Source organism: Sinohyriopsis cumingii, chromosome 14, assembly GCF_028554795.1.
Source record: "Sinohyriopsis cumingii isolate HCF-2022 chromosome 14, ASM2855479v2, whole genome shotgun sequence".
Taxonomy (NCBI): Eukaryota; Metazoa; Mollusca; class Bivalvia; order Unionida; family Unionidae; genus Sinohyriopsis; species Sinohyriopsis cumingii.
This window is the reverse complement of record NC_142974.1, coordinates 80,407,726-80,479,814: the sequence shown is the minus strand read 5'-3', so window position 1 is coordinate 80,479,814 and position 72,089 is coordinate 80,407,726. Positions and strand designations below refer to the sequence as shown.

At 34.4% G+C, this 72,089-nt stretch overlaps 1 protein-coding gene across 1 annotated transcript; it reads left to right on the top strand.

Annotated features, from left to right (window-relative positions):
* The first annotated feature begins 45,241 nt into the window (after positions 1-45,241).
* LOC149784227 (low-density lipoprotein receptor-related protein 5-like) lies at positions 45,242-65,460 on the top strand. The gene is made up of 11 exons (XM_089932960.1): positions 45,242-45,516; positions 53,724-53,782; positions 55,145-55,282; positions 55,640-55,888; positions 57,708-57,858; positions 58,275-58,412; positions 59,514-59,637; positions 60,055-60,211; positions 62,970-63,168; positions 63,431-63,492; positions 65,312-65,460. The coding sequence occupies exons 1-11, from the start codon at positions 45,242-45,244 to the stop codon at positions 65,458-65,460; spliced, it is 1,701 nt and encodes a 566-aa protein (XP_089789086.1).
* The last annotated feature ends 6,629 nt before the right edge of the window (positions 65,461-72,089 follow it).

Here is a 72,089-nt window from a genome sequence, read left to right as displayed (position 1 = left end):
AAAGAATTTTCTAGGTGAAGAAAAACCGTTGTGAGGTTTTGTTTGATTTTCTCATTGAGTTGAATGATAGTTTAATGTTCGTTTCTAATCGTAATAACTGGTCAGTGCTGGAACAATTGTTTCGAAAGCCACAATTGTTTTCTTATAGTAAATTGTTGCTTTCGAATTGATGTTTTAATCTTCTGAGAGTATAATCTCCGTAAGTTTGCAGATATTACTGGTGAGGGAGATGGATCTATATGATGTTATGTTGTTAGCGTCTTTGTCTGGTTTGGGGATGGGTATAACAATGGCTTGTTTCAAGCTCTCTGGTAGTTTTCCATTATTCCAGATTGGTTGATTAGTTTGATAATAGCTGTTGTTATAATGCTGTAGATTTAATTATATATTATATACCCAATTTGATCTTTTCCAGGTGATGTTTCTTTTTTTGACTCTAATGATATGTCCCATTCGTATGAGGCGATTTTACTGTTCAAGTTTGAATCTTAGGTTCGTCATGTCGGAAAAGTGATTAGCGAGCGTATCGGCATTTTTTTTGATTGGTGGTAGCACGTATTAGTTTGAAAATTGAGTAGTTTGATTTCCCACTAATCGTTTTTATTTTGTCCCAGACTTGTTTGGAACTGGAATTTAGATTTACTTTAGATCAAAAGGTTTGTCAGGACTTTTCTTTAGCTATTTGTTATATGTGTTTAAGCTTTTTTACCTTATCTTTGAAGTGGGTGAAGTCTATGTTTTCTGTGTATTTATATTTGTTGAATTCTCTTTATTTCCTTATGTGCTGTGCTGCATAGATCATTCCACCAGAGTATTGATGGTTTTGTTGGGGATCTTGCAGTTTTTGTTATACTTGAGCAAGCTGCATTGTGAATGGATTTAATAATATTGTCGTGAAAGATGTTGGTATCTGGGTTTTCTAAGTCCTTAGTATCTATGGTGGCTAAGATGTTTTTGAATGTATTCCAGTCTGTTTTGTCATATTTCCATTTGGCGGGGGACTTCAATGGGATATGTTGAGTTGCAATTTTGGAGGGAGCTGATGATGGGGAAGTGGTCACTACCTAATGTATTTTATTGGTCTACACACCAGTTAGTTATTTATGCAAGTTTAGGTATGGTTATGTCGATGGCTGAGATCCGTCATTGAAAATGATTAGATTACATTTTGTTATCCAATCTTCGACCAGCTTTCCAATTTTGTCATTCCTAATATCTCCCCATAATTTGTTGTGTGCAAATCACCACAGATGATTAAGTTGTTTGTTAGATTTGTTTAATTAGTTGGTCGTTTACATGACACTTGTTGCCTCCTGGGTCATATATGTTTGTAATTTAGCTAGTAGTTGAGCCAGTACTTGTTATGAATGATTTTATTTCAAGGATGTTGTTAGTATCATTGGCAATTGGGACTGGTAGAGTTTCTGAATATATTAAAGTTTTTATTAAATATATTGCCATGCCTCCTCCCGTTTGTCCATTATTACGGTGTTTGATTGTGCCTGGTGAGTACCCTGAATTATATGAAAACGTTGTACGTTGTGTGATAGAAATGTTTCTTTTAGGCAAAACATATATGTGGTTTGTTGATTGTTTTGTCAAGTTTAAATGGTAGTTCAAGGGTTTTTTTAAATTAATCCCGTACAGTTCCATTACTAGACTATACATTCTCGTTTTGTTGTGTTATCCATGGTAGGTATTATATGTTTCTGCTATATTGGTGGTCACGGGAGCAATTGCAAATAAAAATTAAAAGTTCTTGGTTACTATAGGATTTAGTGTTGTTACTATGGTTACTAGATATGGTGGATTGTTTCTATCGAATTCAGATAATGTCTGAGAGGATGGGCCATGTTAATGGGGTTGTAATATCATTTGGTGATGGGTTTATGTTTTGTTACCGCTTGAGTGACTGTGATATTGATATGGTAGTGGTTTTTCCTGTGTACGATCTGTTTTTGTGGTTGTTGGATTTGAGTTAGTTATGGTTTTGTTTTGGACAGAGTTCTGATTTGCGGGGTGGGATTTGGGTTTGGCATAGTTCTATTTGGGAGATTAGATGTTTTACTAGCCTCAGGATGTTTGAGGGGTTTTTGTTTTTTTTCACTATATTTATTGATGCATTGTATGTAAGATGTTGGGTGTTCATGTGATCATTGATGAACCTTTCTTTAATTGTGTAGGACATTCTGCTACTTTGGGATGGTGAGGGTCCCTGCAGTTAGGGCATTTTATGTTATATGAGTGACATGCGCCCTTGTGCTGACCACAAGTGCTCACATATGTATTTATATCAGCATTTGAGGGCATAGTGTATCCAATGTTGACATGTTGTGCAGAACCGATGTTTGTTAATAAAGGGTTTAAGTGTTTTACCCCGTATTGGCGTAGCTTGACCAATGGTGTTAGTGGTTCGGTAGATTCTAAAACAGATTTTGAGGTGCTTTATTATTTATGTTTTTAGTAGATATCTTGTTTAGACTTTGGTACCATTTTCTTTGAGGTTTTTTTAATTAATTTTTCATTGTCATGGTCTTTGTCGTAGCCTTTGAGTTTTAATACTCATTTGAAGTTTGTGTATGGTGGTCGCTTGGTAAGTTAATTGCAAGGGTTTGTTTTCGTTGCTTGTTTGGGTAGTGTTGATTTAGAAGTGACAGAGTTGTGCGATCTTTTTAGATCTTGTAGTGCCTTTTTATTTTAATTTTGATATGTCCTATATTTTCAATTTGTAGTAGTTTTCTACTTAGCTGAAAGTTTTTGCTTTTGGCCTTAATAATCTAACCCGTCCCTGGGAAACACTTAATATGGCTGCAATGATAATGTTGATACTTAGATTTAGTAGTTGGCTGAATTTGCTGCTGATATAAAGAGTGTGCTCAAGTCAGTGGAATGAGGGTTTATTGTCTTGATAGTGGTGCTACGGTCGGATTGTCCATGTGTTCTTCGTTCCAATGTGGCTAAGGTTGCGTCGAGTTTTTTTATTTCGTAGGGCCCTTTCCTTTCCCTATGTATTTTTCCTTTCCGTTGGGGCTGTCCTGAATAAAGGGTTGGTCATATTAGTTAGGTTTCTAATATTATGTTTAAGAGGTTTTTCACTCCCAGGGTGAGTCCCTGATGGACCTGGGATTTGACTGTCATATATTACTTGCTTTTTGGGATCTGGGGGACATACTGTCTATTTGAGTTAGCTTTGTTAATTATGTTTAAGCGGAGGGGTTTTGAAATGTTTGGTTTCTTGGGATGGTCCTTAATGTGGGGGGTTGTCAGATTTGGTAGAATTGATTTGGTTGTGTTGAGAATTTCTTCGCTTCTTGGTTGTGATCCCTGATGGGCCAGGCATTTTACTATCATGGATTACCTTTCTTTGAATTATTGGGGTAGATGCTGTGTTTTGTGCATAGCTTTTGTAGTTGGTGCCTTATTTGGAGTTGGTGTGGGTTTCGTTTGGTTTGGCTTGATTTGATTTTGTGGTGAGTGGGGGTTACATCATTTGGAAGTACTTGGTTTTTCCATGTTTAATTGTTCTTTTGCAATGGAGCCTATGTTTATTCCTGATTTTGGGCAGCTTGTGGTAAAGTCTCTGTAAAAGATTTCATTTTATAATATGGGTAGAGTGTTGTCTAGTTCTTAATATGTGTATGATGCATCTGGGTCTTTGAAGTAGACTAGTGATAGTATACATTAAGTGTTTTGTTTAGTTTGGGTAACTTGTTTGGGGCTAATTGAGGTCCTAATTATGCATTTTAGTGGCTTTTGAACTATTTCTTTGATGGATGGGATGTTGTACTGTTTAACATTGACTATTGTTATTTGGGCGGTGGGGGGGGGGGGGCTACTGGTGCCCTGAGGTTGAGTTCAAGGATATGTGGTACCCTGAGACTGAAGGTTACAGTTAGCCAATCGCTTTGGGAGGGTGTTTTATTTTCTACTTACGTTTTGTCTTTGGTTAAAAACCAGTTTTTTTTCGGGGGGGGGGGGGGAGGAATTATGTTGGGATAGTTGTGCTTGATTTGTTAATAGTACAGATTAAGTTTTGTATGAATGTTTCACTAATTTCTTTTATTTTTAGCAAATGTTTTAGTGTTAGGCATGTTAGAAGATGGCAGAAAATCTACGCAGAGGTATGTGAGATCATAGAATAGTCCACGGATTCTGCCCAGTTGTGTATTCGTATGTTTTGTAATGCCTGTTTTCGGAGGGTTTTTTTCGCCAGAGGGGTTAGGTTTTAACAGAAAACGGTGGGAATAATAGTGGAATTTAGTGGTGTTAGATTATCCGATAACCGTGAATCTTACAGTGATTTCGTACGAGCTTAGAAATGTGTAAGGACACGGTCAAGGTGTTTACTAGTGTGTTTACTAGTACCTGTTTTCCGAGTTTACTCACTAGGGAGTTGTTAGGTTTTAGCAGACAATAGTGGGAATACTAGTGGAATTTAGAGGTGTTAGATTATCCGTAACCGTGAATCTTACAGTGGCATACTTTGAGTTAAGACATGTGTAAATAAACTATCCAGGTGAATGTTAATGTGCGACGAGCGCCTCTCTTTATATTTGCCAAGCACATGCGTGAAGGAAAACATACCCTGATACTAAAATTTGTAAGACCCATATCATTACCATATATATGCCAAAACAAATATCGAAAGCCCGGACATAAAATAAGAAATCACTCAACATTTCAACTACATTCACAAACCACAAACAAAACAAACTATTTGATAAGACATGGAACGGATGTGTTGATAGACGCACTTCTGCCATAAAACGTAAAACAACGAAAGGAAGTGCTTATAGACACACGTAATAATAACTCAATATAAATAGTATCGTTATTCTTGTGGACGGGGAGTTATGGCAATTTGTTTTCGTCTAAGAATGCTTACCCGTCTGACGGCATGCTTTCCCACAGGATAGTGTGCGCTTTTTCGGAAAGAGAAAGAGAACTAATTAGTGTCTACACGGCAGTCGATAAGCCTATATCTGGTTCCTGTTGCTGTTCTGATGTTATCTTCGATCTGTTTGCTTCTGAAGTATGTACATCTCCGTCCATTCGTCTTTCTCTTTTTTGATTTCCTCTCTGAAGAGCGCTTCGATCAGGTCTTCGGTCACTTTCAGCATTCTAACATTCCCAATCTCTACCGACGTCGTTATCAGGCTTTGCCTGACACGATGTAAATTCACGTAAGCTTCGTTTAGCTCACTATTCTTGAACACATCTTCACAAGATGATGAGTCAACAACGTATGTCCAGACCAGAGACTATCTCGCTCTTTATGGTTCAAGTGCAGACGCGAAATAAATCAGGGTTGGTCGGTAACGTGGCCAATGACAAAGTAAACGTGACAGAAAGAATGAGATATCGATGTCCAGTAGCGAGGTTTTCTGAAGTACGTTCTTGTCATAACGGCACAGTACAATCTCTAGCACTCTTGATGAAACAAATTGTATGTTGTTTTTGTCTTCCATCCTTTCTCTTTCGTGGTAGGTTTTTAATCAAAATAATATCAACTTCCAAGTCACAGAATATAGTAAGGCACAGAAAAAGATAGAGACATTTCAGAAAAAGACTCAGGGAAAGAGTAGTGACTCCTAAAAGAAAATTGTATTGTATGGTACAAAAACAATTATTTAAAGACATACACGAGCTATACGACCCGTATCTTGGCCTAAGCATTATCCATGTAATACATAACAAATGGACAGCTAACTAACATATTTAAATTTGATGTACATATTCATATATATATCCCTATACTTCACACATTTCTCATTATTCAATATGCTTAATTTTACAAACTCCCAAATCGCATTTACATCATGATCTGTCTATACTTCAGAGTCCATATACAAATCACTTGTAGCATTCCTATGTTCCTCACGTTTACCCTTGTAAAGTATATACATATTTCATTTCCACTATTTGTAGGCATATGTAAAACAGTAAACTTTATCTCTCTTCTCTTCCATTTTTCAATTGAAATCCCTTTAGATTCACTCAACTTCAAATCACAAACGGAACTGTTAAACTCTGATACAATTACTGAATTGACCTAAAAGTCTAACATCAACTTTCTCATCTTATTCACAAAAATACTCAGCTTTATTATGCTACTACCTCATTACGCGCACGTTGAAGTAAATCTTCAAAGAACATAATATATATATACAAAGTTCTACATTAAATTCAATGGTATTCCTGGAGAGAATATAATGCTGTTATTGAGCTGTCTAATCAACTCCTGACAAGTACAGGGTCTAAAAGAAAGTTCTAACAAATTGTAATGCAATATATTTGTTCACTTGATCTACCTTACTCATATGCAACTCTTGGCCAAGATAATCTTTATTCACTCGCTTGCTGTTCTCCTCTCCCCTTTACTTGTAATTAAACTTGTACATATAATATTGTATTTCCCTTTGATATGTTTTAGATCACTAGTTACAGTCCTATCACGTAATAGAACTTTCACTCCAATCCAGTCCAAGTTATTTCCAAGGAAGCTAACCGGACAATAACCAAAACTCTAAAAACTCACACTCAGATATACCTCAATTCAGGGGACACAGTTCTCGAAATAAGTGTTGGTAATCCTCCACCTTCTGAATACTTCCTTCCATTCCATTCTACGGAATTTGTTGTATCACTTCTGATAAAGGCCATGGCATGGAAACCCATTTTTAATACCTCGTTTTGCCAGAGGCAATAAGTGTACTTTCAGCATGGATATAATTGTACTCCAGTGGCGAATCTAAACGTTTTAGTCACTAACTTACACATCAAACTCCGTTCAAAAATTCCTCTTGAACTAAGTTTACGTTGTGTAAAAGATCTTTGGAAATCACTTCACTCTTCCTCTGGAATTCGTTCCAATATGGCTACCTTGTAGTAAATGCAATCAGTAATCCTTCTCGCCCACAAGTAGCGATTCATTGTTTGACCGCTTGCCTTTCTGAGATTCGTTGTCCTTGTGGTATTATTGTGTCTTGTAAAGTGTTAAATTTCGTATACTTCTAAACACTGGTATCCCAAGTTCAGAGCTTTAAACAATTCCACGCTGACCTATGTTCCCGTTAATGCGCGTTCTTTCTAGACATGCTGACAAGGCCGATCTTGGTTGCACGTGTCAGCAGAAGTACAGCACAATCGAAACATCAGTTTTCCTTGGCAATGGTGAGGTTAATCAGAATTGTAAAAGTCCGTGGGAGGCATTACGTTGCATTTAATCAACCCTTCGTATTATCGAATGTTGTCCAGGTCGATTTGTATGATAAGCAATTGAGGATGCCCTGCTAAAAAATGACGATATTTGCACATGTAAGGATACAGCGAACAAACGTCCAAGTATTTTATTTGTTCTCGGCAGCGTGGTATAGCAAACAGGTTTCGTGCATGAATCATTGGCGGTATACTAAGGAACACGCTTTGGCGATTGTGCAGGTTGGTTTCGGAGGATCGATCCCTCTGTGTTCCATGAATAATTCTCGAACTTTTCCACAGGAACGCTGTAAAATGACCACGTCGGTGCGACAATACTTTAACATAATTTCCTAAAAGTCGCAAGGGCCTGAGGCTTGAGCCTGGTATCAAGCGTAGAAAGCTTCTCGTTGTTAGGTGTCATAATAGTGAGCATCGGGCATATGGGGTAGAACGGTATCTTGATTTGCCTCTGTGTTCAAAAAGCAAGGGAAAAAACATTGGTCATTTCTGTCATTCCAAACGTTTTAGTTATTCGACTCAATCTCATTGACAAGTAAATTATCGAATCGTTAAACTGCACTCGTCCCACTTGCATCGAATGATTTTCGCTCCGTTCAAAGTCAGTTCCAGACGTTCTGTCCTTCAGTATAGTATGTCATAAAACTGTCCATTGTATCCCTAGAAAATTGTGAACCATTACCGTGCCATGGCAAATAACAGTCTCTGTAACCTTCGATGTCCTATTGGCTCCATGTCTCATCGATGGGATCTAAGACCCATTTTCGAAATCAGCTAGGTGTTTGGCTCTCGAAATAATTTTGCACGTCCTCCAGGAATCTTGCTGCAGTGATGGCAATGACACAGAAAAAGATGAAATTGAATTTCTTCTAGTCATCCTCCTCCTCTTTTTGGAAAGTTTTGATGAAGCAGTCGTGTTCCAAGTCCACTATTTAGTTAGAAATGTGATATCGTTTCTTTAATGGGCATACGTACACATTGCAATTATTGGTATGTATGCCTTGTCCACAAGTAGGACAGAATCTCAGGAGCTGACAAGCACTTTTCGTTTATGAACCTTGCGTCTTCAGATTTAGCTGGTAACAGGCAGGGCTGACAAACGTGCGCTGACTAGCAGGGCAAATATTTATTGGTGTCCTTCGGCGATACAGGGTTTATAATCTGAACGTCCTGAGCATTTCAATCCACAATGCTTGTGTTTAACTCCATTGTTAGAGCCATATTCACATTTCATATAGTATAGGTTAGGTCCCACCAGGTTGGCAAGGGCTAAACACTTGTGGTCTTGAAGGTTGTTAATATGATCTATGCTATTTTGGTGCTGAGAAATTCGTCCATCAATAACATATATTCGCGTCCGATCCCTTGGAGAATAGACACGCGGTTCATGAGCAGTGTTGCATTTTCATCCATAATATGAATAATATTATAATATGAATATCCATAATAACGTGTCACTTGATTATTGCACGCGTTGAATCTTGTCGATGACTTTGAAAGGTGTTAATTCTGCTAGTCTGTTAAGATCGATACAAGCGGGAGATTTCAAACTCTCGTGATGAAAGGAACGTCTCAAGCGATCGTCTTATTTGGCTTCACATTGTCGTTTTAGTGTGGTTAACAAATAATCCTTCAACTCAGTGATGAACTATATGAATTATCCAGCAGTACGTCGGACAAGACAATTTTAAACGTCACCGTGTACGTGTAAGCAGTAGTTATACATTTTCAAGAGGAGCGCTTTTCTGTCTTTCGAATGCATTTTTACTTTTCAGGGTTTACTGATTGACGTTGGTTGGGTGTAAACTCTCTGGAATTGTTTTCGGGTTCACTCATGTCATATTCAAAATCGCAGGCATGAATTTGAGCCAAGACTTTAGCTACTGTGTGAGGCGATAAATTACGTTTCTGCCTCTGTCCTTCGTCTCCTTTCTTCACGAAATGATACGATCGTTTCATCTTGAATGCAAAATCTAAAATGGCTACCTTTTCAACACCATGGGTCCTCAGATGCATATTAGACCATTGTCTTCCCGGTATAGATGGTAAGTGTCTTCCCTTCCAGTATTCATTTAACTCTTAAACCGACCAGTACCTTTGTAGAGCCAAACACAGATCGAACATCTGAGCAGAGCTTTGCGAGGATCCATACAAAAGTTTTCTTCAGACAAGCCGACAGATTTCTCCAACTCCTTACGAGACTAAAGTCAAGATTAATGCTTTAAGTGTATGAAGAAAGGGCATTTGGCTACAGAGTGTCCAGACCGTAAAAAAATGAAGACTGGTGCCAGAAGAAACAAAATTCAAGATACATTTTATCATTATCAAGATAAAGTACATTGGTCTTCGTCTGCCCTATGAAACAACAGTAGGAAAAGAAGAGATGGGTTCGACCAATAAGAAGCAGAAGGACTCTCCCAAAAGGAAGAACACATACACGTCCAGAAAGAGAAAATAAGAGAATGAAAAAAGGCGAAAAGAAAGCGAGAAAGAAGAGGAAAACCCCTTGAAAGTAAAGAAATGCGAAAAACAGTGTTCAAAAAACCCACCGAAGCAGTTAATAAACTTTTTAAAGTGTTGTGTTGTAAATTGAAATGCAACAGAAAATACCAGTTATAAAACGTGTCTATTGGTCTTGGTTTTTAGAATATGGGCATACCCCACCCCCACCCTCAAACCCACACACGTACATCTTGGGCAAAAGAAGGATTTGATTTTGAATTGATGTTTGCAAAATTGAATGCTATATCTTTTAGAGAGTGGTTGGAGGCGCTAAACATTGCCGTTCGATGTTTGTTTTTTTAATAAAATTTCAGGAGCGGGACGTAATCAGATTTAACTTCTTTAAGCCTTTGCCACGGACAAGGACTACGTCTGGACGTGCTCCTGTTGATGATGATTTGAAATAAATCAATATGGGGGTTTCTCAGGTATAGTAACAGGGTTGTGCTGTTTGGCTAGCGAAGGTCTTTTTATTTTGGATCGTACTAAAGAAGTCTGATATATTTGTTTCAGACTCCTTAACTGTGCCAAAATGTCTAAGAGTTCCGTCACAGTTTGACTTTCACTGTCATCATTCTCTGCTGGACCTAATTGTGTTCTTTTCTGCTGTTTCTTCATCATTTAGTTTCTTTCTTCTTGCCTTTTCTTGCTCATGCTGTTGATGGAGAGAAGTTTGTTTCGCTTCTTTCTACTGCATTACAATTTCTCCAATTCTTATTTATGCCTCTTTTAAAGTCCTCCACGTGTAGTAAAGAAGGTGAATGGGGCGAAGGTGCTGATAGCGGAACAAGTATTTGCGAAGAAGAGAGAAATTCCACTAAATTCCAATTGAATTCGGTCTCTTTTGGAAGATGGTATTTGTTGATTTTGTTAGCCGCTGAAATGCCATCTCTTCTCGTCTCAAAAACTGGTGCACCCTATTCATCGTCTTCTTATTTTCCGTCTTTTTTAAAATTTTGTCGCATTGATTTACTGCGCACAGACGCTAGCACGTCTATATAGCGAATGTGACGTATCATGCAGCACTCTACAGATTCGAAGACAGACTCCACACTGTCACTGAATTTTATAACTCGTATTGGGATTGGGGTAAAAACTACAATCCGTACCGATCCACCTTTCCACTATAATAACAGTGGTTCACTACATTCGTTTCACTGGTTCTCGTCACAAGATGTGGACTAACGTTGAATTATCTACCCTCGTATCGTTATGTTGTTCACCTGTATATGGATCATCCTGACAATCATCAGTTTTACCGATACGAGAGGTAAAATAAGAATTTATTTGGAGAGACAAGGCTGTCTGAAGCGAGCATGGTCCAGTAGTCAGAACAAGTTTGAGGAACAGAGAAAGATATAGGCAATGCCTTCTGTGTTAACTTATTGATGTTATAAAAAAAATCGTTTATCTGGGCAACTACTGCCTCTAAAATATTAGCTTTCTTGACTAAAACATATTTTTAGTGTTATATATGTGCTTACCTAAGATAGCATGTTTTCAGATCAACCACTGTTGCCACTATTCCCCCAGTGTCCCGTGCATTCATGTCACTGAAGCTAGAAATGTACACTTGAGGGTTTTCCATAGGAAAATAGATACTAGGGTACACAAAGACAATTGTCACTTAAGGTGTGACTATAAATAGGTAGTGTATTTTTTCTCGAGAATTTCTCCACAGGTTGTAGTTAAATACAAATACTATTTTTTTTCCAAAGGAATTTCCTACCAGTGGTGACTATAAATAGATTGTAGCGTTTTTCGACAAAGTATTTTTGGTAGTGTAAGAGATTGTATCGTCTTCTATTACATTTTAAGCTAACAGAGGGCGTTTGGATAGTAAGTATGATGTAAACGATTGTACATTGGATGTAATGCATATTATTTTTGAGGTGTAAGCAATTTATATGTCATCTCCTTCTCTTATATTCTAAGCGAATACATAACGATTGAAGTGTGTGTGTGTATTGCAGTGTGGCTCTGTAGAGTGATTTCTTGCACTGGAGCATAATGCCGCAGACATGTAGCGTCATGTCCCACCCAGTCACATTATCTTGACACCTGGCCTACCATTCCTATCACTACGCTAACCTCCCAATGCTGTGCACCAACCAATGCAACTGCTATCATCATGTTTGAAAGTCTTTGGTATGATTCGGATGGGGATCGAACCAACGAATCCCCGCTTCCGAGGCGGACGCTCTAACCACTAGGCCATCGGAGCGGTCGGAAATGTTGAGACCATAAATATAGACTTGGGTTTTCCCACAGGTAGTTTCTATAAATAAATGCATAGGTTTCTAAACAGGAACGTCACAAACGTTGAGGCTATAAATATATAGTGTTTTTATTCCAAAGAAATTTCCCACAAGGTGGAAGTGTAAATAGATAGGGGGATTTCATAGAACTATCAACAGGTTATAGCTATAAACAGATACATGGGTGTTCATCTACGATTGTCACGCAAGTTGAGAATATAAATATTTACTAGTTTTACCCATTTTAGTGTATTCCAATGTAATATAATGTTTGTGTGTATGTTTATCCCCCTTTAATTTCTATGATAATATCGTAATTTTAGCGTTACGTTTATTTATATACATTTTGTCGTTGATCTTTTACTTTATTATATCTATTTATAGCATCATTACAATGATGAAAATATATGAACAACGTCAACATAATTTCAGGTCTAGGTAATGCTTTATATATAAATCTCGGGCTGTATGAGTATATGCATGTTCCTATCTTTGTTTTGTTTGGCTCTCTAACAACAGTTTCCCTAGACAGACCCTATACAATTCCCCCATTGTCCCTAGACAGGCCCATCCATGTTAAATGTACCCATGTCCCTAGATAGTCCCTTGTTCAATTCTCCTTTTTACGAGAAAGTCTAAATCATATGTTCAATTCCCACTGTCCCATAAACTCCTAGCCTATATTAATCTTTCCCTTGTCCGGTTATAGTCCCACCCATGCTAAATTTCCCCATGTTAAATTTCCTTTGTCCCTATTCGGTCCCAGTTTATTTTTCCTTATATGTACTCATTTGCCTTTCGGTTTCTTTATATATATATATATATATATATATATATATATATATATATATATATATATATATATATATATATATATATATATATATATATATATATATATATATATATATATATATATATATATGGACGACTTGTGGATCTGGATTTACCTAATTTTAAAATCGGGGAATGGTTTGCAGACACCACTTTGCACAACACAGGTGTACATAATATAACGTATTTCTAGCATCAATCGAAAAATGTCAGTTGAGGAGTTTGGATGGACCTTGGAGATACATAGACTATTTCTTCATCAACCACGTAGAATAACACCACCATTTGTCCTGTGGCCATTTAAAATTATAGGGCAAAAAACTGCTGTTACCAAATGCGGGAACATTTGCTATACTATATGCTGGTATATTTCGGACCGATTTGTATGATGTATTTTGACGGGTACATAACAGTATCTCCTCAAATCCCCCATCAGTATTAACACATACCTGTGCACTGATTTAAAGACTAACATTTAAAGCGTACTTAATTTCTTTATAAATTTCAACTCCTTTTGAATATTGTTTTCTAGATTCGTTCACTAACTTATGTTGCAATATTGTCAATGTGCAGACTGCAAGGAGGATGCCACAAACATAATTCGTTCCGCATTGACATCAAGAATAAAGAATAAGTAACCAGTTACCGATTGAATAAGTAATAAGTAACCCGTTACTTATTCCGAATTCAACTATTTATACATACGTTTGGTTACTTATTCCTTATTCACATCAAGTTGGGTATTCATTCTTTATTTACAGTTATATAAGTAATTGGTTACTACTTACTTATTGAAGATTAAAAGCCCTTCAGGGCACTTATTGGTGTTATTTTAAAACAGTTAGAGGAATAAGAGTGTTCTTTTGTGTCAGCTGTATAAAGCTAGAGACAAATCACGGACTATGCGAATGAATGAATGAGGATATTGGTGGGTATACATAATTGGTAATTCGATATAGGATTAATTAGTTGTGGAAGATGTTTGGGTCGCGTCGTGTTGTTCATGGTGCGAAATATTATTATTTGTATTCGAAAAGCTTACTAACGATTCATTTAAATGTGAAACCACAAAACCCATACAAATTTAAAATTGGAGATTTCTCTTATGTGGTCATAATGTGCTTAGAGAAAAATTATTTCAAGTGTCTACTGGGGAGGAAAACATATGCGGCAAGAAGATAATTGACACATAATAATACAATAAATAACTTGGTTTTGCCATATAACTATTTGATCATTTTGTGTTGTACATACGTTGATTTTACCTAGGGTGAATAATTATTTTTCCAGGTACGCGAGTGTACTAGCATGTATCTCGTCGAAAATTACATTAAAAACACGATATGCACCGGTATTGTACCTAATTACTCGCTGTTTTTTTGGATTTAAGGTAGATTCCATTTCTAACCAACACACTGTTCGTTTTAGATCTTGTCAAGGAATGAACGTTATCCATTGTGTTCTCCAGTCATTGGGGTAAGTGATAAATTTATATTTTATTTGATATGTGAACCTTATTCCGATTTTAATGTCACATCGTGTAACGATGCATTCACTGCTACGCGGGTATAAAACGTTGTGAACTTTAAATAACAAGTTGCTATTAGAGTTAAAAGTTAGATCTAAAGATTTTGATTCAGAACATAGTATCATGACCAGTTTGGTTTTATCGTAGCTGTTTAGGGCTGATTGTAGCTGTGTAGGGTTCACTGTAGCTGTTTAATGCTGCGTGCTGTCTATACGTATGTGTATACGTATATATGTGCATGTGGTGGAGCCACGAATGTAGGCGTAGCCAATATAAAGGAAATGTATGCTGTATGGACGTATGTGTACATGTGGTGGATCCGTGAAGGGTGTGAGCGGCCGATACAAGTGTGGACCAACCCAAGGATTCGGTGAAACTGTGCGGGTCATCAGTTTATGAATCATACGACTGCACAAGTGTCAAGAGGCATATGTGTGTTCCAACTGACGTTTCAAATAGAGTACATTTTCAATTACATGACATTACGTTGAATCTTATTTGTATTCCAGGAGATTATGTGAATCTCACTTACAATACATAATATAGGAGATTATTTGAATCTCTCTTACATTGCATAAGAGCATTTGAAACGTGTTTGTTGTCCATGAGGTTATTTGAATCTTATTTTCTATACGCATGATTACGTGAATCATACTTTCGTTTTTCAATTTGTGAATTTTTGCGTAGAATGATAGGATAAACCGTATGTTGAGAGCGTGAGAGAATCATTGTATGTATACACATATAATTTTTCTTTATTAATTCATTTCATAAATTTCCATCGTCCATCACAATGTGTTTGTTTTATTCATTTAATCCAAATTCCACCCGGACACAATTATGTTACAATAACATTTCACTTATTCAGGTAGGCCTATGCCTCTGATCTTTAAAGAGTTTTGACATTGGACTTTCACTGACATTTTGTCTCTAGGGAATAGTATCGAGCCAAGAAAGAAGTCCTGATGAATCTCATCAAGGGAATATGCGAAATCCGGAAAAATGGCACCAGGTATGAAAACAATGCACGATTTGGATCGATTGATTAGATTGTAATTGTAGAACCCATAATTAGAATATATTGATTTAAACGCCTCTCGGATAATATCTAGCTAGGGACTTCTTGTAACTGTTGAAAACGTTTAAAGAAAACTCGTCGACCCGATTTGATGGAAGCTGGAGATTAATATATCATAGTTGTAACAAGGTCCATTTGCAGATTACCTGTTCAGTCGATATCTAGTTCAAACATACATCATGTGCTGAACGTATCTGGTGGCACGCAACCAAAAATTACAAAAGATTGCGTTTTTCTTACCAATGATAATAGATATGTCCAAATCTGAGATGATAACTCCAATTTTTTAAGAATGTATTAAACATAACTTTTTGAAAGGTAACTGTTATAACTGTTTTGGTTATGCCAATATATGCTAATGAAGCGATCAGCCTCATATGTGACCAAATCAAACATTCCTATGCTCAACGTTACATGAACAGCTTTGTTGTCGGAAAAGATTAATAGAGTTGTTCGTTATTGTTAGCATCGATTACTGTCAAATATTATAAACTAATTGTTATCATATCACCTTACAGTGTGAGGTTGTGTTTTGTAGTGCATAATATTGATTATTACTACAGAGTTCATTCCAAGGGAGAACTTGATTCATTTGACAATCTTACTCAAATAGTAAATAGGTTATGGTATGGTATTAATACAACAGCTAAGTTATACAAATTTCCTATAGAACATTTCACTCAGAATTATATTGATCTATTCTCTAGGATATAACTAATTTCAGCAGAGCAGGATATGATATTAATAAATTCACTAAACGTACCTATATCATAAAAATATACTTTGCTGGTCACTTTTGCTTAGCTATTCTCTTATTTTCGTGTTCTTCCTCGCACGTCTGTAGCACAGTCATCACGTTTTAGCGAAAATATCTACAGAATGAAATCAACAACATGAGTCCTGTTCCGGAATTCTACATTCAGTCCTATGTTGAATATGTATAATATTTATTTTAACAAAGATGGAATTTTTTCGGCCATTATCCATTGTTTTGCCTGTTGCGTGAACTAAGGAAACTCGTTTAGAAGGGATTATAGTTTCTAAAATTATTCAATATTGAAAACTGTCCTGAGGTAAAAGTAAAGTTAGCCCTCCCTGAATAAGAAAACAGGTTAAATTGTTGAAGTGGTCTATACCTTGTGTTTAACGCAAACATATTGAAGGTGATTTAATAGTTTTATTTACCACACATGTCGCGTAAAAATCCTTTTCAGACAAACGTTTCCAGGGTAGATAGTCATACTTGAGAAAAATAGCTGAAAAGATATCGATGAAATAGAAACGGAAAAACAAACTTGCTTGATTACAATGACATTTGATTGCCAGCTTCATGAATCCAAGTTGAGTGTCCGGGCATGACTCCAGCTTCGTATCAAACTCCTGACTATAATAAATCGGCAATAATATGTTTGCGAAGTTTCCCTAAATGAACTCATTTCTCGCTACGTAGGGATGAAATATTAATTCAAATATGTTTGAAACAAATAAAATAGTAGCGAAAGACTCTTGATTTGTATAAAATCAATAATAACTCGTATATAACATATACTGATATTTGACTATTAGCAATGGCGTCCATGAAAACAGCCTCTTATGTCCTTAACCAAAATATACATTTTGCTTAATGCATAAGTAGTTAAGATGATTTAATCTTTTGTTAACCACGCACTCCGCGTAACCAGTTTCTATTCTCTCCACCTATATTAATACATTTCATTAAAAGCCTGGTTGTTTGTCAAGGCTAGTCATGGTAGTATTGCACAGTCCAGAGTGTAAGATCTATGTTTTGTCAAATTAGATTTCAATAGTCACTGGTGCCGAATATGATATTAGGAAAGTTTGTTCATTAGGTCAATATTTCTGTCAAGGGAAATAAAAAGGAAAATGGTTGCCATAGCTAAAAAAAATTTAATGTCTGATATCGCCAATTATTCCTGAATGTACTTCTTTCGTATTTGATTAATATATTTGCATATTCACAGTGGCTGCATTCTGAAGGAATATGATGATGCTAAGAAAGGATTTAAAAATCATTATTGGCTGCATGCCAAACAAGTAGCTACGAACGATTCACAGAAGAAGTCTATCTTAAAAGGTGATTAACGCATTGGACTAAGGTTTATTTCCAGGGCGAACAACAAGCGCCGTGACCATGTGATACAGGCACTTCTTTTCATAGGTTATGACCATAAGACTATAATCACAACAACATTACCCAGTAAAGGTCAAACCCAGTTCGGAATTAAGCAAAGGTTATACAATGCACTGTTTTCATAAACTTAGAGGTTGTTTTAAACTACTGACAAATCGGATGACTTAAAAGGTTTTGACCTTTGGCATAAAGTGCAGTTTATGTATAAACAAACAAAACTATTCATTCCTTATGGTTATATAGTTGTTCACCTCTGATGATAATCTTTAGAAATCAGTAAAATTGAGATTAAACATTAAAACAAACGTATCATTCTAGTCATTTTATTACCTATTACAATCTAAAATTGTTGAACATTTGTTAACCAAATCATTCCGAATTTCAAGCCCATTTCACAAGCATGCATAAGAAATATCGAGCACGTTTCAGAAACTTCAAAATATCGACACATTGGATTCCATATAAACCTGGAAGGTGGCAAAATGTTTGTATATCTGAAAGAACATTTTATTCATGCAGAAGACTTTTGTCAAGTGTTAGAATATCGTTCATTGTCAATATATTATAGAATGAATACATTCATAGATAAGTAATACTTCTCTAAAACATTAATACTTTAGATTCTGCGAGTAACTAAATGTAGACATTTTAACATACACTTTATTGTTTGAATCCAGGAACTGATATTAATAACGTTATTTACCAATGGAAGCTTCTAATAGATAATTTTCCGATGGAAAATTATGGTAGATAATTTTGTCCACAGACGAGAAAGATTGTTGCCATTATCCACTGCTTTATCCGTAAAGTTAACTTGGGAAACTGGTTCAGAGGGGATTATAGATTTTAAAATTATTCAATTTTGAAAAATGACCTGATATAGAAGTTAGAAATGCAAGAAGTAAGTTACTTTTTTTACTAGTATATCCCATTTGTTTAACGCAGACGTATTGAAGGTGATTTAATCTTTTTTAACCACGCTATTCACGTAGACTTTCTGTCATACCAATCTTCTCTCCACATACTTTGATTGTTTTTCGTCAGATTAGATGGTACAAATATTGTGTGCCGAAATATGATAGGAGGGAAAATTTCATCCAAGGTTCACTATTTTTTGTCAGTATTAATACTTACGAAATGGGGTGTGACATGTCAATAAATATACTGTCTCGTAGTACCAATCATACCTAAATAATTCCTTATTTTCGTATTGGATTTATATGTTTCCATGTTCACAGGGGCAATATTTAGAATGAATATGCTAATATTATTAAACGATTCCATTAGCATTATGTACTTCATATCAGTCAAGCGGAGTTGTATAATGTATAGACCCAAGACCTCTACCTTAAAATGTAACTATTTGATGGAACCAATGGTTATTTCCAGAGAAAACGAACACGCCAAGAAAAAGGTTCAACAGTCACGTTAATTGACACTTTTTAACTGCCAGACTAAAATCAAAACAGCTTAGTCAGTCAAGGGTCAAAACCTTTAGTTTGGTACAATACAATGCAAACACAAAATAGTTTTCTTAAACATAACAGTTGTTTTAAACTATTTGACAAATGAAAAGAATTAATAGAATATGACCTACGGCAGCAAGAACAGTTTTTCAGGAAGCGAAAGTGCACAATATTTATCGTTAATCATTCATCCCTGATTATTGTCTTTAGAAATCAGTCAAAGTGAGATGCAAACATCAATATATACAATCATATCATTCTATTATTTTTGATACCAATAAAGAAACAAATGTTAGCAGCTTTTCAACTAAATATTTCCGTTGTTAACCATATTTCAAAAGTATGCACATTTTTGTATATTGTTCATTGTCAGTATATTGCAGAAGTAATACATTAATCTAAGAGATCGAAGTATCTCACAAATGTTAATACATCCGATTCTGCGAGTAACTACTTGTAAAAATGTTGACATACATGTGCACAAATATTGAATCAAATAAATGATATTTAAACCATTCCTTTCCAATGCACTTATTCTTCTATATCAATGAAACATTTTGATTTCGATCTTTTCCTATGTAAATGATAAAACATATAGCTATTCATACTATTCTTACAACACTATCAAATAATCTGACTGAATACTTGTTCAATTATGTATACTCCTAATGCATTGATACGTTGTGAGTATATTTTTAAAGCAACATAGCCAGCAAGATAAAGTGTGCGTATAATGTAACCAAAAGATGGTTAAAAGTCTTCTCCTTCAGAGTTTGTTTTCTGCATTGTGCTATTTTGAAATAAATATTGACTTTGAAAAATTAGCTTTTTTCATGCATTACACATAAATTGAAACACTAATGTCACAAGATCAACTAAATTGAATGAAACCTGCTATATCCATTATTGTCATTATAATAAGATAAATATTAATAAGGTTACCGTGACCGTGTTTGCTTGCTGTTTCAGACATCTTCCTTTATAGATATACCAGTTCTTTGTATCACGCCTGTTATATGATCGCAGTGTGTTAATACGGGTCACATGAAGGATATAAATGCTATGCATGATGCAAGAGGAGAGATCAACGCTAATATAAATAATACGGCTGTAGTACTTCCATCTGGTGAGCAGCGAAGAGTGTCCATGTTTTATCTTTATCTGTATCGCTCCATAGGCCCTTATTATCTTTCTTCGGCTATCATCAAACAGCTTTAATGACGTTTAGGATAAATGTTAAAAAAGACGAACGTTTATATTGGAAGCCTGGTTGATTCTGCTTGGGACAAAATCGGAGGCAATAAGTTTCGTTGATAAATTATGTTATCTCGATAGGTTGGAACATATTATAGCTGTATTAAGTATTTAAAATGTTCCTGGTATTAATAGGAAACACGTTTTATTGGCAACCTGGTGGATTCCGTTTGTAACAAAATCGAAGAGTCAATAGTTCTCATTGATAAATGATGTTATATTGAAGCCTGTCCTAAATTAAACCTGGAACTACCATAATAGGGATGCATTTTCTGTCTTGCAATTATTTTACCTTCCACAGATTGAGAACTCTTTGTATCAAAATAGGTCCTGCAAATAAATTTATGACTTGATGTTTTTGAACTAGAAGCCCCTGACACTCCTGTTAATACGGTCATATTACTGTTAGTATATTACCATCCTTCTCTTTAAGGTTGTACTTTAAGGTTGACGGTTTTACTTCCATTCAGAAAGCCTCCTCAGAATCGGAAAACATTTTATGGCATCAGCCCTTGTCCGACTGTACAATGATTATAATAAATAAATGCAAATAAAAATCCACAAATTGGATGGTATGATGAATAATTCGCTGTTTTTGTTATTTAAATTAATCAATTTGAATAAACAAGAAATGATATGTATCTTAATTGCAAGGTCATTAATGGATATGTTGACTACAAAATCTTTTAAAATGATAAAAGATAACAATACACAGTAGAACAAATGACTTGGATTTGCAATGTAATTCTTATTTACTTATTTGAAAAGTACTTCTTCAGACAAATCTTTACAGGGTCGATATTCATGAATGAGATATATAATTGAAAAGATTTTGAAGAAATACTAAAGGAAAAACAAGCACGTTTGTCTGCAATAACATTTGTATCCTATATTCGTGGGACATTGGTGAGTATCCGGACGTGAACCCAGGTGCGTGACTAACTCCATACAGAAATACATATACAATAATACCTTTATAAATTTTCACTAAATTTAATTCATGTTTTGTTCTGTACGGATGAAAGATTAATTCAGATATGTTTGAAATAAATACAGTAGTCGAGGACAATAATTAACACGTATAATTTCCTTAACGAAATAGGCACTGGAGAGGAACTGGCACACTCAACATCTACTTTTTTCCATAATTAGTTATTATAATGCTAAGCAAACTTAAAACAAGACTTATCATTTTGAACAGTTTACATGTAAGTATGGTTAGTATATTATAGCAAGCATATGTAATTTGTTATTCAACCATAAACATGCACTGCATTTTAATTTCTTCTCTTAATATCCCATCACGTTTAATTATTGTATTTACGAAATCACCGATAAACTTGGAAGATGAAAATACAATGATATATTTCTAAGCTATGATGAAAACATGGTTTAGCGTGACTTAACACGTGTAAATTGATATGCCTATATGGTAATCACACGCAATTGCTTGAATTCGTCCACGCAATAAAGCATATTATTTATTGTGAATCAAGCGCTATATTAAAAACCAAATTTGTAATTAATTCCACGATAGATGGGTACCAAGACGCGACTCGTGTTCCGGGTTTAAAACGTGGTTTGTTAATCCCCGGGCTGCTTATTCATTTCCATCCAGTACTATGGATTGGGTGCGTTCATTATACAAGGCTCCTAGCTACAATTATTTCAATGAGATAGTCAACATTCTGCTGATGGTATACATTCAATCCGTCCATCCGATATTGAATGGCACTTTCGTTCGCAATGATAACAAAGGATCGTAGCTTCCGTTTCGTCAATTATTTGCTGAAGGTATCGACAACAGGGAAGAATTGATAATTAAGCAATCAGTCACATATTTAACAAGTCAAGTGCCGCAAAAGATCTGTCCACTTCCACAGTCGGGTAGGAAATTACATTAATCAGCTAAACATTATCTTATTCCAATCCATTAAATAGATTCATAAAGTCAAACTTATACGTGACGTTACATAGGCAGCTTGATTATGAAAAGGATTCATCAGTGTTGTCCGTTAAATTTAGCACCGGGCACTGTCAAATAGTGGTTAAAATCTGCAATCATTTCATCTTACGTTGTGAGGTTATGTTTTGCAGTGCATAACGTGCGTACTACATATTATCGTAGTCGTAAAGGTATCGCAATAAACATAATTAATAGCGGGTGTTGATACATATGGCAATTATCAGATCAATACATTCAGTAACTTCTAACTGTTTTCAATAGAGCATTTCACTCAGCGTTATAATAATATATCCTCAATCGCATAATTAAGTTTGCAGAGCACGATATGATATTATTACATTCAATACACTTAGTTATATTATCAGATTCTGCGCCGGATGGAGTCTCAGATTCAGCCAATGAGGATATGTGAGAAAGCTTGCCAGTAGCTTATTGTGGGTCGGTGGTTCTTACCGGGGGTTTCCCGGGTTCTCCATCCACCAATAATGCTGGCCACCATATACAGCCTATCGTGTGCTGAAACACGCATTAAATCCTACAACAAAAACAACAACAACAACATATTATCAAAAATAAACTATTTCCTAGCCAGTTGTGCTGAGGTTATTGATTGGTAATTTTTTAAATTGAGATCGTCTTTCTACTAATTCATTCGATTTTTGCCAATCATTTACAATTAATAAATATTGGTCATGTGTTATTAAGTCCCCGTAGAAATGTATCATGGACATCTATGGTAGAGAGATTGTGGCCAATCGCGTCTAACTAATATCGTTTTGATTTGTGGTGTTACCTCTTCATGGAAATGTACACTGGCCACCTCTAGTAGCAAGATTGGTCTGAAGATAACCATCATAAATACACTTGGAAGAATAATATTATACCTGGACTGACGGTATATCTTCTCTGACTCATGGAATACTGTTTGAATTAAATATATTCAAGCTTTGTTCATTATCTATATGCTCCTACTGATGTGTTCGGTATCGAAAACCTATATCACAATCATTAATTGTTACCGATAATAGCTATATATTAAAATCCACAACTTAAATCCTGTTTATGAATGCTACCTTCAATTCTATGGTGCAGATGCAAAGTTAATTTTTCCCGATGAAGGAAATGATTGTTCCATTTTCCATTGTTTGACTGTACCTTGCAGTGGTCTATACCTACTGCTTTATCGAGTCATAATGTAGATGTTTCAATCATTTTTAACCACGCACTTCGCGTATAGATACTGTGATAGCAGTCTTTCCTTTATCCACCTATACGGATATATTCAATCAAAAACCTGGCTATTTGTTAAGGCAAGTCATGGCAATATCCAGAGGTTGAACCTATATGATAAATATAGGTTCTGTCTGATAGGAAGGACATTTTGGTCAAGGGATCAATATTTTGTCTTGGGTAATGGTAAAGATAATCGTGATTATAGCTATAAACAAATAATGTGTAGTCTCGCAAATTCTATCTAAATATTTCTTTCTTGTTGTAAGAGATTATTGTAGTTACATATTCAGAGCGGCTGCATTCCGAAGGAATATGCGAATACAAAGAAACTATTCCAAAACCATTATTTCCATCATATCACTCAGGTACCTGCGAATAATTTGCAGAAGTACTTTATCTTAATGGGTGATTATCTCATGGGACCAATTTATATTTCCACTGCGAACACAAATGTCATGAAAAAGTGCTACAGGCACTTCACTAAACAGGTTATGACTGCAACACTATTATCAAAACAACTAGACCGGTAAAAGGTCAGAACCCCGTTTGGTATCAAACAATGGTTATACAGTGCAATCTTTCCATAAACATAGTTGTTATTTTAAACTACGACCAAATCGGATGAATAAAATGTATATGACCTTTGGTATCAAGAGCAGTTAATGTGTAACTAAAAGTATTACTTCTTTATGATTATATATTTTATTCATTTCTGATGATTATCTTTCGAAATAATTCAAATAGGGATTGAAAAATCAATATTTACAAACTGATCATTGATGGTTTGTATACTTAAAAAATGAAAAACCTCTGGAAATTTTAAAACTAAATATTTCACTCTTGAACCATATTTCACAAGTATGCAGACAAAGTATCGAACACATTTAAGAAAGTTCCAAACATGTTTCATTGCTTTCCCACTAAAGCTGGAGTGTGGCAAAAGTTTTATATAACTGAAGAACAAAATACATTTTGCTACTCGCGCGGTACATGAATCGTCTTCGTTATATTATTGAATGTTAATTTACTGCAGGAATAATACGTTAATATACAAGTAAAATAGGTCCTATAAAATATGAATAGGTTAGATTATGCGAGTAAATACATGTCCAATTTTGACATTTTATATTTAATGAATCTAAGGAATGAATTGAAGTTTCCTGTACATTGACATTTTTTTCTATTAAAAGATTAAATTTTTATTTCAATCCATTTATATGCAATTTACAAATGATAAACCACGGAGCTCTTCATACATCTCTGACAAAAGTATCAACTAATCTTAGAGCAACGTTAGGTCCTTATATATACATACCAAGGTATGAGGCGTTTTGTGTGTTTATGTCTTTGACAGAATATATCCAGCAAGATACTTTTCTGTGTATAATATACTTAAAATACGATTAGATCTTTTCTTTTTCCTAGTTAGTTATCTGGGTCGTGTTCATTTGAAACAGATATTTATCTAGATTCATTTGCTTTTTTCATACATTACACAAACGTCGTACTGAAATGATATTGAACTTAATTACAAAATCATTAATGGGTATGAGGATTTAAAACATATTAATTGCAAGATTATATCAACATTGTTCGGTAGGATTTTGAAATGAATTATATCAACATTGTTAGGTAGGATTTGGAACTGAATTATTCTTTACTTATTTGAAAACTACTCCTTCAGACAAATTTTTCCATGGTAAATGGTCATACTTTAGAAATATAACTGACAAAGTACTGATAAATTAGAAATATAAAAATAAACCTGCTTAATTGCAATGACATTTGAACGCTATTTTCATGAATTCTGGTTTAGTGTCTGGGCGTGATTGCAACTGCGTATGAAACTCCATACTGAAATAAATCAGCAATAATACGTTCATGAACGTTCACTGAATGAACTCATTTCTCGCTAGGTAGGAATACAAGATGAATTCCCTTATTTGTTTTAAACAAAGACGATAGTCTGAACAGATAATTGATTTGCATAATATCGAGCTACCTGTCAATAGCATCTCGTATGTAAGAAATAAATGATGGTCTCGGGCTATTTTCAATTTCGACCATGGCTACCTCTTTTTAAATCCCTAACGAATGTATTAACATAGAGGAGCTGAAAAACTCAACATCTACTTCTTTTTTCCTAATTAGAGATCCGAATGGCAACCAAAGTTACAACAGGATCGATGACTTGGAATATTGCTCATGCAATTATCGTGAGTAATCTTTAATTCTTGCATATAGATACATTTTAATATTCAACCATAATTAAATTAATTCACTGCATTTAAATTTCTCGGATGAAGCATCTTTCACATTTAATTATTATTTCTAAAATCAGTGGTAAACGTTCAAGATTAATACGGCTTTATACTTCTAGTATGCGTTGAAAATCTGTCTGAATTATTAAGCGTGACACAACACATTTAGGAGTATGCTGATACAAAAAAAACAAAGCGATTATAAAAACATTTTGTACTTCATATCACTCCAGTAGCTATTTATAGAACCAAGACCTCTACATTAAAAGGTGATTATCTAATGAGACCAAGATTTATTTACAGGGTGAACGCAAACACCATGAACAAGTGCGACACATGCTTCACTTGACTGGATATGATGCAATAATATAATCAAACCAGCTTGGCTAGTTAAAGGTCAGAACCAACCGTTGTTACGAAACAATGGTTATACGGTTGATTGTTTTTATAAATATAATGGATTTTTTTAAATATACTTGATAGATCAGACGAATTAAAAGCTTGTGACCGTCGCTGAAATGACAGTTTTTCTGTAAACATAATTAATAATAATTTTTACTATATCAGTTATTCACCTCAGATATTTGAATTTAGAAATCAGTCAAAACGAGATATACAAATCAATATACACAAATGTGTCATTCTAATGTTTCAAATACCTGTACAAGAATAAGCTGCCGGATCTGTTTTAAACTGAATCTTTAAGTTTTGAACAGTATTTCACAAGTATGCGGACAAATTATCGAATTAGCATTAGAAAGTTCCGTACATGGATTCGTTGCTTTCCCACTGAATATAGAAGGTGTCATCATTTTGATAAATAGAAATAAAATGTTAAGTTTGCTACTCGCTCGGTACATGTGTCACATTCTGTTGTATATTCTGTATTGTCATTATATTACAGGAGTGATACATTAATATGCAAGAAATACATCTCTCGCAAATGGTAATAAATCAGATTCTGCCAGTAACAAAAAATATTGACATATATGTGTACATTTATCGAATCCAGGATAATGACAATGAAATTTTATTTTACCAATGGAAGCATCTCTTCTACTTATCTTACAACAGTATCAAATAATCTTACAGTAACGTTAGCACCTTATATATATATATATATATATATATATATATATATATATATATATATATATATATATATATATATATATATATATACATATACCAAGACGTGAAACGTTGTGTGCATTATATCGCTGAAGAAACATATCATTGATGAGACTTGTTTGTAGAAGAATAGCAACCAATATGATCTGCGATTTAATTAATCTTTACTCATTTCAATATTATTTGTTCTCTCAAATCTTTCCTTGATGAAGAGTAATACTGGAGAACAATAAATGAAAACATATTGACAAGATACAAACGGAAAAACAAAGATGTTTGTTTGTGAAAACATTTGACCCCTAGCTTCATTAATCCTGGGTGAGTGTCTGGACGTGATCCTGTTTGCGTGACGAACTCCAGACTGAAAGATGCAATAATAATAAGATCATGTACTTTCGCTAAAATGAAATCATTCCTTCCTTCGTAAAGATGCAAAAATAATTATATTTGTTTTTTAGACAAGTGCAATAATCAGGACCGATCAAGGACAACTCGTATGTAATAAATGTTGGACATTGGGCTATTAGCAATTGCAGACGTGACAAAAGCTTATGGTGTCCCTAACTATAACCTATTAACAAAGATGATTTGGCAAACTAACCAACTGCTACCGTTTCCATAGTTAAATATTAGAATGTAAATGAAACATGAAACACTACTCGGCTCCCTGTTCCGGGTTTACAAAGTGGGATGGTAATCCAGTGGCTGCTTTCATTAGACACGATAGTAGATACTTTTACTGCAACTAGATATAGTACATATTCCGCTGATTGTATCACTACATCCTGCTCATCGATTATTAAAGGGCACCTTCTTTCGCGATGACAACAAGTGTTTTAGATTATGTTTCGTCATTTATGTGTTGAACGAATCGTAAACACCCAAGCAAACATTGAAAAGGTCACACTCTTTAGAATGACATCAAACGTATCCAGATCTGGCTTGAAAACTACATTGCACTAAAATATATTAAACGGAGAATGTTGAAGCGTAACGGTTATAATTATTATGGTCATGAGAGGATTTGCTAATGAAGCAATCGGTCACGTAACTGAGCAATCAAGTGCCGAACAGAAATATGTCCATTTCCACAGTCAGGTAGACAAAGACACTAATCAGTTAATCGATATTTTGTTCCCAAACCCCGTGTCTGATTCAAAATATCCAACAAGCGTTTAATTTTACTTACATGACTCCCTCAATGTCGAAAAGGATTTATCTTAGTTGTGATTTTTTTTATGGCACCGACCCATGCCAATTATTAGTAAATTAATGTTAACATGTGACCATACATTGTGTGGTTATGTGTTTTAATACATACGTCCACGTTACTTGCTGTCTTAGATTCAAAAGTATCCCAACGTAATTTAGTCCGTAGAAGACGTCAATGTATGTGACATTCTTCGTGTCACCTCTAAGTTGCAAATTCGGTACGATATCATATTAATATATCCACATGGATTTGACTAAATCAAAATAAAACATTTTACCCAGTATTATATTAATATATCATCTATCATAGGATTACTTCCAGTAGAGCATGATATAATATCAATAAATACCCTAACGTAGGTCTATTATCATCAAAATACATTGCAAACCCAGTAAAATGAGATTATCGATTAGTTACGTTTAAACTGATATTTTCCTCCTACTACCTCAAACACTTACGGTCAAAAGTTCATAAGTATTAACGAGGGGTGGATTTATTTTCCTCTTGAATGTCGCTGTGGCATCTAGTGTAGTGAGATTGGACTGAGGATAAAATTCAGAATTACTTTTAAATGAGTACCATTCTTCCTAGACTGACTATAACTCCTGTCAAACGTATGCCACTTTAGAACATTTCTGAATTATTTAAATTCGAGCTTATTCTTTTTCTCCATTCTCTTATTTTCATGCTCTTCATCCCAAAAGGGTAACACAATCATCAAATGTAAGCGTAATATCTACAGGATAAAATCAAGAATTTTAATTACCTTAAGGCAGGCTAACTTGAGCGTTTGGTGAAGGTACGTACATTAGATCTCCGTGGAAGGAAACGATTGCTGCAATTATGCATTGCTGGACCAGTACCGTTAACGAAAGTCTAAATAAGCGTGATTTCGGATGAATCATAGTTTCTAAAACCATAGAGTATTGCATAATATCTTGACTATAATGTGCGGATAACTTGTCCTAAAACAGAAAATCAGATATATTTGTACGGTGGTCTAAACCTTATGTTGAATGCAGATCTAAACAAGATCATTTAATCAGTGTTAAGCACGTGCAGATCATGCTATAATATCTTCCGTATCTCCTCCTATATTGAGACAATCATTGAAAAGTCTAGTCATTTGTCACGGCTAGTCATGGCAATGTCTAGATGATAAGATTGTACTTCGTTAATTGAAATGGTAAGAAAAATTGGTGCCGAATAAGGAGGAAAATGTGGACCAAGGGTCAATATTCTTTGTCGTTGATAATAATCCGGAAATTGAAACCCATAACTGTAAATGTTAACTACCTGATATCGCCAAGCATACCTAAAGATTTTCTTCATGTCGAATTGGATTAGTACTTCGAATAATGCATACAATAAATATATCTTTAAAGGTGATTATCTTTGGGGACCAAGGTTTATTTCCAGAAGGAAGTCAAGCGACAAGAAAAAGTGCAACATATATTTGACCTTACAGGTTATGACTACAATATAATCAAACCAATTTGACCAGTCAAAAGTCAGAACTGACAGTCTGGTAGTAAACAATGAATATAAAGTGGATTGTTTTCATAAACATAGTGGTTGCTTTAAACAATTCGGATGAATTAAAAGTTCATGAACTACGGTATCAGGGGCAGTTTATTTGTAAACAAACGTAATAATTCTTTATATCAGTTATTTGTCTCTGAACATTGACTTTAGAAATAAAAAGATGCGATTGTTCAATGAATATATACAAACTCATTTGTATATAGCTAAACGCAGAAATCGTTGACCATTTTTCGGTGGACTAAGTCTTTAATTTTGTTTAACCCTAATTCACAAACATGCATAACAAATCTCTGGAATAGTTTAAAACAAGACCTTTGAGTTTTTAATGCTATTTCGGAAGTATGCAGGAACAGTATCTAACAAGTTTCAGAAACTTCCAAAATATTACATACAATGCATTCACACTCAAGGTGGGTGGTGGCAAAAGTTATATATATACTAAAATAAATATTAGTTCCACTCTTCGCGCAGTACTTTTGGCAAGTCTTTGTATAGTGTTCATTGTCATTATATTGCAGACATGTTAAATTAATATACTGCTATTTAAACCATTCTTTTCAAATAGAAGCTTCTAGTACATGGACGTATTCTTCTATATACATAATATATTTTTATTTCAATTCATTCCTATATAAATCACAAATGATAAAACATTGAGCTTTTCATACTAGTTTTACAACCGTATCAAACAATATTACGGTAAATATAGGTCCTTAAATACACATATCAGGGCACGAGAGGTTTTGTGTATTATGTCGTAAATGAAATATATCAAGTGAGAGAAGGTTTGTGTATAATGTAAATAAAATAGGATTAAAATCTGTCGTTTTTCTAGTTTTTTCTCTGCATCGTGTTCTTTGAAAAAAACATTGACATGTAAGCATTTGTTTTTCATATATTTCGCAAAAGGCCTGTCTTTCATGACACTAAATAAAAAAGTATCAAATCTGCTATATATATTTTGTCATTGAATAGAAATACAGATTATAGCGTTGATATCTCTGTTTTTTGCTTTCTCTTTCAGAATTCTTCTGGTGTAGACAAATAAATTATTGCATCTCGTTTATTTCATAATCACAATATCTGAACACAGTTCACATTAAGGTTATAAAGTTGAGGTATATTGAACGTGGAAACAGGAATGCTGACAAATAAATAACATGGATTTAGTTTTACCTACTGCTGAGCAACGATGCGTGTCGATACCTTTAAATTTGATGCTCCAGACTGCCTTGTTGTCTTTCGGCAGCTAGCAACAGTTGACTTACTGTTGCTTGGAGAACAAAGTTGTGCTGTAGTGAGATCAATTTCAATCTTTATTTTGGATAGATTAGAACATATCAAAGTCTTTTCTGTCAACATAATGCTTCTCGTATACAAAGAAAATATCTTTCTCTTGGCAACCTGGTGGATTCTGTGTGGGACAGCAGTCGGTGAGTCAATTTTTTTTATTGATGGATTATATTATCGTGTTGCATATATTAAAACTATACCTAGACCTACAATAGTAATGTTATCTTTGATGTCTTGCAATTCGGTTACGGTCCACAGATTCCAAATATTTTTGTAAAAGTAGATACTGCGTTATGCAAATAAGTTTTGACTTAATTCTTGTGAATTAGACACCCCCAGCTCTCCTGTTAATAAGGTTGTATCACTATCAATATTATCATCTATCTCTATAAAATTGAACTTATAGTTGATAGCTTTTACTGCATTTAGAAAGTTTCTTCGGAATCGGCAAACACTTTAGCACATCAGCCCATGTAGATATACAACGATGTTTAAAACAAATAAATGAAGATAAAATGCACTCATTGGATTACATGGTGAACAATTCAATCTTTACTGCTAAACTTATTCGATAATTAGAATATGCAATAAAGTATATGGGGCTTATTTGGAAGGAAATTAATGGGTATCTAGACTAAAAACTATATTAAATGAAAAAATGTTTATACAAATGCCGAGTTTAAGGATAACATTCATCCAGATTTGCGATTTAATTATTCTTCACTTATTCAAAGACTACTACGTCAGAAAATCTTTCCATGCTAGAAATTCATACTTTAGAAATATGTCTGAAAACATTTTGAATAAATTCAAAAGGAAAACACATGAGTTTGTTTGAAATCAATTTAAACATTTTCGTATTGGATGTGGGTGAGTGTTATGCCGATATCACAGCTGAAAACACACAGAAATAATACGTTCATGAACTTTCATTGCATTGAACTCATGTCCCGTTTAGTACGGATGAAATATTAATTCAATTTTGTTTTAAACAAATCAACAAGATACAATTGATTTGTATAATACAGACATAATTATTTATGCCAACTCCTATATAAGAAATGTTTTGTGACTATTTAACAATTGCCAAATAATTTAGACTGATGTGTCCAAATTTAAGGCTATAATTACAAGCTATAATGATAAGCAAACTTAAAATGAAACTGATGACTTCGAATATTGGACATGGAAGTATTGGGAGTGCTCATTAATTATCGCATATAGAACCAAGCTAATATTCAAGCAAAATAAGGTCACTATACTTAAATGTCTTTCGTAAATGTTCCTTCACAATAACTATTATTTTACGAAATCAGAGATATACGTTGAGGATACTTACTTGGATATAAATCTAGTCTACGATGCAGATCCATCTTAACGATTAAGTGTGACCAAACAAATGTAGTGTTAATTTGGGTACATTTGGGAATATACGTGCTCTATATCCATCAAGCGTGATATAACCCATGTAGTGTTAATTTGGGTAAATTTGGGAATATACATGCTCTATCGATTGACATGACCATACGTTAAACATAATTGATAGTGTAGATCCTTCCATTGAGCTGGATATATGTAAACTCTACATGAAGATCCACCTTAACCATTAAATGTGACTTAACACATGTGGTGTTAATTTGGGTAAATTTGGGAATGTACGTGCTATATCGTTAAACACAATTCATAGCTTGAATCCTTCCATCAAGCTAAACGTACTAATATTTCTTTTCAATCAAGATCTATATAAACATCTCAAGACTGCAATTAAAGTCACCATAGCTGGATACCACGTGGCGGCTCCCTGTTCTGGTTTTACTTTGTGGGTCGTGCTGAAAATATCGATAACTCCAAACCAAACATTAACAAAGGTCGAGCACTTTAAAGAAAAACGCGTCCAGGTTTGCGTTTCATAACTGTGCATTCTGTTGGAATATTTCGAAACGTAATGTTATGACTGTTTAGGTTATGCCAGAGATACTAATGAAGCAATCAGTCTAATAACTGAACAGATATATGTCCACTTCCACAGTCAGGTAAAAACTTACGCTTATCAGTTAATCAATTTGTTCTCCAATCCTGTTTCTTATTCAAAAAATAAAGTATCTTTTATCTTAACATTTTCTGACCTCAGGAGTTATCAGAGATGTCCGTTATTATAAATACCTACGGATGTCAAATATTTGTAAAGAACTGTAATCATCTTACATTGTGGAGTTAGCTAGTTCAGTGCATATGTGCAACTTATCAATTTCCTGAGATGCAAAAACATTACAACGTAAATTACTAAGTAGTAAATTGGGTACAGTGTCATATTTATACATTAATATATCCAGTAGGACAATGGAAGCGTTATCAATGCTTTTTCCCAGAGACGGTTCAATGATATGGCACATAGTCTAAAATATGCATTGTTAATTATGATCCATGCAAATTTGATTAATGGGGTCAAAACTATTTAATTCTGCCGTTGCGTTTGTACGCTTGGGTCCGAAATTACATAGAATGGCAAAAAGGTGTTGGTTTCGATGGATGATGGAAACAAAAATGTTTAGGAATGGAACATAACCTTTTCCTTTTGTAAAAGAAAAACAAACATTTACACAAAATAAGCTAGTTACTGCACCGTTTGTGACCCATCAGGTACTGGTTGTCTAGATCACAGTATAAATTTACGACAAATAGAGCATTAAACATGTTAAGACTTTTATTGTCTTGCTCTCGCTCTCTATCATAGTCTTCTTTCTTTAAAATATGTTTTCGTTGCTTATATATTAATATGCTTGTCTCAAATGACTCAGTAGTATTTATATTATATAGCAATATGCTAGTCTCAAATGACTCAGTAGTGTTTATGTTTTGAATTTGAATATAAATAAGTGAACATAGTTCCCAACGCAGAAATCGCTGTATGTGTCTGAGATCACAAAAATAATATTCTAAACTAATTACCTTCTACACAGTTTGATGTCTGTGTGATTTTGATATGTAACGTAGCTTTAATAATTTTACATTTTGACATTTTATAGTGGTGTATAGCACTGTGCATCATGCCACATATGTGTTGCATGATGTTGCACAAGGTCACGTTATTCTGACACCAGGCTGACCAGTCCTAACACAAACCTCTTAATGCTGAGAGCTATGCGAGGAAGCTGTTAGTGCCATTTTTTAAAGTATTTGATATGACTCGGCCGAGATTTGAATCCGCAATCTCCATCATCCGAGGCGGATGATTCAACCATTTGGCCACCGGTTCGGTCCGAAATATGGGACATATTTAATATTGTAAGACAGTGATCAAAACCATCTTAGTATTCTAATCTCTACATTACCATTGTGACAATTTTAAATTGAAAAGCAAAAGAATATGTAAATCAGAAATGTGTGTTTCATAGCTTTCGGGACGATGACAATCTTTCACATCTGACGAAATGACTGATATCAATCCATAACAATGGTCTTCCGCTGCTATTTTCGTTGTGGTTTGGGGAAGGCGAGCTATTGTAGCTATGCTATACGTATCCAAAAACAATTTGGAACATGTGATTGTTATAAGTTACATAAAATGTGGTATGGATATACACTTATGTTGTTTTCTTATTCTCCTGTCCAGAGAGGTTTTTGTGTTGTTTAGGTTGTGTTGCGAACCCTTATGGTACGTTATTCCCGTCCCATTAACTTATGTATTGTTTAAAATAAGGTTGAACTATATTGAATTACATTATTGACATTGTATGTACATTGCCTATCAATATATCACACTATATTAGACTCGACACACATAATCACCAACAGTGAATATGTGTATGACCCAATTTTATTTTAATGATATTACATATAACACATGCTGATGATGCAAATGTACAGAAATACGTATGATGTCACTATGAAGGCATGAAGAGGAAAGTTTCAAGGCGATGATTTTAGGTGGTGTGGAATGTACGATACAAAAGGATTGTGGAAGTGAACAGAGGAGATTGCAAATATGATGAGATAATTAACAAAAACTCCTGTTCCTAAACATACCGAACGTTGCGTGTAAACTCAGTGTTGGAACAGATTTTATAAAACTCAACAATAGATTTATTAATATGTCTGATTTTCAGCTCAGGGCCAGTTGTGTCCTACAGAAGTGCCAAATGGAAAAGTGACGTCAGATTGCTCACGTCAACATGACAGTGTGTGTAATTTCACATGTGACTCTAGTTACAAGCAGTCAAAAGATGTCAAGAATGTAACGTGTGGCCATGACGGAAGTTGGACCTTCACCTCTACCGCGTGTGTAGGTAAGTCAGCCTTAATTCGAACATTTGTATATAAGCATGTATTATATCATTACCAAATCTTGTTATTTTCAAAGATAAATAGTGTATGTCGTTTACGATTTGAGATATTTCAGATTCTTATAAACTCATTAACTAAATTCTTTGTACATTAAAACTATGTGATCTTTCGACAAAGACCACGACGTCTAAAATAAACACAATTATCATCTTATTATATCGTAACATGTTTCACATGAATTGTAACAGAACAAGATGATACTTTTGGCATGTATCAGGTGTATAACAATATGATCCTTCTGGTTTGTATAATTAAATGTCTCACGTGTATAACAAGATGATCGTATTAGCCTGTATACTAACATGACACACAAGATGATAATGATGGTGCATATAATAGAAAGCTTATCGTATAAATATGATGACCTATATAATGAAAAGTCTCATATTTATTAGGACAGAAACAATTCTGTTCCGAATAATAACAGGTTTCGTATGCAATTTGTTAAAGGTTTATTACGAACATGTTATGATTGTATTTATTGTTAAACTATAACACTAGAAGTAATATTTTTAACGCATTTGTCTGTTGGAACGTATGTTGTTTTATTAACACCAATATAGTTTCATCTTTCAAGATCTTTTGTGGAACTTGGCATATGATCAGCCTGTAGAGTATTGACTTGCACTCAGGTATTCCAATATTTGAAGATCACAGGAGACACGTAGAACTAAGTTTGAGTCAATGATAATACATTAAATTGTCTTTTCCATCCATCTTGATGATGATTTCCATTTTACGTTATTGACATATGTTTTGAATGACTGAAGACATATCAGGCATGTTACGCATTATTCATTGATCGCACCAGGATATATTGGAAAGGGGTCAGGTGCGCCACGAGCCGTTAGAGAAAGCACAACGAAAAGACATTTAGGGATTAGATGATTAATCGATTATCAATGTTACTTTATCACAACAATAACATTAAGATCTTCATTTGATCTGCATATAATCCATGCCTGCTTCTAATCATTCGAGTATATTTACTGCACCATTGAATATCACTTTCTTCGCAGCATCTTCATACGCCTCTTTGTTGCTGAACAGGTCGGCATCTAAAATGATAGCCTCGTAGAAAGGCTTAATACGATGCAATTTCAATTGGACATTAAATACACGATATCAAAATAAAATAAATATTTGGTTGGCCGCTATACAATATAAATTTGATTTTTATTGGAAGAATAATGGAAACAAAATTCTCATTTTAAAGGCAATGGAAATATTTCAAAATAGCGAGTACTCTTCTTATTTATTCCCACACTATTAGACTGGTTCTCTGAAATATATGTACTGGTCGAAAGTTAATGTGAACGTCAATTTAAGACATTGTTTGAAAGGTGATAACCGCAGACAAGAAGTATAGAGTATACCAATCGCGGAGGGGGGTATGCTAAGCATATAAATTGATGTTAGTCGACACTTTTGTATTGCAAGAAAATTTATATGTATAACGTTGCTTTGCATGAAGAATTTTGAATATTCATCCATAATAACTGTATAAATGTAGGTATTTTAGTAGTTGTTCTCATATTTGTATTAATTCCATTTGTGTTTGACATCACTGTGCGCATGCATAAATTATGCACCAATGGGCATAATAAAATAAAAGGTGTACAATTACACAACCCATTGTTTTCAACACTATCTGGTGCTAATGTAATATTTTGAATTCCTGCAACTTATAACGTAAATATTTAGTTTTATTAAATCATGTACTAAGAAGTGGGTATGGTTGCTAAGTAGTTTATTTGATTTTATATTACCTACCAAAGGTTCAAAAAGTTGTGAACATATCCCTTGATCGAATTAAATTGCACGTTGTACAACCTAACATAACAATAGCACGATGTAAATAATGCAGTAACGCAATGAAACTGAAACAATACAATGCAGAAATATTCCAAAATATCAAATGGGAAAAAATTAAGAAATATTTATTTTAATACTGGACAATTCCATATCGGACCAGGAGATGTAATCATCTAACAGTTAAGAAAGTGTGTAAAAAGCAGGACATCACATTAGTAAAATCTAAGAGACTTTTGGAGGTAAAATATTGTTGAAACTGGAGGTAAATGGAAATACATTGTTATTCAGTCCTGCAAGGAAAATCTTTCTGATTCACGTCCATGTACTGATTCTTGAGGTAAACGAGTAACAATATAAACACAATTGAAAACAAAGTAATATCAGTTCAAACAAAACCAACTATGAACGATAACAAGAAATTTGAAAATAATAAGGCTGACAGGATATTGTACAAAATAGAATTTTTCCTTAGAGACAGGGATCTTCACGCAGTTCCTTATTGTAATTAAAAGTCGGAACATTCATGTGCTATTTTTTATGTTGAAGATATTATCTAAGGGATGTGCCCACACACACCCTCTCCTCGTCAGATTGAAATATAAATTAGATCAGAAAGTCACCGTTTATAAAGAACCTTGCAAAACGATATAATTATAATGAAGATGTGACACATATTGCGAACAATATAAGAAAGTACCACATTATTAAATATAATGCCATATTCTGTGATATGAGCAGATGCAGGCAATATGTGACAACGATCTGAAATGAAACAATAAAGACGGACTTATTAGAGATATGATACAAAACATATCATCGGCAATTAAATGTAATGTGTGCAATAACACAATTGAGACAATAATCACTCGGCATAATAATATAAACAGTTGCTTTTCACTGATTATGAATAAGTTGCTTGTATTCTGCCGTTACGAACCCGAATGCGTACATGTGTGCACGAAGCATTGGTGTATTTCTATTCCGCAAACGTTTGACTTTAGATAAGACAATGGGTTTATACAAAACAGGCATCGACTACACGTTATTGTCATGTAAACATTTTGTCAGATAACTTACAGTGTCAATATGATCATTACTTTGCTACACTAAACACTTTAATTTTGCACGACAATTGCGTCTTAAAATAGTATAGTGTATTAGGAACAACTTTGTAAACAAAGCACGTAAAGTCTTGAAGTAGAGGATTTAGGTTTTAGTTTATTATATGTGTTCGGTATGAACTAAAAAAAAGGTGTGTCGTCTATTTGAACTTAAAGGTGATAAAGAGAACAATATGGATGAGTTTGCTGATTCACAAATGAAGCTTTCAAAGAAGAATTCAAACGGGCGTGGTATTTGCAATTTCCACAACAAAATGAATAGGCGCAGTATTGATATATCCTTCTGATCATTTGCACATTTTTAGGAGAAATGTTCGTAAATGGCATGGTTCTGACTATGACCAGTGCTCTCTGTGTATACGAAAACATCAATTAAAAAAACCTGAGGCCAAGAACTATCCATATTTATCAGAGACGTAACATTTTATAAATCCATGGACTAAATTCGTGGGAACAAATAAAACTGAAGGTAGAAAAGTAAAAGATGTAGCATGTCTTCATTAGTAGGTATAAGCATATCAAAATATATAGTTACAATTTTGAATCTTGAATTTCCCCAAAACTGTACCTTTTTAGCTAATTCTACAAATCCGAATTACATAAATCATATCAGGTGTTCTAAAACCTCAATGCACACTGCCAAATTGTAATGGGATTCCGATCCCATGTTCAACTGCAGCAATGTTCTCATTATTAAATGTCCATAACAGTCCTTGGTGTCTTTTAGATAATGTCAAATAAATATTTTGTTCCCAAAACATGATTCCAAATACTAACTGACAGAACGGAAACACAGATGCAACTGAGTCAAGACACAAATACCCCTGCTCTAATGATATGTATTTCATGTGTAACTGACACACCTTAATTAACTCTGTAATCAGATAAATTTAGTAAACTGGACAAAGCGAACCAAAATTTATTAACTTTAATCCGACTGGACAAGTTGTGGCCTTGGGCATGCATCCACAACTTGGCTCTAAATTCAATTTATGTAGATCCAAAAGGACATTTCTTTTTTAAACTAATGTCCAGTGATCCAAATAGTTTGAAAGTATATGGGCGGTGTTATGTGCGCATTAATATTAGTATTGTTTACTCTTGAATCAAACGTTGTGCATTTCTATGGAATACAACATAAATTCAATTACATTATCTATTGTAATACATTGGGTATACTTAAGCCTTAGGTTGAATAAGAAAATGATTATGCAAAATGGTTACCGCATTTGTATAACAACATTCGTGTTGTATTATTCCAAACAAATGTTCAAATTTTCCAGTACAAATACAGTAACATTTAAAGTACAAAGCATCAAAAATAAACGAAAGAAGCTACGAAAGATAAGAACAACTTTATTCAAAACAATGCGGTTGACGGGATATTGCACAAGACAGTATTTATCCAGATGGACAGGGATACTCATGTCGTTCCGAATGGTAAATAAATATCGGAAAAGACATGTGCAATCTTTAACTTCTGATTATTTAGGTAAAGTAGCCAGTACACTTCACCTTGTAACTTGGCAAAGTGAGTTGTCAATTAAGTTAGAACTAACCGTTAATAAAGCACCATGTAAACATGAAATGGCATCCAAACCATCATCAATTGATACAACCGTACAGCAAGTCCACATATATACATTTGTGGTCACAATTTCACCAACACCTTTGCTAACAACTGTCACGTCGGTGATCCTGCAAATGATATACACAAATCACAAACGTGCATTATTATTTCATGAGCAAGAACACGTTCTGGACGATTCCAGCTTGCAAGTGTTGTTCAACTTCGATTAATTTTTCCTCACCGTAACATTGAGGGACAATCACACACAGTCATTTAATGGTGGAATGGACACGATTCATTCCTGGATAATCTGACCTATCCAAGTGCAACAAACATATGCATTTCTAACCAGATAATTTTGTTTTACTTCTGCATTTGCCAAGCAGCCACAACACACATTTACCTGGGAAGCTCTTGTCTGCCACGATTGTACACATTGGTGAGGCCTAGCACCACATTCCCGTTCAACCATATTTATCACGACAATGAATGGTGTCAAAACAATAGTTTTTCATCCAGGAACCGTTATACGGACAGGTACGTCCTTGTTCTATATCCATTAAGATCTGTAATCCGAGTCAATTTTGTTGAAAACAGCAGATGAAACCTGGGCGAATTTGTCTGTGAATTAATGTTCCTTGTTCAGGAGACATTTCATGGATATACTCATGTTCTTGCGCGTTAATGCAATGGTTCTGAGTTGGCTTCCATGTGGTATTAATAATCACATGTCGGTTTTTTTGTTGACCTGAACAATCTTGAATTTAAGTGAATACAATGTTTTGTTATGACCATCACTTAACACAGGCATAATCTAGAAGTGGAATGAAATGGCAATTAAATGTCAGCTTCCGTTACATTCCAGTCAAACACCCCATCGGAAAATTGCACGATCGCATCACGACTTCGAGAAGCATTGATTTTATGTAATAATAAATCTTAGACACAAACGCTAAACTCAGTCAATTAACCTTTTTGAAAGTTGTAGAATAATTCGATATGCTTTTTTATATCTAGCTAACAACGATACTGATATATTTTATATGAAATAGTTTATAAGGCCCGCGTCGGGTTCTTTATGTACTACTTACTCCTATAGCAGGACGATTCATGAATGGAGTCAGTTGGCTCTATCCACTATGACAACCAGGTACGATACACAAATACGACGTGGTTACGAAAGCCATTGAGAAATGAGTTTGACCACAAAGCCGATATGTGTCAGTAAAAAATGTTTAATATTTATTTTATTATAGTGGTTTGTTTCTCTCCTTCGTCGGTCATCAGTCCTATATAACTCATGGTACTAATGTGGTTGCTGCTCCAAAATAACAAATATATTTGATGGCCACGTTAGGTGTTTTAAGTTTTCCAGTCTGAACTAGTAAATTGAATCAATTCCGCTTCGGTGGCAAATGTGGTCAGATTCACACGCATAGCGAAATGACCTACGGACGGTAACTTATAAATAGGCATTCAAGTACTATTAAGTGGAGGTTGTAAGTACCAACTTAAAAACAATTAAGGGCGCATGGTGTTGGTTAACGCTCAAGTGCATGCGATGCGTTTGGAATAAAATATCCACTTGTGGAACCATCCAGCTAAGTTTAAAAAATTTGGTGCTAAAAACAAAACATTAATCTTTCCGTGTCATTGTTGAGCATAAATCTACCTTGTATATCTCAAAATGAGTCCAAAGTCATGTTGCTAATTCCAGGTGGATGATGCCGGTTACATAAATATTGGAATAATGGCTTTGAGTTCGATCTGCATAAAAACACCTTGGAAAGTTTTAACTGATTTTGTCATAACCAGTGCTTTAAGTTAGTCAATGAACGTATTGCTTCACCAACGTTAAGGCTACAACTGAAGATAGCTTTGGTTTCTGCTAGTTGTCCAAGCCATGATCCATTTTATCAGAGCAATGCTAGATGCATTTGCAAAAAGAATCTAAAGCAGTTGTTTTTGAATATCCGGGAGCCGCAGCCACTAACAAGGCTATAAAGAATGTGAGGAAAGAAGATATTCTACCAGACTTTTGCAATTTTTTCACCTCTTACGTGGATAATTTATTTTTCCTGCGTTCAATACTATTTTGGATGCAATCGTTAAAACGTTTTATTTAATAGTATTTAATTACGTTAATTATCTCTATGCGTGTTATTGACACTCGTTTGACACATGAAGCCATTAAACGCAGAAACTTAATGAAAGGGGTCTCAGGAATGCATGTATAACCAATGTCAGAGGCTCATCATAAAAGCTCTTTTGTGTTTATGTCCACCAGAGACTGCTTAAGCTGGTTCTGATTCTCGAAATAAAAGTGCTAATTTTGTTACAGCCAAGTAAAATATTACTGAGAAATTAACCAGCTTTTGTCAGGATGTTGGTCTTGGTCGTGTATTACAACCACTAATAATAGATAAAAGCGACATGATTGGTTTTGGTGGGTTCTTAGTTGTTATCTAATTTCAATGAGACATCAGCCGCTGCTATTAATTATACAAATATCACCGGTGTTTGTCTTACCGTGCTAAATTCAGAACTTGAGACTGCATTTGATGCGTAGACTTCTTTGTACGTAACAGAGAGTGTACAATGAATAAGAACTTTAGTAATAGTCAGAAAGGGACCATCAAATGATTAGTGACATTAGAAAATCCACGAAAGTCATCACTGGTCACAATCATGTCTTTGTGAGAGGAACTGTTGTCTAGTATATTTGGATGTAATGTCGATCGCTTTAATATACACCGGAACGATTCCTTGCTAAGAGTTTACATTCTTGGCTTTATCGCCCTGTCTCATCTATTTTTTTTTTTCTGAATCTGGTAGCAATTTCTTAATTTGGAGGATGGGATATCAAGGTAATCACATTTGTACCAAGGACGTTGGTCGATGATTACATTGAAATTTATATTTATGAATGAGGAACTACTCCTATTCGTAATTGACAGCTGTTTGTTTAACTACATCTGATGATTTCAAATGTTTTACACTGCTAGATTATTAATATCATAGTTGATGAATCTTTGCATATGAATCTTTATATGTGAACATCATGATATAGCATATGCCGTTTAAACAGATCAGTTTGGTGGTTCCATGTATTATTAGTACTCAATGGCCACAATCTAATTGAAAGAATGAAACAAAACTAACAAATTTTGAACACTTTAATACAAAACATTATATCAAAGTCATAAATAAAAATTCAGATAGTACTTACAGTGTAGTGAAATGAATACAAAGTAATCCTGATAGAATTATATGACAGTCTTAATGAACGAAATGTTCTGTATAAATTTCAAAACCGGAAACTTACTAGATTATTAACAACAATACTAGAAATATAGTATAGCCTAAATAACGAGTACTTTCCATTTCAACTGAAAATACCAAAAGCTAAAACATTTTTATCTCAAATAATATATATGTACACCGTAAAATTTGTATGCAGACGTACCTCGGTAACATACAAATGAGGATGAATCCACAATCCGAGCGAATGATTTCACTAGTAAGTTGGTCCAAGCATGTCTTTATCAATAATTTCTTTATCCCCGATGGATGTTATTTACAATTCCGATTTCCAATATTCTTTATTTTAAAAAAAATGTGTGCGTTTTATATATCAGCATAGCTGGACTAATGGATATGATACTTACCGATTAAATTTCATATGGAGCAAAGCAGAACTACAATTTAGCGAGCAGAAGAAAAAACGAGAAACGTAGTGGAATTGGCATAGCCGGAACTTGAACATGCAACTGTTAATAGCGTGAAAAAATATAGTATACATTCAAAGTTTGAGTTGTATATGTATTAAAGTATCAAACATGTCAGAATAAAATACAGCACATACTAACAGTGCGAGTTGTCTTTGAAGATTGGAAATACTTTTGAAATCGAAATATCTATCAAATGAAAATTTTAACTGAAGGCGTCATAACATCCTAGTCATCAACATTACCGCATAAGCATTTTTGTAGTGACTATTCTTTGGATATACTGGAAATTTCTAAGCAGTTTTTACAAATGTCCATGACGGGGATTTATGTGTGATTAAGCCTATATTTAAATTGTTTTAAAAACAATTAATCGCGTCTTCATTATTATAATTCAAATATGATTATAATGTTGCCATGTCATTCTCCAATTTATCAAGTTTCTCTCAGTGCATACATGCCGTTTTTTTCACGAGAACATTTCATATAAATTTGAGGGCATTTCAAGCCTATTTATTTTCAACAACGTTGTCCATTTTGACAGGAATAATATAAACCACGTTGATGATGTACACTACATATTACTTATGTACATGTTACATCTGATGAGATTAAACTGTGTTACTTGTACTTTGGCCGAAACAGCATAATAAGGATTTATTTATAATCTATAATATCATAAAGGAGATGGTCATAAAGCAAACTAGGATATATGTTTTGTACAGAATCTAAACTACTAAAGACTTATAATATATCTGCATTGTGCGTTCAATATATTGTACATCTTCATATCTCCGGTACATTGCAACAGGTAGTGTTGGAAAACATTTCTGAAACATGAACTTTGACTTTGTAGTTCAAATAACAATCGTTCCAGATGCTCTAAATCCTAGAGACTGGGCTTATCAGAAGAAAACCACTATTATTATTACACTGACAAAACGCTATGTAAACTCGCATGAAACTAACCTATTCTATTCCGGGAACAACGGGTTAGTGTATCAAAAATAAGTACAATAAGGAAAAACAAATTCAGGTGAAAAATTGTATCCTCTACTTCTTACAAAAAAAAAGAAAGAGGGCTATTGTATTGTAAACCTTTATGTATGTTGAACTGACCTGTCAAATATCACTTCTTAATTCTAGAAAGTAAGTGAGTTGAATCTGCTAGAATTCACAAGAACTATTTCCAGGTTCTGCACAGTCACCTAAAGGTATTATAAGCACCAACAGCTGTCCATGTTTCTACTAATTGGTGGTTGGGCGAATCTGAAACATTATTATTGTTATTAAGCTTTAATGTGAGCTCTGCTTCTATCTCTGACAGGTACACCGATACCTACGTAGCTGAATTATGTTTAATTTTAAGCTAGTACAATCATAATTCCATTACGCTATTTTAAGCTTTTGATGTTTCGGTGTTTGCTGGATAAGTAATCATTATATTTTGCGGTACTATGAAGTCACAGTTAATGTGAAAGTGATACTTTATAACCACGTGCCTAAAATGCTCATCTGTTGCATACTTTTCTTATTGAATATATTTACTTTTCAGAGAAAGATCTGGGTTTGATAATTACCTCGAGCAACAGATCGATTACTGAATATATATATACACTGTCGATAACTCCCGACGGAAAGCCAGACAAGGAATACAAGCGGTCATATCCATTTCCCAAAGGCGCACTGTTTACAAGCGTAGCAGGAGATTACATTTTACATCACGCATACATGTACGATTACAACTCACATGCCATATACAGAGATGCCAACTTCTCTATAGATTTATCTGGAGTCAATGCATTGACGATTTTCCATAGCGGGCTTTCAAGTGATTATGTCAATTTGGCGTTGGACTCGATCAGCCATAACATTTACTGGACAGATCCACAATACAAGTGGATCATGGTTAAATCCCTTCAAAGCAATGACACGTCCATGCACCGTGTTCTCATTTATGAGAATCTAGAAGAACCCCGTGCATTGACTCTGGACCCATTGGAAGGGTAAGTCCGTATATTGTCAGGTTATTGGTTTTTTAATGTGTTTATAGCGTCAGGAACGTATTGACTTTATTATATAAAGCGCATCTTAAACTGCAGATTAGTAGAGTTCATCACTGTTTGTTCAGAACATCTTATATATATATATATATATATATATATATATATATATATATATATATATATATATATATATATATCCATAGAAATCAAAGAAAAATTACAAAGCTTAATTCCTTTTGTATTTTTGTACTTCAAGACAAGTGACTTAATCTTAAGCATTATGCTCTTTAAATAAAGAGTATATATATATATATATATATATATATATATATATATATATATATATATATATATATATATCACTTCACTGACATGGAAGATGGAAGACTGGTTATCCGATGAATCCATGTACTCATGTAAATGCTCGCTAGAAATGTAGAAATGTGTTATTCACAACATTTGCATGCATAAAGTTAGAGTAATTAATTAGCGGTTGATGTTGCTGAAATGGAAACATATGAATTTGCTTTGACATCCGTATATATTTGTTCTTAGTCCGCTTGGGCACAAAAAAAGAAAATGAAAATGACAGATGCAATGTGCGATATGTTTTTGAAGTACAAGTTGCAAAAATCCAAACAAATTCATCGCTGAAGTGGAAATATGAACATTATTGTTTTCTGGCTTAAATAGAGAAATTGATACTTTTTAAGATGCGCTTTTTCGAAGCATATATAACGTATCTTTGGAAGAAGCTTATACATTTGAAGGTGAATTATTTCATTATGCATGTTGCCAGAAAATATTTGCCGGGATTTCTAGTGTAATTGAGACAGAAACACTCCTAACTGACCAATAAACGTGACGCTGGTTGAAGAAATGAAGTAATCAAACAAGTGAAAACTATGGATCAGATGATTGGTCTACATGGCAGCAAGCACATAAATATGGGAACTTGTAATAATCAAAATCAGCTACACCTAACTGAAAATTACAAGACATTTTTTTTTAAATGGACTACATTCCTTTAAATAAGTATGTAACATGTCCTAAAGCAAGATTCTCGGAAATCATAGATTACGATAGCACAAACCGACTCTATACCTATTAAAAACACGAGTTATGTCATTTAAGGCAACACAGTTTATATATGAACATCTCTCCAAACTAAAAGCTTCGAACAAAATATAGTCATGAAAAAGTACGATTTTATTCAATCTTATTTAACACGCTCTTTGTGAGAGAAAATCAGAACACCTTTTTATTTCAGAAATGTCACACTTTGAAAAATGCTCCAGTGAGGGGGATTGAACTCAAGCAATCTGTTAAGCAGCTATAAAAGAAGTAACATAGAAAGTTTGAACTGGGGGATGTTAGCACGGAAATAGTCTCAGGTGCTGTTCATATTATAGCCATTGGGTTATAAGTTGGATACATACTACTGGTGCATTTATTCCTGAGGATTTTACAAGATTGGTATTTGTGACTGCGCTGAAGATGGAAATAAAATCACTTTGGCATTATTGTTTATTTCACAACTTATTTTAAAACCAATTATAAAGCTTTATTTTTGTAAGGACATTTGTATTGTCCTAATCAGTAACAAAATATTGTTCTAACTGTAAATATATTGCATTTAAATAACTTTTGTCTGCTGTCTTTGCTGTATAATATGATATTCATAATTATAACAAGTTTTAGAAGGGCAGACATAATATAATGAATATCAGAACAACTGATACAAATGAAAAATATTAGGATTTCCTTTGTGTATCTTACAATGCTTTCCATGAAATGTAAATTATAAAGCTCACGCGTAGTAGCAAATCAATAATAACCGTGAGACATTATAGAGTCTTAAGTACACCTTAAGCACAAATTGAAACAGAAACAGTAACCCTGGAGACATAATGTAACCTACCTACATTAATGGCTGAATCAAATTGTAATGATACAGGCCCAAAATCTAGCCTTATAACAAAGGTGAGTAATTCTGTCAAGTTAGTGTTTGACGTGTTGAACACTTGCTTAAAAAGACGAGTTAACACTTTGATATATAAGACTGGTGAATTGTAATTTGAAAATTGTTTAGATAGGAAGAGTACGGTACACATTTGATTAGTATCTTTTAAACAGAGTTATAGCGAATAGGAATTTGAGGAAAAAGCCTAATGAATATCTGGATATATTCGACGTTTTTAATTTCTAATGTTCTAAAGTTTATAATTCGTTGATAGTATTAATAAGAATTGAAATGTGCATTTTTGTCTTTTTACAAACAGTAGTTGTGTATCGCACCAAATCATTTAATGTTGGAAGTTTCATGATATACTTGTATGTCGGCAGCTTTAATTTATAATGATAGAGCTGAAGGTGTTATAAATAATGATTGCCCTAAAAAGACTAACTTACCGTTCTCGTTTGCATATAGTTGTTGCTTCAAGATTTCAACGGTCTTGAAGAATTTCTTTGGATATATACCCTTACGTTGGAGGTACAGCTTCATACTTTCTTCACTATCCGTTTGATTACTTAGTCTCGCTGTAACCATCATGTGTTGGAAATAAAGTATGTACATGTCCATTAGGTAATTCAGATACATAGTCAACCATCCTATTAGTAAAAGTTCAAAGCAACTGTATGCATATTGAGGCTATGAGTAGCACGACTGCATATTCTGAGTGAAATAATTTCATAAAAGTTTCCGTTTAATTGAACAAATATCCACACTATATCCCATATGACTTCCGTTTATCGCGTACGTTTTAAACGATAGGTAAATTACTTTGTAATGTATTGTGGTAACCTAGATAAGTTGTTCATTTTATAGGTATTACTGCCACTATACCTAATGTTATTAACATTTGTTTTGCAATTACCTATATCACAATTCAATTCATGAATTAGTCACTTATATGCCATTGCAAATCTGCTGCAAAATGTTTTGGGCTATTGTTATATTTTATTTTGTTTCGTTTTCAGTTCAGGGTGGTCGTAGTGGTGGTGTTATATTTAGAGTTACTAACACTCCGCTATCGATAATCATTGTACTGTTGGCAAATAAGCTTTCTAACTTTTAAAATCATTTCATTAACATAATTTTAAACATTTGTTCTTTGCTTCAACCTTTCTGTATCTTAATCGTATACAGCATTATTCATAAGTTTGAAAATGTAAGCATTTATCAAACCCATGTTTTCATTTTACTTCCTAATTCGATTCAGTTTTATTAGGACTTAGCAAATGTTGTCATCAAACGAAACAACTACGATTATCTTTTTTAAGTTCATACTCAATTACAGTTTATTTTGTGAGCTAAATATTTATGTTTGTTTTCTAATATTCTAAATATAGTAGAGTTTGGCAAACTTGTGATCATTAGTCAACCTCTTTCTTAAGGGAAAAATAAATAACTAAAAAGGTGATAAACAGTAAAGTTGTATGTGCCAATAAATTTGTATGTGCACTTAATTTGTATGTGAATTGAGAAATAATTTTTGCAATAATCATATGATTTTAACATAATCTTTAAATTAAATTATGATATACAACCAGTTTTATAGCCATCTTATGTTCCAAAAATGCTGTTCCTCTGTTAATTCCTGTTTTAGAAGGCAGGTATTCTTTAGATGTAAAGTTTGTAAGATTGTTGTAATTTAGGTACACAAAGTGCAACGTTAATTTTCCTACATACCATCATTACTACCTTTACCATCTTTTTCCAAGTTATAGTCTTGATTTATTTGGCATATATATACATTACCATGCTATTTCATCCACAGGTCCCACCATGGTCTTGCAGGATATGAAACAATTTGAAAGCTTTCCATTCATTCATATGGAAAACTCTTTATATATTTAAGTAAATGTTTCATCAGTAACGTATATCTTCCACAATTTCTACAGTTTGTCCAATAATCTAACATTGTTCACTTCCTTGTTGAAATTAAAGGTAACTTATATGTCATTGAAGTTTGACATGATTTTAAAATCTTGATCTTCATCATTTCTTGTTAGCGTATGAATGTTTCATTTGGACAGGATATGATTGAAATAGTCCGTGGTCTAGGTAGTGGAAATTTAAATTATACTCGTTACGCGCTGGACATCTTTAACTGCGTCTTGATGACAATAGAACGATTTGATAATCTGGTTATTTTGCGTCTTTTTAAATGTCTTTTCCTTGTTGTTTTTCGACTTTAGATGTCATTACTCGTCATCTCTATATATCAAGGTTAGTCTATTTACGGTAATCATTATTTATAAATATGTTTGAAACGTCACCCAAGGCATTGCAAAATATATCCTTTCAGTCCGTGATTGTTTATAACACTAGTGGATTGATTTGAGATAAGTAAGATGCCTGACGTACCGTCCTTCAACGTTTTGATTGTCCATGATATGTATAATGTTGATTAGATTATAGAGATCCGTGCTACGCACTATGAAGTATTATTCCCGTTGAACATTAATAATTTAAAGAATAGAAACACAGAAGTCAGATTTAACAAATAAAGGGTTACGAAGGAAAACTCAACAATATACTTCAGAACTTTGTACTGAATGTGTAATTTTGTTATATTTGTCTGTTAGATGTATATACTATTACTTAGGTTTTGCTTTGAAATAATTCATGCAATATAAAGAACAACTCTTGCATTTTTTTAATGAAGACGAATTTGTCAAAGATTTCTTCATGTGAGGTGACAACAATCTAGAAAAATTGTTTACTCGAAGGAATTGTACCTTAACTCTTTATAGTCATTATGACATAAGGTACACAAAGAATAGATATGAATAAATGGCTATTTTGATTAAAATACCTTTTAAGGGAACACCATAAGGCTGTGGCATAAAACATGGCTGATGTATCAAGTTCAAGGTTAAATTTTCGAGGGAAATAAATGTTTGAATATTTCTCGGCTAAATATTCTTGTAAGAATAATATTTAAATCGATTCTACAGACATACACACAAACACACACACACAATCTTGCGCAAAACATCGTCTTCTTTCTATTTGTAACATTTTACTGCCAACTGAATTAGCCAAACCTTCTTGAGCGGTTGATGTTTGTATGTGTATATCGTTGACTATTCTTTCATGTTAAACGTGTACATAATGCTTCTATGTACACCTAAACAAATAGTACACGTACTATTTCAAACAATGTCTCTATTATTACTACCCTTAATACTTACTCGGTATGTTTATACATTTTTATTTCAGTACAAACAATTTTTCTCTGTTACATTTTCTTCCCGAACAGATGGTAGCATCAGTTTGGTCCTTAAGTCATAATGAGTTTGAACGAGACTAAATCATCGAATGTTTCAAATGCTGATTTTCAAATCTGGCTCAATATCATTTAATAATCATGTAATTTTTATTTTCGCACACAATTCAAACCTTCACACATTAGAGTTCTCTTCAATTGGTATATAAGCCATTATTGTATCGATCTGCCTGTAATATTACTATTATTATTATTATTATTATTATTATTAAAGTTGATTCGTTTCACCTCATTCAATTCTGTCTCATGATCTTATTTATTTCGATCTAACAAAAGAAGTATTAAGCTAGGTTGTATATATTTTATTCAGGTTGCATTTGATGCATCGAATATTGAAGTACTCTTTGTGTTGCAGGTTTCCTGTAACTACTGTAATATAAACTGCGCTTTTTTATCACTACTGAATGGTCAGACATAACAGGATGCTTCAGTACCTTTATACATTTGTTATGAAGATACATTAGATTTGTTATCAGAAAACTAACAAACAAAACAAATACACTAAAATTAAATAATGCATATGTTTGCGAATGATTGTGAACTTCTACTTGACGATACTGTTACGTTTGTTAAGAGTAACGTCTCTGTTGACAGGGTTCAACTGCATAATGACACTCGAATTATAAATTAGTGTGTGTGTGTCGTCAAGTAATTAATAACTAAAAATCACTTTTCAAAATTTGTCTAAACTCTTCTTTAACAGGATAGAAACTGATAGTTGTTTTCTATCCAATTCTATACACACTTATCGTGTGATAAAACTAAATGTACATACGTCTGGTATGCCATTTGAATTCTTAGAAGCTTTTTTAAAAGCCAAATTTACTCTCCCACTTATTACTGCCATGATATATATTAGATTCCTGTCCGGTTTCACGGGGTCTTCAAGATATAATTTTGTTTTAAACATCACGTTTCCAGCATTTCGCATGTCTTTATCTTCATCTTTACTAACTCTGCTTGCAAACATAAAATGACTTAACATATTTATGTTTATTCGAATATAAGAAAACCATACAAAAATGCACTAGATTCAGAAATATACAGATTGGAGTCCACGCTAATGAAATATATTCTAATTTGTTGACATATATGACACTGACAGTGAACTTAAGTTGCTTTGTACGTAAACATCGGAATGAAATTCCACTCGGAATATTTAATTATGGTCTAAATCTACTGTAAGGCCCAAAGTGTATTTTGAAGACTTGGTCATGAATGACTCTTCTCAACTATCCACTTGGATGTTTCGGTGCCTTTGTTTGAACTGAGTTCATAATATGAACGTAGTTCTTTCTTGAGGTCCATAAAACCCTCCGCCTCCACCTATAAATCAAACGTGAACCTCTGGACACATTCCCATCCGCCAAAACAGTTCCTAATAAGGTTATCTCCGTGAGACATGAATGTCTTGATTTTTGTTAGTAAAACATATAAATTAAGCATTAATGTTCCATTATCAGAAATGTTTTATAGTTTCGTTGTAAATAAATAGAATATACATATCTTAGATTCTACCCATACATTCTAAAAAGTGAATTTCACTAAAAACAGACATTCTCATAGAATTGAGGAGTGTTTCTGTCTTTCCTCTATGTTCATTAAGATTTGGTCTTAATTTGTTTTGTTTTGTGGAGTCAGTGTTTGTACAATATTCATCACCTCGAACTATTTGAAATAATTGAATATCAGACTTCATACCGAGACATTACAATCTCTTTTATAGCAGTTAAATTTGTTCGGTTATAGAGATTCCACAAACATTATATTATGCCAGTTGCGTGGAATCTGTCACAATGCACATTATACATTACCATGACACAAAATCATATAACTATTTAGTAGGATGTGTTATGTATACCTATTTCATGAGTGTTAATTGTTAATGATTTATAGATTGTTATGATTATTTAGTACATGTGAATAACACCATTTTGTACTTAAGATGATATCATTCTTTAACAATGCTCGTTATTGCAAGATAGTATGGTGTACTATTAACTGGAGCGAACACGTTCATTAAATCTGAGTTCAGGGCATGAGTTTCGTAAAATAACAAAAAAATAATTAATTTCTGATTCGCTGGCCGTTAAAGTTCTTGGCTCTTTTGAGAGGTTAGCGACTTCAACACAACAGATGAATATTGTTTTTGAATTTGGTATTGCGTCTTAGTTATTGATATAAGAGATGTTAATCTTGAAATTAAATATTCCAAGCTTGATATTTGAAAACGGAATAGATGTTGTCAATTATTATTTGTGAGAATGTTATTTATTAGTTTTATTTATTGGCCAAATATATGTGTTGCTCACAAACCTGGAGTAACTATTTTGAAATTATAGTTAATTCGGTTTTATATTATATTATTGTAATTCATCAATTATATTGACCCATCAGTACAACAGCTTCAGTTTCATTCGAAATATTATTGAAACTCACTTTGAACAGTCGATATTTTTGTACTTGTAATATAACTTTTATAAGTATTTGCATATCATTTACCATTCATACTTTGTTTATAAGTGTTCACATTAAGTTCTATGGAAATAGGACAACGTGTATTTAAGTTTACAAAACGTTATGGTTTTCACTACATTAAATTACTTAATATAAGACATCAGGGTTGTAAAGGTAGTCACGCTTGACAGCTGAATGATGTGAACTGACCCAACCTTGTAAACTGAAGGTACAAACCCGTGTGCTAATATATACTAAGGAGATAAAGGCGTATTAAACAAATGATCTAAATATTCAACATTTATCATATTGGTATATGTCATATTAGCTTAAAATATACAATTAGTGTTAGTTTGTTGAAGACAAAGTTTTCGAAAAATCGTTAAACATGTCGTTACATGTGAAACATCTAACCTTAACATAGTCTAAAGACATTCATTCCTTATAAAACAGCCTACTCTTCTGGAGTGATATTGGAATTGTGACAAAGATTGAGGCATCCAGCTTATCAGGTAGAAACCGGAAGTCGCTTATATCATCGAAACTAAGGTATCCATACAGTCTGACTGCTGATTACGCTGCACGACGTCTCTATTTCTATGACTCAGGTCGACATACCCTCGAAACCTGCACTTACGAGGGCGAGGATAGGAAACTCTTGCACAGACAAGTATCCGCCGATATCTATGGTATAGCTGTATATAAGGTAAGCCTATAGTTCATCAGCAGTGTAAATGTTTCTGATTCAGATTGTTTCGCGAATTTCTCAATATCTTCGATATATAATCGTCGGATTTAGTGATGTTCCTGAGTGCCGATAATGTCAATTAGGATGTTGGTATTGCATTTCTAATTTTATTTATAGTCCTTGAAATGTGTATCCTCAGGATTAGAAATAACATAAATGCATTTGTATATTAACATGCGGTGTTAAGGCATACACTGACATTATATATAAATTTAATTCCCTTAAAATATAGTTTTCCGCCCAACATGATTCGTAATCGGTGAGAATTTAGAAAATAATGTTGGTCCTTGTTTTGAATACCAAAGCATATATTCTGATTATGTTGTACTTGGAACATTGCTCTCTACCTACACACACACACACACGAACACACACACACACACACACACACACACACACACACACACACCAGAAAACAAAGAAAACAAAGTCAGTAACGAAACATGTGCTTTATAAAAAAGAGTTAATATAGTAAAACTATCATTAGCATTAATAAAGCATGCCCTTGCTGACCTTTAGTGCTATTAACAATGCACCTTATATGTTTCATCATTTTGTCCAAATGTTGTGTGGTCTATACAAATAAATATTCATTCGGTTAAAAAGACCGACGTTTGTGATATATGTCCCATCATTAAGCCAATAAGTAAAGAAACTAAACTATAATTTTATACATTATCTTAGTTAAATAGGATTATGTATCTATACAACTGTACATTTGTGCCTTTATATTTTAAACCAGAGAAGGATATTATAGAATTATTTTATTAAAATAATAATTATGATTTTTTCCAGGAGTATTTGTACATGACAGACAAATCAACCAGGGAGCTCTATTTCTGGAATAAAACAAATGGGATCGGGTTACGCCCAAGTTTGTACAAAAACGACCAAGCTTTCCTAGGACTATCTGTGTTCCGTCCGGATGCTCACCCCACTTATTCTAAGGGTTCGTCTTTTCGTATGTCATTACCTATATTTGTTTGAATGTAGAATAGTTTCTTTGGATTTCAACTACTGGTATTTATTCCCATTTGTCGTTCTACTCCCTCATATCTTGTCAGTGAGTTATTGTTGGAAATCACCATTTGGTTCTTTAAGATATATTATTTATTTCTACTTCTAGCCCACTGTATGAACCATGGCTGTGGACATATTTGTGTGACGGAGAAGGATGGCGCTGCTTGCCTTTGTAAAGATGGATACACCCTCAATGAAGACACAAAAACATGTTCATGTAAATATGCTAAGTACAACTGCCTATGTATGTTATATAGTATATATGTTTGAATTATCATATAATTTATTATGTGAGGAGGCATTTGTCTAATATTATTGAATTAAAATACGTTACTCATTTATGTTGAGGAAACAATAACTGAATGTACCATGTTTGCCTATATTTAAAATAAAATCGCTTTTAATGATTTTTATATGACTTAGAAACAACAAATGTCATCAATTTCAATTGAATATATATAATATCAGAAGTGGGTAACATTTAAAATAATGAATTTTTGTTTACTCAAATATGTTTACCGAGTAAATAATAAAACAAATTAAATTATCCTTTTCAATTTCCCATTACTTTGACTCTTTAATCCTGACCTTTTATTTTCAGTGCAAACTGAGTACTTTCATCGCGGACTGATGTTTAGTAATGATAGCAGTATTTGCATTGCTGATATTAGAGTTGTGACAAATTTTGTATTCGATCCCAAGTGCGTTCTGAACATTAATGGCGTTAAGCACATGATTATGGATACCGATCAGCGACAGATGATCCTCGCCACAGAGATGTCTATTTACTGGTCTTCTGTAGATAATCCCGAATTACATCTTCTGACTGAAGCATGTGGAATAATTAGAGGTAACTTTATATTCTATCTAATGGATAACGTAGACATTTTACATATATTAGTCACATTATATTGAATAGGATATTTGTCTATTTTCTATTCAACTGAGAGTAAAGTTATAACATGTCAACACGAAACGTGAGGTAAAAGTTAAATGCTGGATCTGATTCGTCGCTTTGAATCTCATAGTTATCCACTCTTGACTCTCCGTCCTTCTGTGCGATCTCTAGAAATTAGGCTTTTTTGCAAAATGTTGATTTATTGTTCACATAAGTTCATCAAAACGTGGTCGAATAGTCGCCGTTCAAGCGAAAAAGAAACCCTATCATATATGTAATTATTTTACATTATAGAACAGTGCGATTGGAGAAAGATACATATATTCACCAACCTGATATCGAGTTATATCCAGGTTTGATAAGGGTTTGGATTGATCAGAGGATCTGCAAGTGAATTGTCAATCTCAATGTGATAATTTAAAACGAAGTTTAAATGAAAAGGGAGTTTCACTAAGCTTGTATTTCCAAACGATGGATGTAGGTTCTTCTACAAGACAGCAACATATCATTTGATTCATCTGTTAAAATAAGTGAAGGCTACGGCCACTGGGATCCAACATTGCATGATTTGCATTGCAAAGATTACTTAAATCTGGATAAATGCCGCAAGCACTTCACGGTCGATGATCCTAAAAGAGACAAACTTATACATACATATATATATCGAAATATATATATATATATATATATATATATATATATATATATATATATATATATATATATATATATATATATATATATATATATATATATATATATATATCGAAAATGTGTAAAGGACATTCCATGGGAGTGGATGGATTATTTAGTAACATCAGCATTTTACGTGTGTCACAGCGAGGTAGATTTTCTTGAACAGACCATGATAAAGCATAATACAATTATGTAGTCAAAGGCTATCACATGTTGATGTGTTGGCACAACTCAAACATTCTCGAGTTTTGTTCCTTTCTTGGATCTTCCATAGGGGATGATAACATGGACTCTGGTTAGTGTACTTGATATGCAGCATATTTCAACATATATGTAAGAAATGTTCAACGGTCATTATTTAATCAGATGATAATGATACATGTGCGAATACGTCCGTTCTACTACCGACATAATTAATCCTACAGTGAAATACGGAGCTGTATGAAAACCTTTATATGGACTGGGAGGGACAATTCGATGCAGAAATATAATTAATACAATAATTTATGATATTCTCATATTCGGACAATTGGTTGTCCAGAATTAAATATTAACCGACCCATGCTGCAATCCAATCCAGTTTCTATACTTATGGTATTCACCAGATATTAACAACGGTGAAGACCACATTCATCTGACATAAATTTATGGTACTTCATGATAGTTCCTCAGAAATAATAAACCATCGTTGCCTTATTTATGGTGAGGATACATGGAGTCTACTATCTACGTCACTTTGACCTTGAATGAGCTAAGCTAGTTATCGTTTGCTCGTCATTTGTTTAGGTCTGAAAAGCGTCAGAAAGCAAACGAAGATTAAATTTATAGAGTTTTTATCTTCCCTGATGCTGAAGGTTGAATATAGTTCTTGACATTAGGAATCGTCAAAACGGAACATGTTAATGTTGGTCAGAGAGAAAAAGGGAGAGGTATGCAGGGTGGGAGAGAGATAGTTGCACTTGGTTCTAAACACGTATATGACAGATTGATTATTTAAGACAAAGGCTGACATACGTGAGGGAGAAAGTGTGTATATGATATTACGACAACCCGCATACATTCCTTTGTGTTTAAGGCCTGGCATGGGATGGATACAACAGAAACGTGTACTGGATAGAGGAGAACACGGGCTCCATTTGGAAACACTCAATAAAAACTAAAATCGAAGAAGTTGTTCTACAAGGTCTTGAAAAACCACGTGATATCATTATCCTGCCGCATGAGCGGTAGGTATTTTAGACATTTATTATGTTCATTATATGTATATTCATAAATAATATGTACTTAAATCACTGAAACGGATTGGACATCATATCAAGTTATATCTCAAAAATCCGAACGACTGTACAAGTAAATGCAGGAACTTTTCAGGGTGAACATAAATAGTTGGTGACGGATGAAATATATGCCTGTCACTCTTAATGTCTGTTAAACATACATATATCTACAAACTTAGGCACATGCATAGTTTCTCATTTTACCATCTTTTTGTTTACAATCATTTCCGAATGTTCAAAAGAACCCTGTTCCGGAATTTAAAATTATTTTCTTCCGAATTTTATCATATTGTTTAACAAATTTAATGAAATAATGATAACAACTTTAGATAAGATAAACTTTCATTACTTGTTTAACTTTACAGCCTTGTGTATTGGATATCAGACAGGAACGGGAGATCAATAGAATCTTCCAGTACAGATGGCAGTAACCAACATATTGTCCTGGACTCCGGAAGCTTGGTGGATCCAAAATCGCTCAGCTACGACCCGTATACAAAAAGGTGAATACAAAAAATGCCGTTTATCCTCGACCATCTGAATTTTGTGAAGCCTGTTTCTTTCAATGACAGAACTTTACAGTTATGAATACGTTTTGAAATAAACACATTGTTCATCGATTTTCGGTAGGAATTGTACCTCTTTAGTTGTAGTATTTTCTTGTTTATTATCGTCACCAGCCAAAATAAAAAAAAACAATGGTACGTAATTTGGATTTTTAAACTTCAAGTTGCATTAATTAAAATGCTGATGATCTGTTCCTTTCATGTCATTTTTTATCGCACATATGTTCCTTTATTTGTTAGGCTAATAAAGTAATACAAATATTTCCAGCAATTGCACTAAAACGTTATTACACGTGTTACATTCGTTTATATAGAAACGCTTATACATGTTGATATGGCCATTATATTTGATTACGTAGACGAAACGATTTCGTGCTCAATTAATTTGCAATAGGTCATTATTTGTAATGGTGTCATAAATAAAAGTATGTAATTCATATTGTAAAATATGATTGGTTATTTGAGTAAGCCGCGCAAGTAACCATGATGCGAACTACTAGCTGATACTTTGGATAATTTGATAGATCTATTATACGAAAAGGGATAGTGTAGAAAATTGAAAGAAATCACGTTTGATCAAGTTTTACGTATGTTATTTTACAACTAAACCAGCCATACATTATCCATGTCAAATAGTCGTCGTATTTTATGCCTTATAAGTACAAATATATTTTCAGACATTTCCTCTATTTGTCTCTCACTACCATTACATTCGAGAGAAAATCCGATTTAGAGTTAAGGATAAATACTACATTCATATTATTTACTATAGCATAAATTTAAGTGTTCCTCTTCGACGACTCTATTTGGATGTTTTCAAATATAAACTTAAATTGCAATTCTAAGGAGGCGTAGGCTCTTGATAATTAAATTAATATTAAGTACATAATGAAACTGTTCATTGCTTGTTTTCATTCGTGATTGTATTCATTCAAAAATACATATACAAACATATGAAACATATAAGACTGCATGTTAAAACGTTTGAATTATAGTTTTGAACTTTTTGGCAACTTCTTTTATTATTTTTTATTATAGGATCTATTTCCTGGACACGTTCGGTACAAAACTCAACACTGTAACCTTTGTCAAACTTGATGGTTCCAACCTCAGAAAATTAGTTCTGAGTGACAAAATACTTGAAGAGCTTGAAATATACAGGGTAAATATTCAGTCTTTTGTAGCATGTGTGCTGAGGAATTCTTAGCTGGTAATATTGACTTTAATAATAATAGTAGTAATAAAAATAATACTTATTCTTCTTCTTCTTCATATTATTATTATTATTTTTATTATTATTTTAAACTAACCGAATCGGATCACCTCGTTTATTTGAGAACATGTAATCCGTTATGTGTTTCCCTGCACATGGTTTCTCTTGTTAAAAAAAAAAGATTATAAAATATATTTCTATACTATTATACATGTTTCATTGCTTTTCCCATTTTCTGTTGCAAAAAGTAACTGGTCGCAATGCTCTGGACTGAGTTTTTGTCTATGAGAACTGCTTTAAGACATGTTTTTCTGTGTTCAATTTTACTGAGAAATTATTTTGTAAGCCTTTTTTGATCATTTATAGGGACACTTGCTGGTGACAGCCAAGGATGCCAAGGGAACATTAATTATGTCTTATTCCATTAAGACTGGGCAGGAGACGACATCTGGCGTATTTAATAACACGGGAAATATTTCAGCTATAAAGATTTTTGATGAAAACATTCGTCAAAATGAAACAGGCAAATACAAAATTTATATCGCTTCATAATACTTTAATCATACAATTATTGTATCGTTCTGTCGTTTTCATATATCCATTTAAAGTGAATGTACTATCATTCTGAATATATTATTTGAACCAGAAATGGTGTAAGCTTAATTCGATTTTCAGTAATGCGCCTTCAGAAATGTAAAATAATCGATTTTCTTCAATCATTTGTTATTTCAATGTTTATTTATTCCACCTAATCGTGGTGAGACTTAGTTACTAGCTTTCGGGTGCATGTTTACCGAATCATAAAGAAAGACGACGCAAATAGCAACCGGCAAATTCCGCAATTTTAACACCGCAGCCAAAATGTATGGACTCTTTTCTATGCCCATTTATTGATATTTTGTCATTTTTGGGTCATTGACTCAAACGTGATCTTTTAGTACAGTCCATTATACTTGAATAGTTTTATGTATGCATTGTTAAACCGGTATGCAAAAAATATTTCTTTTTGCAAAGCAAGCATTTGAAATGATTTTGATTTCGGAATAAACATGCTAAAACTTAAATCATTTTATCATGTGTTGAATGATCATTTGATCAGCAAAGTAATCATCTACTGATAGTTGGACATGTTTTCTCTTCATTTGCTTTCACACTCTGAATTCTTCATGATTACAATTTCGAATACGTCACTGGAGCCAGAAAATTTGCATGATTAGTTTATTTTTTCAGTAAGGGGGCTTTTGAAAAGTAAAATAATTAATTTACATGAACCATTTTCATTATAAATATTAAATGGTTTCACTTAATCATGTTGAGAGATATTTATATGCTGTATTGGATTGTGATAAAGATTGTTTCAAGTTATATTTTGTGGCCGGAAACAATTGTCATAATGTGTTTTATCGGCCTATTCGGACACTGGTTTGAACATATCTTTCAATGTTAAACGCCCCTAATTGATTAGATTAAATGTTATTTTAGGGCCGTGCTTTAAACTAAATGGAGGGTGTGAGGACATTTGCGTATCCCACGGACAATCGATGATATGTGACTGTCGATTTGGATTTAGACTGACACACAACGAAAAAACTTGTACATCAGGTAGGTACAATAAAAGGCAGAGATAATTCTCGCTATTCGGGCTTGTTTACATATATACATAGAGACATACTTTACGTTTTTATAATCTTTCTTTCGTCACCAGAAGCTAGGAAATATTAAGGGATATTTGGAAGGAGATGTCATACAACTAAAGGAATATTTTAATAGTGGCATTCATACGTAGTTTTGTCGAATCGAAGGAAATACAGGACATTTTATATTTAGTTTTACTATATGTGCTTATCATCCACATTGTAAATAATGACTACACTTTTTAACGAGCAAACGACCAGTTTATAAACACCAAATAATCTTTGCTTAGAAACTGATCAACGGTGCTAGTTACATACATATTACTAACATCACAGTTTTGCAATAAAATCAAAACACAAGCTTGCCTTCCCGAATCTTCATAACCATTACTATATACCTATAGCAGAAATGAGATTATTCAATTCCCCAGCTAACGTGTTAAAAGATTAACACTGTATATATATTCTTAAAGATAACTCACTCCATGAACTTCGAAACATATTTTATACAGATAACATTATTAAGACGCACGTCGCACAAACGTGACAAGCTAAACTTTAAAGGAAAGCGCAACTTACAAGTGTAACAGGTCAATTTTAAGTCACAACTAAACATTCAGCCGATCAGAACTCTGGATGTTAAGCATAGGGATTTGTTTTTTATACTTAGTTCTATTGTTGAAATCCAGGCATGCTAGGATAGGGTTTCATGTCACAGAATTTATTTATCATTGTAAGACCCTATCAAGGACAACTTTATGCTAGTTGTGGACGCTACGGATAACACCATGTATCAAATCAGCCTGATGGATCAGAGCGTGCAGGGAATCGACGTCAAATCAACAAAGCCTCTGACTGGAGTTGCATACAACCCTGTTGATGATGTGCTCATATTTGGCGCAAAGAACGAATTGTCCATCATGCACCTTAACGGCACAATGAAAACAGTATTTCCGGTCTGTACGTATTATAATAAATATTCGAGATGAAAATTACAAGGATATTAAACTTACCGTGCTAAATAAATACTGCAATGAACAAATAATGACGAGCAAATCTAAAGTTGCACTTATAACAAACGGTCGTTATAAAACTGAACCTTTACAAGTTGAATAAACTAACAGTTCAGTTGAAATGGTTTCAGGTTAATTAATAAAAATCGTGTATGGAGAAGGAAAGTGTATAGTACTTTAACAATTCATAAATGGTATGGTGTAATGACTTCTTCCGCATTCTTTGCTAATCTCTAAACATAAAGCTCTTGAAAAGAGAATAAATGGATTAATTACACATTTTATTTTTTCATATGCATGTTGTTTTTTACGATATTCCTCTCTGTCGCCGACTATTTGTCAAACTCTATAAATATATCATACCCTTATCTCCTCTCATGAACGTGGATTCACGTATACCTCATAGAATATATTTAGTGATAAGTTGAAGAGGTTAGCATGGATCAATTGTATAATAAATGTCATGCAGATATAATGTTCGTGCTGCGAAATTTCACACAGGAAACTGCAGACCCTAACCAGTGGAAATATGGATCATACGTTTAACTAGTGCACCTGCACCCATATAACTTAATTGTCGAATCAGAAAACATAATGTGTAATCGTGTAAAAATATAATTGCACTTTTCTTCAGCCCAATCTGATGATCTTTTACGTACGCCCTCTCGATTTGCTGTCGATTACTCAACTGGAAACATTTACTACATAGCCAGAAGCCCCTATTACAATAGCAACACGAGTTACATCGCTGTCATATCTCCAGGCGGACAAACACGAACTTTGGTTACTGGCCTGAGTAATCCATTGGGGCTGGTCGTCTATCCTTCTAAGGGGTATGTGGATCTGTAATGGTGTCTTTAATATAAAACATACATGATGTTGGTTCACAAAAAGAGTATTTTATAACAGAACGAAAGTGTTTAATCGCTGATTAGCTGACGACATCGTCCGCAGCATCATGTTTGTATTTTACTTACATACATTATAAAGCAGGATGAATTGTTTTATACTCTGTGATTAGTCTCTGTGTCATGTTTTAAAAGCGATTTCAGCAATTGGTATAAATTTAATGAAGCGTTAATTGTTTTGTTTCAGATTCTTGTTTTATACTGAAGGTCGTGAGAACCCGTATATTGGCCAGGCCACTATGGACGGAAGTCAGTCATCAGTTCTCCTGAACCTTAATGACGAAGATCCCTTCGATCTCACCATCGATTACAAAGGTCGCTGGCTTTATATTCGTCAATTATTTCACTTTTTCGTGAGAACAGAGTGTGCAGCACCAGAAAGCAAATTACACTTTCCTACACAAACACACACACACACACACATATATATATATATATATATATATATATATATATATATATATATATATATATATATATATATATATATATATATATAACGAGAGAGATATACAGACATACAAAGAGATAGATACAGAGACAAATCAATAAAGGTTTCGATCAGACGATATATTGCTGACATACGAAAATTGATTGCTTTTAAATGAGTTTTGAGAGTTTTGAGAGTTTTATGCTTAAATACTTAATTACCAACATTCTAATCCATTTCATTTTGTAACACTTGCAATCTAATACCTTGTTTTATCTGGCAGACAAATAAATTCCTGATATACAGTAAATTACGAAGCCTTACGTTACGGTTTCAGATGAACACCTTTACTACATCGAGAGGTCCACAAAAAGTGTCAAATACTGCAAAATTGACGGAACAAGTCACGAGACATTGACTAAGTATCATACAACCGATATTTGGGCTATATTTTTCTACCAGGAACATCTGTTCATCACCACGAATAAAAATTCGTAAGTATCGTATACAAAACACTACTGAGTCATCCACATTCATATCACTTGATACAATCAAAGATCTTTAACTGATAGACAAATTGTTTTGTGTTCGTTCTTTTCATATTGTCATTGAATATACTCAATGATCAGATATAATGTTACTATCAAGAACTGCAACAAATATTATATAGTTGTATTCGAAATTATCGTACTCCATATAAATCCTTGGAGGAAGATGTCAGCTCCTATTGGTATATCCGTAGAACAGCTCAAATAAACCCTTTCAGTATACACCCCATTGTTAAAATAACCACTAGGTATATTTGTTTTCGATGTTCCTCTTAGTAATACAGATATGATAACAAACGCTTGCAATATAAAACCCTATCTACTTCGTTGTATGTGAGAATTATCGTAAACCTTGAAATACCCATTGACCTTTCTTCCGATTCAGTTACAAAATGCCATGTCCGCACCGTTTTATTATTGATTGCGTTGTTTTGACTAACGTCACTCAAAGTCTTGTCTGTGTTTCCTATTTTAAATCCCTCGACCAATGTTTATTGTTTTAATTACAAAATGTTTTACTTATCAAATACAATTTTGTTTTACTTATTTTTGACAAGTTCTACCGAGTTTGATTAGTGGCAGAACAGAACTGAAAATGCATGCAAATTGTTTTATTTGTAATGACCAGGGCTATTATGAAGCTGCATATTTCCAACCCGAATGAAAAAGTCAAGTTTTCTGATCACGGCGAACTGGGGAAAATTAATTTCGTCAGCATATATTCATCCACAGACCAAAACAGTGAGTAGATATACATGAAAAGAGAAAGTTCTTTAAAATCTACATAGTAAAAGCTGTATGATCGTACAATCAATATCTGAGAGACTTGTTATATAAATATTGCTTCACTTTTGAAATGTTTATACCAATTTGTATGATTAGCGAATTGTAAGCAGCGTTCATCTAACAGATTAATATGCACACATAATAAAAATCATAATTAATTTACTTAAATGCTCTTTGCTATCTAAGATATAACATATGTAACTACCAAAATTGCATCGCTCAATAACAGAATTTATATTAAAGAATATTCTATACCCGATGGTGGGGGATAACTCATGCAAAATTAGAATGATCCGTTTTTCAGAAAACGCATTCTGTTCTGTTGATAATGGAGGTTGTTCCACGTTTTGCTTCCCCATCCCTGACGGTGGTATATGCGGTTGTGAAGATGGTGTAGAACTTAAAGAAGGAAGTGATAATGTCTGTTCAAACAGTAAGCAAGCTTTCGACTGATATAGGCTATATGATTGTGACGTGAGATATGCAAAAGATAAACGATTCATGAAGTTATCTGTATAATGTGATGAACATATAAAGCCGTGGTGTTAAATAAATCACCTTAATCGTGACAAAAGGTTCGTCATATTTTTCTCAGGGTTCTACAAGCATGCTGTAATGTATGTTGATGGTATTTTTTGAAAGTAGAAAATATATTTCGAAATAGTTGTTTGTCTCTCGGAATGCTATTCTTGTTTCGAGAAACACACCGTGTAGTCCAGTGAATTTTTATTTGGGGAAAATAATAATTGTTTAGATTGGCGTAAGTGTGGCAATGATATCATAATATTACTAAACGTGGAACACTACAAATCTTAAACGAAACACCGGAATGCTTCAAAAATCGATTATTCTTTTAAAATATTTCAACTCTAAAATTTCTTTTTTCTTTCAGTTTAACCTGGAGAGGCGTCTTAACACGACATCGAAGTTTATCTGAGTGTCATAACGACACATTGATGCCTTAACGGAGCTGTATACATTTTGAAGAGTCATGCTCCTGTTTCTTTAATAACCCCTTGATGCATACACATACTAGTTTTAATCACTGGAGGCCTAATGTGCTATCTGACATATGTCAACTTAATGTTTTCGTACAACTCACTAAAATTATCATGTTTTGTGAAATTTACCCAACTGCAATAAAAAAGGTCATCGACTTTGAAAGACTGATTTGCATTATTGTTGATTCTTTATATTTCTGTTGTAAATCATTAATCCTTAAAACAACGTGAGATCTATTCAGTACCATTTTACCATGGATAGCAGGACAGTATATTTTTTAAGCTAAATATCTTCACTTCTAAACAGATATTGACCGAAGTAGTCCGTTTGTAATATTGGCCTCTCATGAAAGTTACAGACATTGTATATACTTTAATAGGCCAATAAATGTATTTACTTTAATAGACCAGACACTGCATTCACATTAATAGGCCAGACACTGCATTCACATTAATAGGCCAGACACTGCATTCACATTAATAGGCCAGACACTGCATTCACATTAATAGACCAGACAATGTATTTACTTTAATAGAACAGACACTGCATTCACATTAATAGGCCAGTCATTGTTTTTACTTCAATTGACCAGACATTGTATTTATTTCAATAGACACATGTCACTTATTAATCTAAGGTTAGTATTCTTCTTTCTTAAACATCTGGTAGTAGAAGTCAATCTTTGTATGCTTTGATGCTGGCATTCCACCTTGATTTGCATAACATTCCTCTATGAAGGAACCTACTTAGCAATGAGATAAATCTGTTCTTATTGTTCGATATTGATATTTTCTAGATGTAGGGTGCTTCCACTTTCCTTGGTGCATGTAAGTGTGGCAATGTATCTCTTGACCATGTATATGGTGAAACCTTGATGTACATGTCGGACCTTTTATCAGCTGTTTCTTCAAGAAAGACACTTCATAAGGATGTTATTCGTATCTTTATCCAGACAATTTCCGTCGTGTTTAATCGTTTAAATCTGATTCGATTTGAAACAATCAGCACACTTCATTTACACAACTACACCATTTTATTTTTTGTATGATATAGTATGCCTCTGAGATGAAATTTAAACCAGTGTATGCTGTTTAGTCACAAAATATATAGTATCTGTTCCATGTGACAATGCTTGGTTCATACAATTAATGATTTCTGACATTACAGTGTACTTACCTTGCTTAGGGCATATACATTCAGAGACCACTTAAATAAAATAATGCTTACAACATGTTTCTTTTCAATGCAGATAATGTAAACATACAAAGAGCAGCAGAGGGGGCGAATCGGACATTTTGTCCAATCGTTATTTTGCTTAATTATTACTTTCTGCACTCAACGATCTAGTGTCGTCAGCGCCTGGTAAAAAAAAAAACGACGACGTCGTTGGGGGATCGTCCAAACGTCATTTGGTTTAATTAACACCTTCTGCGCGCCGATCCCCAGTGTCGTCAGCGTCCGGTAAGCACATCGACGACCGCGTCGATGTCATCGCCCCCTCTGCTGCTAAGTGGTTATTTACAATGAAAATTATTTACAACTAACCGAATATTTGGTCAAGTCCGATACGATATCGTGTCCGAGGATCATGTAAATTTATCGTTATGAATCCATGTGGGGTCGACTGAGCATGACTAAAAAAGTTTCGAAAAACATTAAAGTCCATGTCACCGCCGCACCATGTCTGCCAAATATTTCGTAGCGTGTGTGTATCAACGCCGTTGAATACAGCAAGAATATTGCAGTTATCTCTGATTACTTTTGGAATCTGAGTGTATCGTTGAGTGACATATATCACGTCAGTGTTTTTATGCCTGCCTCTGGAAAATATCCTAGCTGGGTTTTTTTGATTGTCTAACATAACATCATCGTACACGACTAGATTGTTAACGTCGCCATCAATATCATCAATACCCGGTGCATCATTGATATCCGTAATAAACTCAATAACATTTTTTTTAGCGATCGCTGATGCATTCTCGTTGAAATCTTTCAACACCTCGTAGCATCGTTGATCATCTACGCTAGGAGCAACCAAATACAACTTATCCCACTTCATCCATCTCATTATTAAATTGAGTAACAATTGCGTCTTGCCGGATCCAGATGGTCCGATGATAATCATCCGGATCGAGTTTGGTAATGCTGCAACATGCTTAACTGGTTCTCTTGTTTTAGTCGCCGAAAAATCAATTATATTCATATCTCTATACATAAATTATGGATCTATATTGTGTGAAGTGTAGAGTACGTACTGGCACAAATGATATGACAACCGCTACAACAAGAAATAACAGATCGGCCCTTACTGGCAAGTGTGTACAATGCGGTACAAAGAAATTTAGATTTATTTCTATTAGACCCGGAGATGTTTTAAAAAAAAGCGAGGAGGTGACATCGCAACCAAATTGGCAAAACTCCCCGGAACACCGTGGGCAAAGTATCCAGGAGAAAAACACCTCCCAGGATATAACTACTGTGGCCCCGGAACACGATTAGATATTAGACTCGATGATCAAAATCAGCCCAAACCCGGTGAGTATCCAATAAACGCTATCGATAAGGCGTGTCATGCTCATGATGTTGCTTACAAAAGTAGCGATCTGCAACAGCGTCATATCGCGGATGTAAAATTAATTCACGCGCTAAATGCTATTCCTGATAAATCCGTCAAAGAAAAATTGGCCTCATGGTTGGTAAAATCGGCTATGAAAGGTAAATTAATGATTGGCGCTGGTAATTAATAACAATCATCCAAGAAAAACGATGGATTCCATCTATTATTCTCCGAGAGGATACTGGAAGGGGAAGGCCGCAATTGGTAAGCTTGCAAGCGCTGCAAAGGTAACAAAGACCACTGCGGCTAATTGGTTATCCAAACAGGCTATATGGCAAATCTATCTACCACCGCCTAAACAAATCAACTTCTCGCGCTTTGATGTCAGCGTACCTAATGAAGTTCATCAGGCTGATATACTATTTCTGCCGCATGACAACGGTTACAAATACGCGCTAACCGTAGTTGATGTTGCGAGTCGATACAAACAAGCGGAGCCGTTAAAAACAAAGTCGGCAACTCAAGTAGCCGCTGCGTTTGAAAGAATTTATCGAAGAGGCCCTCTGCGCTGGCCAAATCTATTACAAGTTGATCCTGGTAGTGAATTTCGCGGCGCTGTTTTATCAACGCTGAAACATCATAGCGTCGCGATACGACGAGGTCATACTGCGCTACATCGTGATCAGGCAATTGTTGAACGATTCAATCGGACTCTCGCTGAACGGTTATTTGGATATCAATACGCGAAGGAATTCATCCAAGAAAAACGATCTCGTGAATGGGTTAAAAGGTTGCCAGGTGTAATTGCAGCGTTAAATAACGAGATTACCCGAGTAATCAACATGAAACCCAGCGACGCGATTAAATACGAGTATATACCCGGAAAATTAAAAATAAATAGCGTTTCTAAGCTGATTCTTGGCGATGTCACTGTTAGATATCTATATGAACCAGGAGAGCTTGAAGGCGGTAAAAAAAGGGCTACCGATCCTATTTGGAGTGTTACCACACATAACATATCAACGATAACACGATCAACTGGTAGACCACCGATCTATAGACTGGATTCAACTGCTCCTCAGCGCGGATTTACACGCGAGCAACTACAAGTGATACCTAACGATACTCAATTACCCCCACGTGGTCTTAACTAGCGCCGTTGCGCCTATTGCACTCAAGACAGGTCAACCTCACATTGTTTTTGACATGACCGAGACTGTTATCGATCCTATCCACGGTAAATTGGCGAGTGTCTTTATCCGAATAACGCCAACTCATTATACAATTGCAACTCGCGCAGTGATTATTCTGTTGTTGTCGTAGCGAGATTATTAATTCGGCATCAATATCAAAACGCCGCTGTTTTTTTTTATCCTGTTGGCGGTAACCCGAGAGTTTTCTATCAATGACGCTTGCATCGATGGTGACCTTGTCGCCGGCTTCGTCACTGACTTCGTCAACAACAATTCTTCGAAGCTGATTTATCCTTCGTACTCTGGACACTGCAAGATAGACTAGATTCGACCATTCGATGCGATTATCAACTATCCAAACAATTGTGTCCGTGATGGTTAGTCCCTGCGAGGAATGTATTGTTGTTGCGTATCCTAGCGTCCACGGGGATTTATCAGCACGTAGCGCGTCCTCAACGACACTGATATCAACAAGCACGATATCATTCAGCACGAGAATTTGTTTTTCTGTCCGGCCTGGAATTTCAACTTCAATGTTCTGCCGCCGTGTGTCCGCGGGTCTATAACATAACGGCACTGGACGCGTTGGAAACTTTTCCTTATGCAACGTAAACAACTTCCGCTGAAGTGTGTCTCTGACTATCTTTCTACTCGCTACAATCAAATCGTTTGGTCTCCATGTTTCCCAGAATTCATTCAACGGCGTTTCCGGAATTACCTCGCGGATTATTTCACACTGAATTCTATCCGGCTGTAATCTGATTAATTTCTTAACCTCGCGCAGTTGTTCATCAAGTGCTCGGTAATCAGTATCGGTTTCTTCATAATAGTCCACAAAACCCCTTAACCAATCATGTGGACCCTCGCCGACAAATGGTGGTGGTTGGCCATGGTCCCCACACATGATTACCGCTGTATTCGCGCGCAGCAACCACTCAAGAAACATTTGTAAAGTATCTAACGAAACAGTACATATCTCATCCCAGATGATAATGTCGGGAATAAATTTTTTACCCATTCGATCAGGAGTCCACTCACCGCCGCTGTATCGAAAGAAGCTGTGATAAGTAACGGCGTCAACATTTCGTTGTTTTATCTCTCGCGCTAGTCTATGAGTCGGTGTAAGCACGATTATACTTGCCCGCGTTCGAAATAATTCAATTGCCCGAGTCGTCTTTCCTGACCCGCCACAGCCGCTTAAATAAACCGTCTTGTGTCTACAAATTGGATCAGAACACGATGGTGCATTAGACCATTCTGACAATTTATCACCGCGTAAGTAGTTGTTCTCAACGGTGACATCTGCTGACGGGGAATAATCGCGTCGTATTTCATTTTTAATTCTCCATGTACCCCAACTCTCGTCCGGACTAGTAAACTCGGCTACGTTTCCCTTATACGCTACGTCAACATAAAACGAATCAACGGCTACTCTAACCGCGGTATCGGGGAATCTATTTATCATCGAGAATAAATTGATAGCGGCATATCCCAGCATAGACGCCCTCAAATGTGGATACGCCGGGCTGTCTCCATCGCTGTAGGTAACAACTGTACCCAACCTCGTTCCATTGGACAAGAAAGCTGTTTTGCAGTTCACGTATCTATTTTTTGCCACTGTGTCCTTGATTACGAAATCATATTCTGCGTCATCTATAATCAGCCGTGAGCAATATCGTTTGTAGTCGTGGTTTTTTCCACCTTGTGTGAACTTACCAATTATTCTTCTACCGAGATCTTTTGCCTCGCGGTTTCGTTGGTTAAATATCCTCCTGGACCATTCGATGATATATTCCTCGTCGGCATCAATGTTTTTTCTGGACTCGTCAATTATGCTATCTAGACGCTCCGGTTCTGGTAACCAGACTTCAGTCTGTGCCCGGTATGATATAATCGCGTCACTGACAATCAACGAAACTAGCATGCTACAATCAATCATATACCGTAGCAGCGCTATTGGCAGCCACTTCTTTTCAGCCATGTGTCTACCGATCCAAATATAGCAACAGCGATGGAGTCCTGCCGCGAATTCAAATGATACTATGCGAGCGAATCCGGTTAAATCAAAATCAGGCAGTGGTCCATTAATAGCAACACGAGTCATTTCATGTCTGGGGTGTCCAAATCGTTTGAAATACTCGGCGGCGGATCCATACCCGGGAAAACTCGCTGGATAACAGGCAACCATATCAACCGAGATCATAGCGTCGCGGTTGTATTTAGTGTTCCATAATCCACCGTGATAATACTCCAAACAACTGGATTGTACATCCGGCAGAAATTCCTTGCGCGTTGGTCTCCACGCATTTTTCCTTGCTGCAACATTAGCT

Excerpts from the sequence above, each read along its gene's own strand:
- LOC149784227 (XM_089932960.1), top strand. The coding sequence starts at position 45,242 with ATGTACGATTACAACTCACATGCCATATACAGAGATGCCAACTTCTCT. Across the intron at positions 55,283-55,639 it reads TGCTAAGTACAACTGCCTAT|TGCAAACTGAGTACTTTCAT; the intron begins GTATGTTATATA and ends TTTTATTTTCAG. Across the intron at positions 58,413-59,513 it reads TACGACCCGTATACAAAAAG|GATCTATTTCCTGGACACGT; the intron begins GTGAATACAAAA and ends TTTTTATTATAG.